This window comes from Meriones unguiculatus, chromosome 2, assembly GCF_030254825.1.
Source record: "Meriones unguiculatus strain TT.TT164.6M chromosome 2, Bangor_MerUng_6.1, whole genome shotgun sequence".
Classification (NCBI taxonomy): domain Eukaryota; kingdom Metazoa; phylum Chordata; class Mammalia; order Rodentia; family Muridae; genus Meriones; species Meriones unguiculatus.
Genome location: NC_083350.1, coordinates 78,663,594 through 78,735,682, shown reverse-complemented (window position 1 = coordinate 78,735,682; position 72,089 = coordinate 78,663,594).

Genomic DNA, 72,089 nt, shown 5'->3' with positions numbered 1-72,089 from the left:
CAGCTAGAAGAAAAAGTGGGGAATACCCTAGAACTCATTGGCACAGGAGACAACTTCCTGAACAGAACACCAACAGCACAGGCTCTAAGAGCAACAATCAATACATGGGACCTCATGAAACTGAAAAGCTTCTGTAAAGCAAAGGACACCGTCATCAAAACAAAACAAATGCCTACTGATTAGGAAAGAATCTTCATCAACCCTTTATCTGACAGAGGACTCATATCCAGTATACATAAAGAACTAAAGAAGCTGAAAAGCAGCAAACCAAGTAATCCAATTATAAAATGGGGAACAGAGCTAAACAGAGAGCTCTCTGTAGAGGAATATCGAATGGCAGAGAAGCACTTAAAGAAATGCTCAACCTCATTAGCCATTAGGGAAATGCAAATCAAAACGACCCTGAGATTTCACCTTATACCCATCAGAATGGCCAAGATGAAAAACTCAAGTGACAACACATGCTGGAGAGGTTGTGGAGAAAGAGGAACCCTCCTCCACTGCTAGTGGGAATGTAAACTTGTACAACCACTCTGGAAATCAATCTGGTGCTTCCTCAGACAACTGGGAATAGCGCTTCCTCAAGATCCAGTCATACCACTCCTAGGCATATATCCAGAAGAATACTCTTTTTAAAAAATATTTCATTAATTCTTTGAGAATTTCATACATCTTTGGTCATGTTTCCCTCAATTTCCCTCAATTCCCTTCCCTCAATTTCTCCCAGATCTACCCCACCTCATGACTCACCCAATTTCCTGTCCTTTTCTTTTTTATTGCTACTTAAGCCCATTGAGTCCTATTTTTGTTGCCGAACTCCTGGAGTATGAAGAAGCTACAGGACTGACAACCTTAAAGAAAACTGCCTCTCCCTCTCCCAGCAACTATCTCTCGTCAATAATTGCTCAGCTAGTGGTAAGACTTAGAACCCTTCTTCTTTTTCTTCCAATTCTACACTGGGATTTTGTCTTGGTTGATCTTTCACAGGTCTTGTGAATGCTGTCACACTGATATAAGTTCATACATAAAACTGCCCTGTTTTGTCCTGAAAACATTGTTTATTATTGCTTTATTCACAACCCAGGAAAAGAAAACAACTTAGATTTGTGTGTCTCAACTGCATGAATGGATAATAAAATGTGGGCTCTTAATGTAATATCACTTTGTTGTTACAAAAAAGTATGAAATGTTCAGTTAGATAATTGGAGTTGGAGACAGTCATCCTGAGTGAGGTAACCCAGACCAATAAACAAACATCATATATTTTCTTTCGTAGGTGGATGACAGATTGTCCTAATAAAATATTGTACGCTGGGGTAGTATATAGCTTTAGTTAATCTTGGCCTCAGTTTTATCATGTATGAACTGTAAAAGGATTTATAATGTTATATTTTTTCTTTAATATTCTAAAAGTCTGAGAAAACTGTAAAGGTATATGATCAACAATGAAACAGAAATTTCTTCTGGATTATTCAAAATGGAATAATCAGAAACAATTAATGCAGGTGAGAGAAGCAAAGTTGCATTATTTTAGAAGGTATAACATTTAAACAGTCACCAAAAAGAAGAAGTTAGATGATTGGCAACATAAAGATTTGAAAACACACCATCAGTAGTTTAACTATGCAATTGTAGGTGCACATCCCCTTTCCCATCCATCTTCTCTGAAATTTTAGAAGTACTGCGTGTGTTGCCTACAGAAATAGAAATCACAACATCTTCATATGCTCAAATACATTTTTATCAGATAAACATCTGAATATACACAAGAATTTCTATACACATTTTTCTAAATTTACCTAGTTCCCAAGAAAGCTCAGTTCTAAAGCCCAAGCACCTCTGACTGAAATAATAATCCTTCTGTGAACGAATTTACTAGAAATAAAGCCAGTGCATGAATCAAAATACTTCAAGTGTTTTAATGAAAGCTATTTTCTTCAGGCACCTAGTATTATAAAAAACTGTTTTAAAATGGACTCATAGGTTAGACTTGCAAAACAGTTAGGTTCATTTAATGATGAATTACACAAAATCCTTTAACTTAGAACTGAGAATTCAAAGACATACACAGAGAAATATTTCTTCTTATGTTACTATATCCATATTTCTTATATTGTTAGGACATTCACCATAAAAAGATTTGTATAATTATTCCTGTGACTATTTATTCCCCGCACTGAAAGTAATGACATGTACTCTTTTCTATATAATAAAGATACTTAGAAAAATTCTCAGTCTGAAGTAACATATTCAAAAGGAAGCAAAATGTCAATATGGCAATATTATGTCTCACAGCATATGCTTGTATGTGAGCAAATACCCTAAATAAAGGTGTCCAATCTATTTTTTTAATTACCGAGAACATATAATCATCTGCCTATTCAAACGCTACAAATATGCCTGGAGGAATGTTATGGAGGTAGGTCAACCTCCATGATATTCAATTCAATCTGAATAACATCACTGGCAATGTGATATAAAGACAGTTCTGCCAAAGTCATTATCCGAGATCTCTATGTCTACACTACAGCTTTCCCTGTGCTAATAGTGTTTGTGCCATCTGTCCGTTTCCAATTAAAGTCCATTCTTGATTCAATGACCAGATGTTCCATAATATGGGGGCTGTTTTGTTACCCATCTCTGCCTCAAAAGAAGTGCATTAACTCCTGTGTTAATGTGGTTTTCTTTTTTCTTTTTTTTTTCTTCATTTTGTACTTCCGATATCATAACATACTCCATTGCATGTTTGGAAATCATGAAGTGATTTTTTTTTAATGTTCTCCCTTTACAATATATTTTCCCTGAAGTCATATTTTCGAATGCTTATATATCTACTTTTAGTTCATGGTTGTTTGTGCATTCTGCAAATTTATCAGAAATCTTAAAAACTCAGATAATTCTAAGTGTGAACAACATGCATAAGTAATAAGTTTTAAATTAAGACAATATATGATTGCTCAGGAATGAGCATATTTTCAACCACTCATTTCTGTAATATATTACTTTATTTTCTGAAGTTTATCTAAAAACTTCATACACTTCTCATTTTAACTCCATGAAAAATAACCTGTTTTTTTTAAAATTAAAAAGTATGCATTAAATTTTGAAATTAGATTAACTTTTTATATCATAAACTATTTTGTTTTTTTGATTATCTGAGAGGATAATATTCAAGCTGATTTTCATGTTTCTTTTACATTATACCAATTATGACCTCAGCCTGTGGCTATTGTGTTAAGAGTCTAAGAATAGAAATTTAAATTTTAATCCTCTATTTGCCATTGACCTTGGAGAGCAGGTCAGAAAATTCTTCAAAGAGGTCTCAATGTTACGATATTATTATATGTAATTTGAATATTCTTCTGGGTACAAGTATCAGTTTCCAATATTTTTTTCATTATGTAGACATCAGGCTCCAGACAAGGTCTTATTTTAGAAAGGTAGTCAAAATCATGACACTTAGGAGGTGAACCAAGAAACAGCCAACAGCAACTTTTACCTGCCCTAGAAAACACAGCATCTACATTGATGGAGGCTGTCTGAGTTCAATCACTCAGACTAGTAGAGCCTTTGGTTATATCAAAGATCTTACCACCTAAGGGAGCATGTTTTGAAACTTTTAACTTTCTTGAAGATAGATTACATTCTATTTATTCATGAACTTTACTTTTGTTTGGGATCAGCATTTTTTTTTCAATGCAGTTTATTCAGGAACCTTGAACAATCTTCTGACCCTGGGGAAAGCCAGCCCACAGCTTAAATAACCTCTGGGTAGCCAACCCCAGCGTGCCACGTGGGCAATGCAGATAGGTCCACATACATGGAAGCAAGCCAGATCCTCAGCCTTAGCCACATATGGAGTTGTTTGTGACAGAGAGCACTCACCATCGGGAAGGTGGAAGGCGGAAACCAGCTCCATCTTTAAGGTGCGGCATTACGCAGCTCTCTACAGTTCCTCCTTTTTGTTTTAGATGCATCAGGCAAGAGTAGAGGTCTGATGTCTGATATTAGAAATAAATTGGGACTTTGTACCGATGTTCATTTAGGTGTCATCCACCCAAAGAGCATCAGACCCGTCCGATACCTTTTTCTCAGAGGCGGGACCTGGGGTATCCATCTTTAAGGTGCGGCATTTTGCAGCTCTCTACAGTTCCCCCTTTTTGTTTTAGACACATCAGGCAAGAGTAGAGGTCTGATCTCTGATATTAGAAATAAATTGGGACTTTGTACTGATGTTCATTTAGGTGTCATCCACCCAAAGAGCATCAGACCCTTCCGATACCTTTTTCTCAGAGGTGGGACCTGGGGCATCAACCTGCATGCAATCAGACATGTTCTTCTCTGGGTCAAAAGTGGCGGGTCAGCATATTTTTAAGATTTGATAAACAAATGCAATATTTATATCTATATACTTGATCATAAGCAAAATGACTGACATGATATGAAGAGAGAAAGAAGTTTTTTGTGATCACCGTGTATACTATTCTGTTTCCATCTTTTATTCTCATCAGTAAACATAGTTCCAACATTTATGATTTGCCTCAAATACTCCGTAGCATTCATATATCCAAATTCAATCTATACTAAGAGTTAATAGATTCTCCATAAAACATTGTGAACTTCTTTTCCCTGTCTTAAGAATTTCTACAACTTTGTATACTTTACCAGTCTTCCAATCCCAGATATTTTTTAACAGCAACAAACCAAAACAAATAGATAAAAACACTGATCACCCAGCAGAGTGTGTAATCTCCAGTGCCAGCCCAGTACAGAGAATAATCCATCTGAAATTCTGCTCACTGGTGTTCCTAGTTCCTGCCAAAGATTATGATAAGAATATTGGCTCAGAGTGGTATTTGTAGAGGGACTTCCAGTTTGTTACAGTCCTTTTATGTTTTGGAAGCTAAAAAGGCCTCAACATCTTCTGGGGGAAAGGACCTCACAGAATCCATTCCAGAAACCTTTAATTAAAGTCTTTAACAGAATCACGCCTGTAGTTTGCCTTTCTCAGGTTAGAAGTCTAATTCAGACACCACCTACCCATGCCTATAAGGAAATCTTCTGCAGAAAAGAGTCTGCTCAAAAAAAAAAAATTATTACATTCCCTTGTTCCATACTAGAACTAATAGAAACCTGACAGAATTGTGTCAGCCCACACAAATAACTATGAGAAGTTTAGAATATAACTTCTAGTTTACTGTATGTTTGTCACTCAGGAACTATCTCATCTGATAAAAGAATATGACCATCTGGAATCATCTCTTTCTGATACATACTAACTGGGAAACCTGTGAATGTCCTTAAACTCCATATCCTGGTCCCCTTACATACAAATGGACCTTGTACCTGTAACATACAGATGCAGGGAGACTTAAATGAATTGTTTCTTTCCACTCTTATCTTTATTAGGTATTGTTTCATGGTAAATAACACTTTTTGTCCCCACATTTACACACACACACACACACACACACACACACACACATACACAAACACAAATTAGTGGGAACCTAGTAACTGTGATGAGTCCTTAATTATGTTCTTTTTTTAATTTTATTTTATTTCTACATCCATCCATTACAGTTTATTCACTTTTCATCCCTGCTGCAGCCCCTTCCTTCTAAAATCATACACTTTGTCGTATCCTCCTCACGTTTTTGAAGCACTTTATACTGAGAAGCTTTGGGCATATATTTAAGTTTTCATGTATTTTAAATTTCACCACAAAATATAAATTACATCTTTTGCTTTCCTATAATATTTAAGAATCATCTATAATAAACTAATAACAATCAACTAGAAAGCCGAGCTTTCTAGTGGCCAAACTCTCCATAGACAAAATTTAATTCTCTGTATTTCATACCATGTATTGTTCTAGAAGAGAGTCTACTAAATTAATTCATGGCAAATTATCAATACCTATAGTCTATTCATTTTTTAGAATAAATGTTATTTTAACACAATATGATTTTTTATTAAGCCTGAGAGTAACTATTTTTACAGGTGCATATACAAGCCTTTGGATTAAGAAATGGCATCGTAGAGTATCATTTACTGTCCATCTCTTCAGGCAAAACTGTTCATTTTTATTCTTAAATTATTTTTCAATATCATAGATCTTCTTTACATTTGATATACTTCTGCACATCTTCTTTATTTATATTTGATAAGACTCTTAGTATAAGTGATTGACCTTTCTGAAACACAAAAGCATGGTACAGTTACAGAGGCCATGTTTATCTATTAAGGATTTGTTCTTAATACTTGCACTAATTGTTTTTGTTCTCATTGCTATAGGTACCTCTGCAGAGTAACTAAAAAAATTCTGATTACGTTTGGTAAAAATAGTCATCCTTTTGGCATATAGTCATCCTTTGTCAAACCACGAATTTTACATTCTGTGTGAAGCATTCAATTAGTCATATCCCTTCTGTGTCCCATACACACGGGAGATGCTTGGATAGTGATGCCTATACAACACAGCGTTGAGTTTTGGCACATTGAACAGTCAGTTCTAAAAAAGACAGAGAAAGCTGTGAAAGTAGGATAAGCATTGTCTCTTTACCTTTATCCTCTTAACCAGTAAAAGTTCAGGAAAAGGCTTTTGCAAAGTTCTCTTGTTTAACTAAAGCTTTGTTAAAAGTTTTAGTCAAAAAAAATCAGGTTCCCTTTCTAAAACAAACAAACAAACAAAAACACATATGACAAGAATTCCATCTACACAGCTGGGCAAGTTTCTGTCACATAGCATTGCTTTCTAATTTAGTGTCAGAAAGAATCACTTGCAGTCTATTATAGATTCTGGACTTAATGATTTATACATACAAATAGCAGATTAAATAGATTATTGATAGAAGAGAGACAGATAGTGAGAGATGATAGATAAATTGATATAAATACATCTATAGATATGATATAGATAACAGATATAAATATGTTATATATATTCATGAATGAATATAATGCATCAGATACATGATAGATAGAAGAGATAGACAAATGATAAAGACAGAAATAATTTAAATTTTAAGAGGTATAAACTTATGAAAAATGGGAAAGGGGAGCTTTTACACTCTCCACAACAGTGAGCATGAAGAGATTAAACAGTAAAATTCCATGACTACTGTTTGAAGTCTTGTTTAATTTTGTACTACAGGAAAGCATTTCTACAGGCCTGTCTAACAGAATCAATTTATACATCTGATTCAAATTTGAAGTATTTTCCTACCTACAAACTCAATGTAATGAAAAACTCATTATTCTAAAACAACAAAACCAATTAATAGGAAATGAACAAACAAATCCTGAGGAATCAGTGTAAAACAATTGCAAAAGGCATTTACCAAGATGCAGAAAGGCAGAAGAGAAAAACCAGATGCTGGAGAAAAGTCATAAATGCAAGGCACGTGCAGAAAAGTCATCACCAAGAATCCCAGGGAAGGCTAATAATCATATAGAAGTTTTTGCAATTTTGGAAAATGCAAAACTCCATAAAAGTACACCTGATTTTAACTCAAAGATAAATCCTAAACAGTGTGTTAATCCAAACAAGAAAAGCTATCCAGAGAGTTTAGTATAATAATGATATTATAATAAATATGATATAGAAAAATAATCAATGAAATTATTATTATAATGTGCTTAGAATATAAAACTAGCTCCCTAAAACCTGGGAGATTCCTACAATAAGGCTAAAAAACAAACCTTTTGTTCATTACATAGTAGGAGCATTTCCATCTCTTTCATGATGAATGATGGACACTCTGAAGTTAAAGTTTAACTCATTTTATTTGCAGATAGTGTTTTGTAGAGTCTTAAAATAGTGCAATAACCTGAATATGCTATATTATCAGGTATAAAGTAAAAAATGTTAATGTTCTGATAATGACCTTGATCATTCACTTTCTGTTACATGATGAAGAATCTCAAGATGCCTTAAGTCTTCAAACACCACAGTAAGAATCATAGGGTGTTTCCTAAACAAATAACAGTAAGTTTTAAGGAAATATTTACCAACACACATGACATATACACATAAGTAGATGAAATATGAATATATATTTTGAATACATAAATATATATTTTGACTTAAAATATGGACACTCATTCAACAAGTTGGATGTTCCCCAAGAATGAACTAGTACATTGATTGAACAGTTCAATATCGCATAACCTAGCATGCTATCTCCAAACTGTAATTTCAGTTACTTTAAGATACCATAGCATAAACACATTTATAAACTAACCCGAATTTCAAATTTCTCATGCCTTTGCTCTTTCCAAGACTTCCCGGTGACCACACAACTCTTTAATAATTTCCAGTTAGACCAGCACCATTTGTTGAAGATACTATCTTTTTTCCATTGTATGGTTTTAGCATCTTTGTCAAAAATCAGGTATCCATAAGTGTGTGGGTTTATTTCTGGGTCTTCTATTTGGTTCCATAGATCCACCATTCTATTTCTATGCCAGTACCATGTAGTTTTTATTACTGTTGCTCTATAGTACAGCTTGAGATCAGGGATGGAGATACCTCCAGAAAATCTTTTATTATAGAGGATGGTTTTAGCAATTCTGGGTTTCTTGTTATTCCATATGAAGTTGAGAATGTTTCTTATGATACATCTACACAATGGAATACTACTCAGCAATAAAAAACAAGGAAATCATTAAATTTGCAGGTAAATGATGGGAACTGGAAAAGATCATCCTGAGTGAGCTATCGCAGAAGCAGAAACACACACACGGTATATACTCACTCAAAAAGACATATAATATAGGATAAACCTACTAAAATCTGTACACCTAAAGAAACTAATCAAGAGGGAGAACTCTGGCTAAAATTCTCAATCCCCATCCAGAAATTCAAAGAGGATGAAAATCAGAAGAAGGATAAAACAGGGAACAAGTTAGGAGCCTGCCACAGAGGGCCTCTGAAAGGCTGTGCAGTCTATCAAAGCAGATGCTGAGACTTATGGCCAACTCTTGGGCAAAATGCAGGGAATCTTATGAAAGAAAGGAGAAATAGTAAGATCTGCAGAGGGCAGAAGCCCCACAAGGACAGCAACAGAAACAAAAAAATCTGAGCACAGAGGTCTTCCCTGAGACTGATACTCCAACCAAGTAGCATGCATGGAGATAACCTAGAACCCCTGCAAAGTTGTAGCCCATGACAGTTCAGTCTCCAAGTGGGTTCCATAGTAATGAGAACAGGGACTGTATCTGACATGAATTGATTGGCCTGCTCTTTGATCACCTCCCCCTGAGGGGAGAGCAGCCTTACCAGGCCACAGAGAAAGAAAATGCAGCCACTCCTGATGAGACCTAACAGACTAGGATCAGAAAGAAGGAAAAGAAGACCTCCCCTACCAGTGGACTTGGGGTGGGGGATGCATGGAGAAGGGGGAAGAAGGGAGGGATTGGAACGGGAGGAGAGAGGAAAATACAGGGGGGGATACAAAGTTAATAAAGTGTAATTAATAAAAAATAAAAAAAAACTGAGAAGACAAAAAAAATAATTTTCAAAGAACTAATTTAGTTACCACCACTTTACTGTCTTTTTGCATGCAACAATAAATTTCATCCAACATACACAAATTTCATCAGTTTGTTCTACATTTATTTAAGCTTTTGTATGTGCATGAATAGGTAGTACTGACACAAACCTGTTAAAAACAATTTTTCAGTTCATCAAATAGTGACAAATATTATTCGGTAATGTAGAGCATAATCTATAAACAATAAACTTAAAGCTAATAAACTTTGCAAACAAAATCAGAGGTTCTATATTACCTAGTATGTCTTATAAGAAATATGAAATACATCTGCTAGATTAAGAAAAGATATTAGAAAAATATATTACAGATAATCAATCAAAAGATGAATTGGTAAATAAGTATCAAAATGTATTCATTCATATTAACAAGCATGTGATTTAATGAATTAATAAAAAAAGAAAATATCATACAAGTTATAAAATTGTCAAAGAGTTCTAACTTAGGACACAAAAATGTTCAGAATTAAAATTTAAATTTATTAGTGTTTATTTTATTGAGGAATCAAAAATATATTAGACTTGCATTTGTTTGTAAACCATAAAATATATGACAGAAAGACTCTGAAAAGGAGAAAGTGGTTCTATTTTAATAAACATATTGCTTTAGTGCAGTAAAATGTCACAGAGTGAGTAAATTATAAAGACAGAAACAACATGACACCTGAATCACTTTGGTATCGACATGGGCCTCATTGCATAACAGGACACAGTTCATCCCATTGAAAGGCATATTAAACATGTCAACTCAAATCTCATCTTTGTTTTTTGTTTAATAATAGACACCATAAGTGGTTGAAGAGAGGGAACAGGGAGGAGATGAGGGAGGTGGCTCCATTTGGGATGTAAAGTGAATAATTTAAAAAATAATAAATTTAATTTTTTTCTTTTTAAAATTTATTTTTTATTAATTACATTTGATTCACCTTGTATCCTAGCTGTAGCCCCCTCCATCATCCCCTCCCAATCCTACCCTCTTTCCTTCATCTCTTCCCATGCCCCCCCCCAAGTCAACCGATAGGGGAGGTCCTTCTCCCCTTCCCTCTGACTCTAGCTTATCAGGTCTCATCAGGACTGGCTGCATTGTCTTCTTCTGTGACCTGGTAAGGTTGCTCTCCCATCAGGGAAAGGTGATCAAAGAGCCAGCCACTGAGTTCATGTCAGAGACAGTTCCCGTTCTCCTTACTAGGACACTGACTTGGATACTGAGCTGCCATGAGCTACATCTGTGCAGGGGTTCTAGGTTATCTCCATGCATGGTCCTTGGTTGGAGTATCAGTCTCAAAAAAGACCCCTGTGCCCAAGGTCTTTTTTGGTTCTGTTGCTCTCCTTGGAGAACTCCTGTTCCCTCCAGGTCTTTCTATCTCCCTCTTCTTTCATAAGATTCCCTGCAATCTGCCCAAAGTTTCACAATGAGTCTCAACAACTGCTTTGATACCCTGCTGAGCAGAGTCTTTCAGAGGCCCTCTGTGTTTAAAAAATGCCAATATGAGAACCTAAGCTCATGACCTCATGGAAACAATTAATTCTAAAGTCTTTCCTAAAAATGCCATTAACATCTTGACCTTGTTTTTAAGTGTGCAATTCCTGGAACCTAGTGGAAACTACATCTTATGTCTATAGACTATAGATAGATTTACAAAACTTTTAATACAACTTCTGGTGTTTCTTAGTTTTATATGCCAAATTTTGGTAGGTATACAGAACTATGTTACAGTCTAAACTGATGAAATGCTTGAAAATCAGCTATCACATACACAAACATCCTTTATACTGTATTAGAAGTTTACACATATGTTCCCACATATTTTTTGCTTCTAAGTCTTCTTACATGAATCTCATATCAACACATATTTCTCCCAAAGCACAGCTATGTGCCACCCATGGTTTGTAGGATCTGCTATCGCTATGCATGTACAGTTACTTTTTTTTTAAGTTTCCCAGTAACTTGGTGCCAGTTTGAGTAAAGGATTGTTAGCCAAAATACATTTTAAATCAAATATTTACAAATCAAGTTGATTTTTTTAAAAAATACATTTATTACAAGAACTTTGAAAAAAGGCCTAATTTAGTACAATTTGCTATATTAAAATTCTATTTGATGCCAGTTCCTTAAATAAAAAAGAAAAAAGTACTAAAATTCCATGCCTGTGATATAATTTACAACCATAATTATTATGGGAGGAAACAAAAGTAATTTATATTTATGCCAAAATATTGAAGATATGGAACAATCCTTTATAAAAAACATAATTTATAAAGCTAACAAATTGGCACTCAGTATTACCTATACTAGAGGTAAAAAATTCCCCAATGACTCCCAGAATTATCCGGGATATTGCTAATTCAAACTACCTAATGACTAAACCTCAAGTCATAGCATTCTACTTTTGGAAGTTTCATTGAGCTGTTTGTAATTCCAACTTACACTTAAGCAGATGTCCACTCTGGCAGCAATAATCTCCTGTTAATTACACAGCTTAGGACTTGAAGCCCCATATTAGACCATATTACCATCCATATCTACCCAGTCTTTATAAACAGGACTGCTATCAGATTCCTTAATGAAGATAAGCTCTGCAGAAGAGAGGTGTTGTTGACCATTGGTGATCAGACTACTCTACCAAGGGTCCACACCTCCCTCAAGTCAGTGCTGTCTTTTTCTATCAACGGAAGTTTTGGCTCTTTAAATAATTCCAAGGCACATAGTCATGTAAACATGGTGACAAGAGTGCACGTAAGCTCTTCTGTGTATGGACCACATACCACAAACTGACCAAAAGCAAAGGAAAAATTGATAATTGGCATGCAAAAATAGCCAAATGATTCCTCTAAGTGTTGAGAGACGGAGGGTTAAACATTATGTTATGCTTTACAATAATAAAAATGTCTATATATTTTTCACAAAGCAAAACAATGTATTAATGCCTGTGTTTAGTGCCATTTTTGTTAATGTGACATAAAAGGAAGCACCCCCTCCTGAGCCATAAATTGTATTCAAGGATAAAGATCAAATTTGCTTATCCCCTGCTCCTTTAGTGGCTGTAACTGAAGCCTTATGTCAGAATGGCCATCATTACTGAAAGTGACATCCTCACCATCACAGTTGCAGCACAATCTCGTGTCTACTCATGAGAACTAGCAAGCCATGTGCATATACTTGCTGAAAAGGTTCTGTACAGAATCCAAAGACTTAAAAGAAAATTTGCACATCTAAAGAAATTTGATTCCCACTTGTACTTGAGAACTTAACTAAAATGCTATAGTTCCCTAAAACCTTTTTTGTTTACTGCCAGAGCACGATACTTGGAACCCTAGTAGAAATGAGACAAGCTAAGTGTAAGTGAAATAAACTAAGCGTAAGTGAAATGTAGCAAATATTTGGGTGGATTTAAAGAAACAGAGATTAGCATGGAGAAAAAGAAATTGTCATTCTAACATGTCCAGTGCTGAAACTATAATCAGGTAGGCTAAATATGGATTAAGAAAAAGATGGTGTGACTCAGGTTAAAACATAGAGGGGGAAGACACTATGCCTGTAACTCCTAGCATGGCCAGATACAGCAATACTGTCTTCCAGAGGAAACTAATAAGAACATCTTGCCAGATTTGGGGTTTTGGTATTTTTTGAAAAGTCCTTTGTTGGAGCTACCTTTAGGGTTCTAAGTTATATTTGGTGTACTCTGTTAAGACTAATATTCTATGTGTTATATCTATAGATAGCCAAACCTAAGTCAAAGAGTATGCATTTTATTGTTGCTAAGAACTTTGCATTTGATAGTACTGACTTGATATTCCTAAAAGCTCTCAGAAGATTATTGTCCTTATAATATTTAGGGCCCCCAAACTCAACACAGTTAAGTTTCATACCTAACCTAGTAACAAAGTAAATCAGCTGCACAAAGAAAACAATTTTATAGTAAAACTTATTTTACCAATATGAATAAGCCCATGTACTTTACTTGTCCAAGAGCACAAGATGACTGATAGCTTTACCCACTAGGAAAGAATGTGCTAAGCCACAGAGAAAGAGGATCCAGACAGTCCTGATGAGACCTGATAGGCTAGGTTCAGATTGTAGGGGAAGAGGACCTCCCCTATCAGTGGACTAGGGGAGGGACATAGTGGCTGAAGATGGAGAGAGGGTGAGAGAAGGAGGAGATGAGGGAGGGAGCCTCAGCCAGAATACAAAGTGAATAAATTGTAATTAATAATAATAATAATAATAATAATAATAATAAATTTACAAAAAGAATGTACTATTTTTCATTACGGCAAGGCAAGTTTGGGGCAGGTGTATATGCAGGTACATGTGTGTTAAAAATTTATGATTTACCATTACAATCTAAAAAGAGAAGGGGAACTCAGTCTTAAAATACAATGAAAATTTTAACTTCATTGAAATATTTCTCTACCCTATTTTTGTAATAAATTTTCTCTTATATAGCATCATGTTTTGAATTTATGTTAAGTATATTACAGCAAATGTATGATTTTCTAGGAACTATAAATTCAGTTGCTAAACAGGAAACTCGATGAAAGATCTTGGAATACACAGTCCTAAATTGCATGTCTCTATCAAACCCATACCCTCAGAGACCAGGGCACACTGTACATGAGGAGGTGGAAAAAGTATAAGAGCCAATGGGAATGGAGGATACCAAGGAAACAAGGTCCTCTAAATCATTGTTAATCAATGCTCATATTATTGAGGCAGCATACACAGTGCCAGCATGGTTCTGCATATATATTATGGCTTCCAGTTTTGTGTTTTGATGGTGTTTCTGAGTATGGGAATGAATAGGTCTCTGATTCTTATGCCTCCTCTTAGGCTCTTTTCTTTCTCTTTTGTCTAATATATTAATTTTAGTTTTATCTTATTATGGTATATTTTATTGTATTATTATCCCTTAGAAGCTTGTTTGTTTTCTAAAGGGAGACAAAATTTGAGTGGATCTGGGTGGGAGGAGAGATAGAAAGGAAGGAGAATCCATAATCAAGATATATTATATAAGAAAAAATTTATTTCAATAAAAGGAAAAAATCTATTAAATGTTTTAATGTAACCATCCTCATAGAAGAGATGCAACCATTATGACAAAAATTCAGTGTCATCGATATCAGTCACAAAATAAAAGAACATATATCCTTCATTAGCCTAGCTGTCCTCTGAAAGATTCCACCCAGCACAGGATCAAACCAGATGCTGAGACTAACAGCCAAATATTGAGCAGAGCATAGGAGCCTTGTGGAAGAGCAGAAGGAATAATAGAAGGATCTGGAGGGACAGCAGCTTCACAAGAAGATCAATCGAGCCAACTAACCTTTGCCTGGGGGTTGGAAGGTGGGGTGGCTTGCAGAGACTGAAGCATCAACCAAGGACCGTACATGGACTGGACCAAGAACCCCTAAACATATGTAGCCAATGAGCAGCTTGGTCTTCATGTAGCCTCCCTAGTAAGTGGAACAGGGATTGTCTCTGACATGGATTCTCTTGCCTGCTTTTTGATAACTTCCCCCTGGTGGTGGCCTTACCAGACCACCATGGAAGAGGATATGCTCACTCATGATGCACCTGGATGTGCCTAGGGGCGGAGGCTCCCTTTTTCTGACAGGTAGTGGAGGGGGACAGGAGACAGAAGAAGGGTGGATGAGACAGGAGGAGGTGAGGGGGGGAGATATGATTTGGATATAAAGTGAATAAATAAAAAAATTAATGAATATGAAGCAAGCCAGGCATAGTGGTGCACACCTGTAATCCCAGCACTCAGAGAAGCAGAGGTAGGCAGATCTCTGTGAGTTCCAGGCCAGCCTGCTCAACAGAGAAAGTCTAGGACAGCCAAGGCTACACAGAGAAACCCCATCTCAAAAAATAAATAAATAAATAAATGAAGCAAACTTTTGATAAACACAGAATAAAAGCACATGTATTTAAAGTACTTAGTTGTTATATTCACTACAGTTCCACCAACCATTCCAAATTAGTGTTTTTTCTCAGAAGAAAGCCCTTGGTAAATGTATTCTCCTCCTTCATGGTTGTCTTTATTTATGTACTATCTTGGCCTCCATAAAAATGTGATAGATGTTCTCCTATTGGTCAATATTGGCACTGAAGATAGAAGATGAATCCCACTCCTATACTCTTCAGTTATCATGCTGATAACTGATGATTCAAAATGCTGATGATTCAAAATGCCAAGAACTCACAGACAAATGATGAAAGGGCACTCACCAGACAAACCTCAAAAACAATAATATCAATTAATTCTGACACCATGGGAAACATGTCCTCCATAATCTTCAGCCAGAAAAAAGGAATCACAATGAGAGATTTTGTAATTTTACATAGTAAAAGTATTAGAGTCATGTGAGACTCCTTCTGCAAAATATTTATTAAGGTCAATGTGAGGTAAGGGATGACTAATATCTCCTTGACTGTTGTTCTGCTCAAAGAACACACACACACACACACACACACACACACAAAATGTCTAACTGGGGCAGTCTTTGTTTTGTTTCAATCTACATAAAGGGCCACAATTACAAAGATGAGACTAATCTTGGATGATAATGTAGAATTATTTCCTATAATAGCTAGTCTTATCACAGACAAAAGGGAGGCAGAAATACATACTTCATTGAATTTCTGTGACAAGCAGACAAACTAATGTGAAATATATAGCTCAGGGAACAACCCAGAAAAATGCTCAATAAATTTTAAGTAGCCATCATGTTAGGGATTTTGTGGTATACCTTTATGCATGGATAGAAACAAAAGCCTTTCATTTTCTTGATGCTTATACATTTGTAAGTGTAATATAGCTTTATAAAGATGTCTCACAATGGGTAAAATTCCATCGTGGCTTCTGACTTGCCAGAACTGTTCTTTTATACGATCTGGTAAAATTCACTTAATCATTACTGAATTCAAGTATCTTGTCAGTGTAATATGAAGTTGTGGTCAACAGCTCAACAGCTCTATCTTCCTGACCTCTAGGATCATTTAATCCCTATGATAAAAAACAGGATAAATTGTTTATGAAGCCATAGCCTAAACTGAGCAAATGTATCCATCATTCTTTCTGCAGATAGGTGAAGTTTAAATAAGTATTTCCTCTGTCTATATATAAATTTTTTAAATATACCCATAGATCAGTGTCTTGTCCAGTCTTCATTAGAGAGGCTTCTTCTCACTGCAGATGGGAGGGATAGGAGTGGGTGCAGAGACCCACACACAGCCAGACATTATGCCTAGAGAGAGACTAAATTGAAAGTCTCCATCTGCTCCCTTCTCTAAGTTGGGAACCCCACAGAAGAAGGAGTGAAGAAACTCCAGGAGTCAGAGGGATGAAAAACACCAGGAGAACAAGGTCCACCAAATAAACTAAGCAGTACTCCCATGGGCTCACAGAAACAAAAAAGGCAAGGATAGGGCCTGAATGTGTCTTCACCAGGCCCTCTGTGTGTATGTAATGGCTGTTAGCTTGGTGTTCTTGTGAGACTCTTATCAGTGGGAGAAGTTGTATCTCTGACTGTTTTGCACTCTTGAAACTCTTCCTCCTATTGGGTTGCCTTGTCCAGCTTTGACGCGAGGGCTTTCACCTTGTCTTATTGTATCTTGTTTTGTCCTGTCTGGCAGTTGTCTCCTGAAGACCTGTTCTTTTCTGAAAAGTAAATGAAAGGGAAATATATCTGGGGGAAAAGGGAGGTATGGTGGGGTAGTTAGGAGGAGTGGAGAGAGGGGAAACTGTAGTTAGGATGTATTGTATGGGCAAAGAATCTATTTCAATATTTTTAAATGTGGTCATGGTATCACCAGACAAATGTTAAAACATGCTAGCAATGGCACCCATATCAACAGTAACCTCTACAAGAATAAAGTCCATCAATAATACATATATTGAATATCTCTTCATATTTGATACAAAAACAGTCCAAGTTGCCAATCCTGTATTTTAATCCAGAAACTTCCCTTTATCTGGTACATTATTGAACAAAATGATAAACTATAATATATATATATATATATATATATATATATATATATACAACTGATTACCTGTACCCTTCTTCTTTCATAAATAATCCTAAGTGTGTCAATATTTCTCCAAGAATGGGGGAGAGGTTTACATGAAGTTCCACTCCTAAATGAGACACTATTTAACAGATGTCTGTTTAGGTAGTAGGAGTCATTTTGAATCAGCTGTAAATTGTCCATCCTCAATTACACACCCCCACCATGATTACACAATAAATTGTAATTAAACCCAAAAAATCATATAAACAAATACATTTAAATAAATGATAATGTAGAAAGACATTAAAAAGTAGGGAAAGTTTGTAGAAGAAAGGACTCAAAAGATGACGAGAAAGTATAATGGGGTAATCTTGATCAAAATAATTGCACACAAGGGCTTCTGAATTTTTGAGTTAATTTTGTATCCAGCCACTTTGCTGAAGGTGTTTATCAGCTGAAGGAGTTCTTGCTGGAGAGGTTGTGGAGAAAGGGGAGCCCTCCTCCATTGCTGATGGGAATGTAAACTAGTAGAACCACTATGGAAATCAATCTGGCACTTTCTCAGACAACCAGGTATACTGCTACCTCAAATACAGCTATACCATTCCTAGGCATATATCCAAAAGATGTTCAAGTACACAACAAGGACATTTGTTCAACCATGTTTGTAGCAGCTTTATTAGTAATAGCCAGAACCTGGAAACAACCCAGATGTCCATCAACAGAGGAATGGATACAGAAATTGTGGTACATTTACACAATGGAATACTACTCAGCAATTAAAAACAAGGAAATCGTGAATCTTGCAGGCAAATGGTGGGATCTACAAAAAATCATCCTGAGTGAGTTATCCCACTCAGAAAGAGCAGAAAGAGACACACGGTATATACTCACTTATAAGTGGGTACTAGATCTATAAGATAGGATAAACATACTAAAATATGTATACCTAAAGAAGATAAACAATAAAGAGGACCAGGGGTAAGATGATCAATCCTCACCTAGAAAGCAAAGGGGATGGACATTGGAAGTAGGAGAAAACAAGTAACAGGACAGAAGCCTACCACAGAAGGCACCTGAAAGACTCTACCTACCAGTGTATCAAAGCAGATGCTGAGACCCAAAACCAAGCCTTCGGCAGAGTGTAAGGAATCATATGAAGGAAGGAGGAGTTAGTATGACCTAGAGGGGACAGGATCCCCACAGGGTCCAAATATATCTGGGCACAGGGGTTTTCTCTGAGACTGTTTTTCCAACCAAGGAACATGCATGGATATAACCTATAACCCCTGCTCAGACATAGCCTATGGTAGGTCAGTATCCAAGTGGGTTCCCAAGTAAGGGAGACAGGAATTGTTTCTGACATGAACTCAATGTATGGTTCATTGAGCTTCCCCTCCCCTGTCTGAGGGAGGAGCAGCCTTGCTATCCCACAGATAAGGACATTGCAACCATCCTGAAGACACTTGATAAGCTAGGGCCAGATGAAAGGAGAGAAGGACATCCCCTCTCAGTGGACTCGGAAGGAGACAGGGAGGAGATGAGGGAAGGAGGAGAGGATTGGGAGGGAAAGAGGGAGAGGGCTACAGCTGGGATACAAATGAATTATAACATTATTTAAAAATAAAAAATATTTTAAAAAATTGCACACATAAATTAAATTATCAAAAAAATTAAAAATATTTTTAGAACTCTAAGAAAGTCCCTAAAACAGACTATCATCTCATAGATCCAATAATTACTGGAAAATTTATTTTATAATATTTTTAATGTTTTTTTATTTTTTATTTTTAAATTAATGACAGTTTATTCACTTTGTATCCCAGCTGTATCCCTTATTCTCTCCCAGTCTCACCCTCCCATACCCCTCTCCAAGTCCACTGATAGGGGAGGTCCTTCTCCCATTCCATTTAACCTTAGCCTATCAGGTTTCATCAGGACTGGCTGCATTGTCTTTCTCTGTGGCCTGGTAAGGCTGATCCCCTCCTAAGGGGGAGGTGATCAAAGAGCCAACCACTGAGTTCATATTAGAGACAGTTTCTGTTCCCCTTACTAGGGAACACACTTTCATACTGAGCTTCCATGGGCTACATGTGTGAAAGGGTTCTAGATTATCTCCATGCATAGTCCTTGGTTAGAGTATCAGTCTCAGAAAAGATCCCTGTGCCCAGATTTCTTGGTTCTGTTGCTCTCCTTATGGAGCTCCTGTCCTATCCAGGTCTTTCTATCTCCCCCTTTTTTCATGAGAATCCCTACACTCTGCCAAAATTTTGGCTATGAGCCTCAACATCTGCTTTGATGCCTTGCTGGGTAAAGCCTTTCAGAGACTGTTTGTAACAGAAGAAGACAAAGTATCACTATTTGCAGATGATATGATAGTATACATGAGGGACCCCAAAAATTCAACCAGAGAACTCCTTCAGCTAATAAACACCTTCAGCAAAGTGGCTGGATACAAAATTAACTCAAAAAAATCAGAAGCCCTCCTGTATACCAAAGATAAAAGGGGCAAGAAAGAAATTAGGGAAACAACACCCTTCACAAAAACCACAAAGGACATATAGTACCTTGGTGTAACTCTAACCAAAATTCAAGTCTCTGAAGAAAGAAATTGAAGAAGATATCAGAAGATGGAAAGATCTCCCATGCTCATGGATCTGTAGGATTAACATAGTGAAAACAGCCATCCTGACAAAATCAATCTACTGATTCAATGCAATCCCCATAAAAATACCAACACAATTCTTTACAGAACTTGAAAGAACAATTCTCAAGTTCATATAGAAAAACAAAAAAACCCAGAATTGCTAAAATAATCCTATACAACAACATCATCTGAAGGTATTTCTATCCCTGATCTCAATCTGTACTACAGAGCAATAGTAATAAATACTGCATGGTACTGATATAGAAACAGAATAATAGATCAATGGAATCATATAGGAGATCCAGAAATACACCCACACACCTAAAGATACTTGATTTTTGACAAAGCCAAAACTATACAATGAAAAAAAGACAGCATCTTCAACAAATGGTGCTAGTCTAACTGGATGTCTACATGTAGAAAAATGCAAATAGATCCATATTTATCACCATGCGCAAAACTAAAGTACAAGAGGATCAATGATCTCAACATAAAACCAGACACACTAAATCTGTTAGAAGAAAAACTGAGGAAGAGCCTTGAACTCATTGATAGAAGAGACAACTTCCTGAACTGAACACCAACAGCACAGGCTCTAAAATCAATAAATGGGACCTCATGAAACTGTAAAGCAAAGGACACTGTCATCAGAACAAAACGACAGCCTACAGACTGGGAAAGGATCTTCACCAACCCTATATCTGACAGAGGGCTAATATATAAAGAACTAAAGAAGTTAAAAAACAATAAATCAAGTAATCCAATTATTTTGTAATTTTGCAAACAAAATATCAATTTGTGACCCATGAAGAGAAGTTTGATAACTGGTATAGAAGTCTCTTCAACATCTCTTAAATCTTGTACTTCTCCCTATAATTTCAATTTGTCATAGAATAATGTGAAAAGGCCACTTACATCAGTATGTCTTGATGCAACACAGCTTCCTGTGCTAGAAATGTCAGTTTCCTTGGGAGCTGCTAAGCTCATAGGAGTATTGAATGCCACAGTGCTTCCATAGAATCAATTTGTTGTGATCTTAACTTTACCTGGACAAAAGACTAGGAGTTAGGCTATGATTTATAAGTTGTTCATCAGTGGTATCACCTCATCTACTATATGGACCTATAGGACACCACCCGAGGATGACCCTGGGCATGATCCAGTAAAGTGAGTGGGGTGGGAGCTGATTCAGTCCTGGGCCTGAGGCTCTCTAATATCATTCGTAATCTGTTTCTCTGCTTTGCTACCAAGAATAAATATTATGAAGAAGTGCTACTATATTGTCAATGCTTCTCTTAGAGTTTTCTGTTTCACTCTGTCTCCCCCTACCTGTGTGTGTGTGTGTGTGTGTGTGTATGTGTGTGTGTGTGTGTGTTCAGATAGTCTCAGTGGCCTCATTTTCCACAGCATATTTCAGAAATAAAGTTTCCAGTGTATCAGAGCAGATCAGAGATCAGTCACAAACACGATGCAGGTCTCAGCAGTCAACGTACAGTATTTATGGGAGAAACAGAACCTGAATAAGACAACAATGAGCCACTAAGGGAAGGTTTCTCATGTCTTGTGGGTGACAGAGAAAGTGAAGAAAGACTAATTCCATTACCAGAAGTTATGCTTCAATCACTCCAATTTTGTTCATTTTGCTTTTGTTTCTGATATGCAGAGGATGTTCAATGAATTCCCTTCTGGTGACAGGCAAGTATTGAGAAAATATGCATGAAAAAGTTTTGAAAATTCCATAATTTATTAAGCCTAACTCATTACTGGAAGCTTTAGCATAGAATTCATGTAATAAGAATCATTGGTGGAGAAAATGACTATTGTTCCGATCTGATCACATAAGCTATGGCATAATTATTCATGTCTGCAGTGATTTACTTCATCTTGAACAACACAAATACTCACACTTGATTTGCTGTGGGGAAACACATGCATGTGTTTTGTCATTTATTAATGGCAGTGGCTTTACATTTTCATTATGTTCTGTATCATAAAAATTATAAATTTTCAGTGGAATGGTTCAAAAATTAAACACAGAAGTTATAGTATAAGTTCATACTAACAGAAAAGGTTTATAAAGAGGTTCACTCAAGAGTATAAGTTGGTGGCCATTGCTATGAGAAATCCTGTCTATCTCTATCCCTCATTTCAAGCTGTACTTTAGAGCAACAGTAACATGGAACTGGCAGAGAAACAGACTTGTGGATCAATGGAATTGAATAAAAGATCTAGAAATAAACCCATACAGTTATGGACACCTGATTTTTGACAAAGATGCCAAAACCATACAATGAAAAAAAGGTTACATCATCAACAAATGGTGCTGGTCCAACTGGATGTCTACATGTAGAAAAAATGCAAATAAATCCATATTTATCACCATGCACAAACCTAAAGTCCAAGAGGATCAATGACCTCAACATAAAACCAGACACACTAAATCTGTTAGAAGAAAACGTGGGGAAGAGCCTAGAACTCATTGACACAGGAGACAACTTCCTGAACAGAACACCAACAGCACAGGCTCTAAAATCAACATGCAATAAATGGGAGCTCATGAAACTGAAAAGCTTCTGTAAAGCAAAGGACACTGTCATCAGAACAAAACGACAGCCTACAGACTGGGAAAGGATCTTCACCAACCCTATACCTGACAGAGAGCTAATATCCGGAATATATAAAGAACTAAAGAAGTTAAAAAGCAACAAATCAAGTAATCCAATTAAGAAATGGGGTGCATGGATGGGGGAGGTCCTCCTCCCCTTCCATCTGACCCTAGCTTATCCTGTCTTATCAGAACTGATTAAATTGTTCTCCTCTGTGGACTGGCTTGGAGAGGGGCATAGGAGGATATTAGGAAGGGAGGGGATTGGGAGGGGAGGTGGAAAGGGGCTACAGCTAGGATACAAAGTGAATGAAGTGTAATTAATATAAAAAAATAAAACTTTAATTTAAAAAATATATAGGATACAGAGTTAAACAGAGAATTATCAATAGAGGAATATTGAATGGCAGAGAAACACTTAAAGAAATGCTCTGCATCCTTAGTCAGCAGGGAAATGCAAATCTAAACAACCCTGAGATTTCACCTTATAGACATCAGAATGGCTAAGATAAAATCTAAAGTGATAACACATGCTGGAGAGGGTGTGGAGAAAGAGGAACCCTCCTCCATTGCTGGTGGGAATGTAAACTTGTACAACCACTTTGGAAATCAAACTGGGGCTTTCTCAGACAATTGGGAATAGTATGTCCTCAAGATCCAGCCATACCACTCCTATACATATATCCAAAGGATGCTCAAGTACACAACAAGGACATTTGCTCAACCATATTTGTAGCAGTTTTATTCATAATAGCCAGAATTTGGAAACAACCCACATATCCCTCAACACTGATATGGATGCAAAACTTGTGGTACATTTACACAATGGAATACTACTCAGCATTACAAACAAGGAAGTCATGAAATTTGCAGGCAAATGGTGGGATCTAGAAAAGATCATCCTGAGTGAGTTATCCCAAAAAGCAGAAAGACACACATGGTATATATTCACTTATAAGTGGATATTAGACATATAAAATAGGCTTATCAAACTAAAATCTGTACACCTAAGAAAACTAATCAAGAAGAAGGATCCTGGGTAAGATGTTCAATCCTCTCTCAGGAAGGTAAATGGGATGGACATTGGAAGAGGGAAGAAACAGGGAACAGGACAGGAGTCTACCTCAGAGGGTCTCTGCAAGACTCTACCCAGCAGGGTATTAAAGAAATGCTGAGACTCATTGACAGACTTTGGGCAGAGTGCAGGGAATCTTATGAAAAAAGGGGGAGATAGAAAGACCTGGAGGAGACAGGAGCTCCACAAGGAGAGAAACAGAACCAAAAAACCTGGGCACAGGGGTCTTTTCTGAGACTAATACTCCAACCAAGGACCATGCATGGAAATAACCTAGAACACAGAAGTAGGCCATGGCAGCTCAGTATCCAAGTCAGTGTCCTAGTAAGGAGAATGGGACTGTCTCTGACATGAACTCATTGTCTGGCTCTTTTTTCACCTCCCCCTGAGGAGGGAGCAGCCTTACCAGGCCACAGAGGAAGACAATCCAGCCAGTCCTGATGAGACTTGATAGGCTAGGGTCAGAAGGAAGGGGAGGAAGACCTCCCCTATCAGTGAGAGGAGAGGGGCATGGGAGGAGATGAGGGAGGGAAGGTGGGATTGGGAAAGAATTAGGAAGGGGGCTACAGCTGGGATACAAAGTGAATAAAGTGTAATAAATTAAATAATTTTTAAAAAAATCAGTGGCTACTTCTATGTGAAATCTTGTCTATATTGAAAAGGGAAATGAAAATAATTAGAAAGATTGGGCAGTCTACATGTTCCTCCCAAATAATAAAAGAACATTGTGAAGAAGAGTATAGAGGACAGGTTAAATACATGAACCTAGCTCACTGTAGATAGAAGGCAATCTATCATAAAATAATTAAAGGCACAAATACTAGAAAAGGCGAAACTTCAGTCATATGAAATGCTCCAGGCTTTGTTAGGCAGGCTTTGTTTCATATAATATCTTTACTTTTCCAAGTCAAATGTTACCAAACTCTTTTAATCACCAAAGAAATCCAAATGATATGTTGAGATTTATTAACTGCTATCCAGTTTGGGCTACAGAAACATCTTTTGAGATCTTTAGTTTTTCCCACTGCAAACATCCTTCAGTCTTAGAGCAATTTTCTTTTTACCTCTAAAGGACAGAGCCCCAGACACAGAAGAGCTGCTCTAATGGGTCTGTGTGGTTTTGTTCTAAATACATTGTCATATAATGTTACAAATAGGATTCATGTTCAGCTCTCTGACAAGAAGATCTGATTAACCTTTTCCTCATTACCAGTTATTTCTTTCATTTTTCCCCATTGGATGAATAGGAAATAAATCATGTTTTATTTGTTTTCATTACACATATAAGGATTTCACATTCTATAGGATCAGTTACAGGTTTCTATTTTAAGTTACATTACCCCTAGGCAGATTTTTTAAAAATATAAATTCATTTCTGTTGCTGAGTAAATACTGTATATAATTGAACAGGGGCAAAAAAAAAGCATATTCACATCTTACAAAAGAACTAAGGTGTATATAAAAAAACACAAATGTAATAACTCATACATGCTACAACATAAACATGGTCAAGAAATTTTCTTTCAAAGAAGATGACATGACCTTGACTTTGAATGAGTGGTATTGTTATGTGTTAAAAATGGAAATTCATGTAGAAATAATAAACCAAGGGGAGTTGATCTAAGAACTATGAACTTACAATATTTCAATTAAATGTCTTATAATAGTATAATGTGTGAAAGCCTATTGTAAGTCTAGTTTATAAGAATAAAATATAACACATTAGAGCTATTCAAAATTTCTATACTTACTAAGAAATTAAAAAGATTTAATTCTCTCTAGAGTTTACAATTTTAACAATTAGTTGTTGTTAAAACATGCTATTGTTACTATTAAACTGGATTATTAAAATATCTAAAGGTCAATTTTAATGCTTCGCTTCCTTCAGAACACAGAATTACTAGTAATAGATAGAATATGAAATACAAAAATTGATACAATTTTATAAGTTTTATACTTTGAAATGAAGTATAATTAGACTCAACATAAGTTTGGCTTTATTTGATTTTTAACATTAATATTTACTCTCTATACTATCCACATGATGAGACCCACATATAATTCATATCTATAAAAACATTATCAAATACATGCAGCCCAGTAACTAACACCAGAAATTTACTTGCAGATTTTTTTTTTCTTCTTCACTTGCAAATCTGAATGTATAGCTGTTCAAAGTCTCTCAAAATCAACACAGAAGTTCTGGGAACCTACTCTCAAATTCAATGTGCCATCCCCTGATGCTTTGCTTCAAACTGGCATGGCTGCTTCTCCCCTGTGGAGGCATCATTATCCCTGGATTTGCCTGGATTCTTTTCATGTCACTGCTGCTTCCATAATAACAACTGGGTGAACTGGTTGCAAGAATAGTCCATTTTGCCATCAAAACTGTCACTGTCTCCTGTCTGTTAAAGTGTTGTAAACATGGTGGGGGAATCCACAGTTCTGATCCTTTTAGAAGGGATGAATTTCTTAGAGGCAGACTTTAAGCATAAGTTTGTGTAGCAATCTGGCAGATTAAATATTAAGCAAAGCACTTCAAAAAGAGGTTCTACTGGGCTGCCCCAAAGTGTCGAATAACAACAGGTTCTACATGGTGTATTTTAAATAATTCTTATGAATATTTATAAGGTAAATATTTATAAGGTAAAATACTGTTGAGGTAAGGTGTCGTTTTTCTATCCTAAGCCATGTTCATTGGCTCTTTAATTTTAGAGTACTTCCTCTTGTGATGTCTACAAAATAGGAAGCATGTTAAAATCACAATGCAATTGATATATGATATCAGGTCTTATAAGGAACACCATGTTTGTATACATGTGTGGGCTGCTTTGGCAGAAACAACCTGCTGCTTTAAGGATGTCTAGCTACACAAGAGCATTCTGACTCCTGTGAAGCACAACTGCCAAGATATAACCACCAACCTTGGATACTTCATATATAATTCTTTGTCTATGTATGTTTGAAATGACACAGATAGAATGATGCCTCCCTGGAACAGGTCTCTATTCCTGGACACTTTCTTAGAATCTATTCCTACTATCTGTGCTTTAGAATTAAGGTTTTACAATTAAGAGTATATGAAAGGATGACCATGCCTTTATCATGCTCCACAGAGCTTCCTGAGAGCCAGTGAGAGCTCTGTTCTTCCTCTTCTTTGGCCAGCTTGAATGTTTTATATCCAGTTATAAGACCTTTCATTCCTCTGTTCTAATATTAACAACATTATTATTTTAACATCTATTTAACACTTATCATCCATTTAACCCTATCATTTGTTTACACTGCAGCAACAACAAAAAAAAAGTTAGATTTCATATCTATTATCAGACTCTTGATCTTCTTTCAGACAGCATTGCTTTCTGGAAGACACTAGTGCCAAAGCACTGGAGGCCAAGAGATACCAAGGCTGTCCAACTGTCCTTAATAAGAATGGAAGCATGCTCTTTGATCACCTCCCCCTGAGTGGAGAGCAGCCTTGCCAGGCCACAGTAGAAGACAATGCAGGCTGTCCTGATGAGACCTGATAGGCTAGGGTCAGATGGAAAGGAAGGAGGACCTCCCCTATCAGTGGACTTGGAGAGAGGCACGGAAGATGAGGGAGGGAGGGTGGTATTGGGAGGGAATGAGTGAGGGGGATACAGCTGGGATACAAAGTAAATAAACTGTAATTAATATAAAAATTAAAAATAAAATGGGAACTCCTGCACTCTGCCCAAAATAATAATAATAATAATAATAATAATAATAATAACTTTTTGGTTTTTTAAGTTTTTATTTATTTTTTCTTCTGTTTTTTTTAAGATTTATTTCTTATGCATATAATGTTCTGTCTGCAAGAGGCCACCAGATCTCACTATAGATGGTTGTGAGGCACCATGTGGTTGCTGGGAATTGAACTCAGGACCTCTGGAAGAGCAGTCATCACTCTTATTAACCTCTGTGCCATCTCTCCAGCCCTAATAATAACTTTTAAAAAAGAATGTAAGCACGCTTCCCATTGTGCTGTGTGACTGTTAGAAGAGTCTCTAACCATCTACCTCCTGTCACTGTGAATCTGGCTGCTATTAATTTAAATCCTGTTTTGTTTTGTTTTTTTTGTTTGTTTGTTTGTTTGTTTTTTCCAGGGGCTCATACAGAATGAGGGCCACAAAGTGAAGACATGTTGTTATAATGCCCTCCATATTGATTGAATCATACCAGTCTGCTATGGTGTTAAAAGAGTAAAGTGTTTCTATAATCGATCAGCTAGGGCTCTGTTAAAGGAGATCTAAGTTAAAAGTCCTGAATGGACAAAGTGGATACCTTAGTAAGCTTCTGGTTTTCAGGAAGGTTGGAAACACCAAGGAGGTAGGAGTACAGCAGGCCTCTGACTTAGTCAAAGTTTCTATTGCTGAGATGAAACACCAAGACCAAAAAGAAACTCCTAGAGAAAAGAGTTTATTTGACTTATGCTTCTATATCACTGTTAATCACTGAAGGAAGTCAGACAAAAATCCAGATAGGGCTGGAACCTGGAGGCAGGAGTTGATACAGAGTCAGTAAGCAGCTTTGATGGCTGGTGCTTACTGACTTGCTCCTCAACCCACAATGGCCTGGGCCTTCCACCATTATCTCTAGTTAAGAAAATCTTTACAATCCTGCCTAAAACCGTACCTTATAAAAGATTTTTCTTAATTAAGGTTCCTTCCTCTCATAGGACTTCAGCTTGTGTCAAGTTGAAATAAAACTATCCAGCAGAACTTCCATATCCAAGTTCATGAAGCCTATAGCACAATGCTCCAGGCAGGCTGCTTCTGAAAGCCAACACAAGTGCTCCCCAGAAAAATAAATTAGATCTGAACAGTCACAAATCCAGAAATATCCAAAACCAAGTAATACGAGATCACCTAGCTATGACATTGGCCCATGTTAGTTCTGTTAACTCGCCCTTCATAATTCCGTACCTCCAAACCTCGACTCAAGAGCAATGGGGAACACTGGAGTGCTCAGAAAATTCAAGGAATGCAAACAGTAGTAGAGGTCCCATCATGGACTTCAAGCCTGAGTTTGGCCAGAGCTGGAAAATGTACAAACTGTACCTGTAGTATTTATGAAACACTTATTTTCTCAAAATGAGATTCCTTGGCTAAAATTGCTAGAGAGTTCTTTGAATCATTATAAAGCAATCACAAGCACAACTGGTAAAAATTACCAGTTAAACATGGCAAATTAAAATTAGAATTTTCCTCTTGAAAACCACTATATCTTGTGAGTTCATGTCAATGAAATGATTATTGAATTTTCACTACATACTGGGCATTCTTCATAGCTACAATGATAAAAAAAAAAAGTGTGTGGCTGAGCCTAATCTTTGATATAAGTCTTGGAGATGAACACTGTTATTATCTACCTCATTTTGGAGATACGGATATTTAAATACAGAAAGCTGAGTTTTTACTCAAAACTTACTCAAAAATTACTCAAAGAGGGAAAGGAGATTTTTCGCTATAAAAAATGAGTAAAAGTGGAAGAACTATAGGCCAAACACTAATTCTGAATCTCAGGGAAAATAATCTTCCTGATAAAAATTTTCAGTTGTTCCCTTTTGAAGTAGACTGAAGTAAATAGGAAATATGTTATAAATATTACCTTTACTTTTGTGCATTTAATACACATAAATCATTAGTAAAGTGAAAAATAAATAACAAATATATCCATTTTCTAAACTATACTCTCTGAACTTGAACTTTAGAAAATCAAATTAGGAATTCAGAAGAACATGTGAGACACTTGTGAAACATAAAAAGAAGCAATAAAATAATTTAAAATGAGAAAATAAAATAAGGCTCATGGGAAACAAATTCCACGAGCTTAATTTAACTATGTAGAAAAAAAATGAATCTTAACAATTGGTAAAATTTTTGATATAAGAAAATCTCGGGAGAGCCAAGATGGCAGTGCCGTGAGAGCACTGTGTCTGAGAAGCAGGACAGCACTCTCCCTGCAGTGACCAGGAGACTGAACTCTGGGCCCTAAAATTGCAGTGATCGTGTTTCCCAGGTGAGGGGAGGCTCCCACGGCGTGGGAATCGGTCGGATCCACTCTCGGCTGCCCAGCCAGAACCCGGAAGAAATCCCGGGTAACGCAGGCTTTGGGTCTCCGGGCTGGAGCCGCAAGCCTGCGTGTCCGGGTCACTTTCCCAGGCTGATTGGTGGGCACAAGGGTGCCTGAGACTGGGAGTCCCAGTCGCAAGAAAACCCCACGAGGAAGCAAAGTTGCAAGTCTGATCACGGGTCACCCAGTCTTTCCCTGGAAGGTCTCGCAGACCGCAGGCACCCGCCGCCATCACAAATGAGCTCCCACCGCGCGGAGAGTGGCTGCGCGTGCCCAGCTCACCAGTACAGACAAGCTGTGCACCCCAGAGCAACAGGGACTGGGAACCCCTGCCCGGAGAGGGCCACACAGGGAAGGAAGAAACTGTGCTGCTGGGGTCACCTAGGCTGTGCCTGGTGAAAGTCTAGCAGACTGCAGATCGCAAACAGGCAAGTACACCCAGCCATCATAGATCTAGGCCCAAGCAGGGAGCACAGAGGTATTGGGAACCCAGCTTCCACAGACTAGCAGGCGGGCGCACCCTCCGCCAGCCCAGAGGCCTGCTTTGTACCAACTGCTCCTTACAGATAGAACTGTGTGCCCCAAGGCACCAGAGTCTTAGAGTCACTGTCTGGAGAAACCCTCACAAGAAACATGGAACGAAGCAAAGGGGATGGACTTAGGCAACCCAGTATATCCCCGGAAAAGGTCCCACAGACTGGCCCAACCCAGGGAACTGCTGTGCCCCAGATAGCCTGATGTAACCAGGAGAGCAGTAATCACCTGCCACAGATTACCTCTTGGGTTCTGGGACACAGAGCCCCAACCTCAGACCTACAAAAGACCAGGAACCCTGAGATCAACCCCCAGATACTGCTCCAAGGGGCAACCAGTTATCCCTAACAAAACCGACCAAACCACAGGACACATAGGTTACAGCAGCTGAACACTAAATTTACAGCAAGAAACCCAGAAGGAGGGCAGCTGTCTCCAGGACTTCTCCCGGTGAGAGGAGAGCCCTCTTGACTAATCAGGACCACAGTTACCACCCTGGTCTCTAGGCCTGAGGTGAGCTGTAGCAACTCATGAAAAACACCAGCCATCCAGTGACTATACCCAAAAAGCTGAGAAGGCTTCCTTCAGGAAAAACCATCTTCCTGCCAAAGGGATTCTCTCCACTACAAGAGTCCAGGAACAACCAGAAACTAAGATCAAACAACTAAGATAGCCCAATGGGTAGAGGACAGTGTAAAAGTTCAACCAACAAAAGCCAGAGCAATATGGCATCTCCAGAACGAAGTTATCCAGGGGCAAATAGCCCTAGACACCCCAGCATAATTGAAATTCAAGGAGATGACCTAACATCTATGCTCATGAAGAAGATAACAGAGGAAACAAATAAAATACGAAAAGAAATAGAGGAAGCTGCAGCCAAACAGTCTGTGGCCTTTAGAGAGGAAATGCTTAAATCACTGAATGAAATAAAAGAAACAGTGGATTGTTCAAACAAACAGCTGAAGGTATTGATGGGAAAACATGAAAATACAGTCAGACAGGTAAAGGAAACCAACAAAATAGCTCAAGACCTGAAGATAGAATTGGAAATTTAAAAAAAAAAACAATGGAAGAAATTGTGGAGAGAAAGAACTTAGGGAAGAAAGCAGGAACTACAGAGGTTAGCATAACCAATAGGCTACAAGAAATAGAAGAAAGAATCTCAGGTGTGGAAGATACAATGGACGAAATAGATGTATCTGTCAAAGAAAATGTTAAATCTAAAAAATTCCTGACACAGACCATCCAAGAAATTCAAGACAACATAAAAAGACAAAACCTAAGAATAATAGGAATAGAGGAAAAAGAAGATTCCCTGCACCAAGGCCCAGAAAATATCTTCAACAAAATCATTGAAGAAAATTTCCCCAACTTAAAGGAGAGGCCAATAAGAATACAAGAGGCCTATAGAACACCCAATAAATTAGACCAGAAAAGAAAATCCTCCTGCCACATAATAATCAAAACTGTAAGTATACAGAACAAAGAAAAAATAATAAAAGCTGCAAGAGAAAAAGGCCAAGTAACATTTAATGGCAAACCCAAAAGAATCACACCTGACTTTTCAACAGAGACTATGAAAGCCAGAAGGGCCTGGACGGATATCATGCAGACAATAAGAGAACACAGATGTCAGCCCAGGCTACTATACCCAGCAAAACTCTCAGTCCTCATAGACGGAGAAAACAAGATATTCAATGACAAAAACAAATTTCAACAATACCTACAAACGAATCCAGCATTACAGAAGACACTAGAAGGGAAAATACAACCCAAGAAAACTAGCTACATCCAAGAAAACACAGGAAATAAATAACTCCACTACAGTAAAACAAAAAGCAACCAAGCACACAACCATATGACCACAGCCAACATCAAAGTCAAAGGATTTAACAGCCACTGGTCATTAATCTCTCTCAATATCAATGGACTTAATTCTCCAATAAAAAGACACAGAATAACAGAATGGATGCGTAAACAAAACCCAGCAATCTGTTGTATACAAGAAACACACCTAAGTCACAAAGATAGACATTACCTGAGGGGAAAGGGATGGAAGACGGCTTTCCAAGCAAATCAATGCAAGAAGCAAGCAGGAGTAGCCATTCTAATATCTGATAAAATAGAATTTCAACCAAAATTAATCAAAAGAGATGGGGAAGGACACTTCATACTCATCAAGGGAAAATTCCACCAAGAAGACATCACAATCCTGAACATCTATGCCCCAATTACAAGGGCACCCACATTTGTGAAAGAAACATTGATAAAACTATAGATCCCCACACACTAATAGTGGAAGACTTCAACACCCCACTCTCAACAAAGGACAGGTCAACCAAACAGAAATTAAATAAAGAAACAATATCTCTAACAGAGGTCATGAATCAAATGGACCTAACAGACATTTACAGAACCTTACACCCAAAGAATTTCCCTTCTTCTCAGTACCTCATGGAACCTTCTCCAAAATAGAACACATAGTTGTCACAAAGCAAGCCTCAACAGATACAAGAAGATTGAAATAATCCCTTGTATCCTGTCTGATCACCATGGAATAAAGCTGGACCTCAATAACAACAGAAATAGCAAAAAGCCTACACATACATGGAAATTGAACAACTTGCTACTAAAAGACAGCTGGGTCAGGGAAAAAATAAAGAAAGAAATTAAAATCTTCCTAGAACTCAATGAAAATGAAGACACAACATACCCAAACTTGTGGGACATAATGAAAGCAGTGCTAAGAGGAAATTTCATAGCACTAAGTGCCTTCAAGAAGACATTTGAGACAATGCATTCAAGCAACTTAATGGCTCACTTAAAAACCCTAGAAAAAGAAGAAGCAGACACACCAAAAAGGTGTAGACAGGTGGAAATAATCAAACTCGGGGCTGAAATCAATCAATTAGAAACAAATAAAACAATTCAAAGAATCAATGAAACCAAGAGCTGGTTCTTTGAGAAAATCAACAGGATAGACAAACCCTTAGCCAAGCTAACTAAAAGGCAGAGAGACACCATCCAAATAAACAAAATCAGAAATGAAAAGGGGACATAACTACAGACACTGAGGAAATTCAAACAATAATTAGGACTTACTTCAAAAGTCTATATGCAACAAAATTTGAAAATTTAAATGAAATGGACAATTTTCTTGATCGATTCCACTTACCAAAGCTAAATCAGGACCAGGTAAATCAATTAAATAGTCCTATATCCCCCAAGGAAATAGAAGCAGTCATCGAAAGTCTCCCATCCAAAAAAAAGCCCAGGACCTGATGGTTTCAACGCAGAATTCTACCAGACATTCAAAAAAAAGCTAACTCCAACTCTCTTCAAACTATTCCACAAAATCGAAACAGAAGGAACATTACCAAACTCTTTCTATGAAGCCACAGTCACCTTGGTACCTAAACCTCACAAAGACCCCCCAAAAAAAGAGAACTTCAGGCCAATCTTCCTTATGAACATTGATGCAAAAATACTCAACAAAATACTCGCGAACCGAATACAAGAACACATCAAAGATATCATCCACCATGACCACGTAGGCTTCATCCCAGGTATGCAGGGGTGGTTCAATATATGGAAATCCATCAATGTGATCCACCATATTAACAAACTGAAAGAAAAAAAACACATGATAATCTCCCTAGATGCTGAAAAAGCATTTGACAAAATCCAACATCCATTCATGTTTAAAGTATTGGAGAGATCAGGGATACAAGGCACATATCTAAACATAGTAAAGACGATATACAGCAAGCCTATAGCCAACATCAAACTGAACGGAGAGAAACTTAAAGCAATCCCACTGAAATCAGGGACAAGCCCACTCTCTCCATATCTCTTCAACATAGTTCTGGAAGTCCTTGCTAGAGCAATAAGACAGTTGAAGGAGATCAAGGGCATACAAATTGGAAAGGAAGAAGTCAAATTATCACCATTTGCAGATGATATGATAGTATATGTGAGTGACCCCAAAAACTCTACCAGGGAACTCCTACACCTGATAAACACCTTTAGCAAAGTGGCTGGATACAAAATTAACTCAAAAAAATCAGTAGCCCTCTTGTATACAAAAGACAAAAGGGCTGAGAAAGAAATTAGGGGAACAACACCTTTCACAATAGCCACAAATGACATAAGGTACCTCGGAGTAACCCTAACCAAGGAAGTCAAAGACTTGTATGAAAAAAATTTCAAGTCTCTGAAGAAAGAATTAGAAGAAGATATGAGAAGATGAAAAGATCTCCCATGCTCATAGCTTGGCAGGATTAACATAGTAAAAATGGCCATCTTACCAAAAGCAATCTACAGACTCAATGCAATTCCCATCAAATTACCAACACAATTCTTTACAGACCTAGAAAGAAAAATTCTCAACTTCATATGGAATAACAAGAAACCTAGAATTGCTAAAACAATCCTCTACAATAAAAGATCTTCTGGAGGTATCTCCATCCCTGATCTTAAGTTGTACTATAGAGCAACAGTTTTAAAACTGCATGGTACTGGCATAGAAACAGAATGGTGGATCAATGGAACCGAACAGAGGACCCAGAAATCAACCCACACACTTATGGACACCTGATCTTTGACAAAGAGGGCAAAACCATACCATGGAAAAAAGATAGCATCTTCAACAAATGGTGCTGGTCCAACTGGATGTCTACATGTAGAAAAATGAAAATAGATCCATACTTATCACCCTGCACAAAACTGAAGTCCAAGTGGATCAAAGACCTCAACATAAAAACTGACACATTAAATCTGGTTGAAAAAAAAGTGGGGAAGAGCCTAGAACTCATTGGTACAGTAGAAAACTTCCTGAACAGAACACCAACAGCACAGGCTCTAAGAGCAACAATCAATAAATGGGACCTCGTGAAACTGAAGAGCTTCTGCAAAGCAAAGGACACCGTCATCAAAACAAAGCAACTGCCTACAAATTGGGAAAGAATCTTCACCAACCCTTTATCTGATAGAGGACTCATATCCAGTATATATAAAGAAGTAAAGAAGCTGAAAAGCAGCAAACCAAGTAATCCACTTAAAAAACGGGGAACAGAGCTAAACAGAGAATTCTCTGGAGAGGAATATCGAATGGCAGAGAAACACTTAAAGAAATGCTCAACCTCATTAGTCATTAGGGAAATGCAAATCAAAACAACCCTGAGATTTCACCTTACATCCATGAGAATGGCCAAGATCAAAAACTCAAGTGACAACAAATGCTGGAGAGGTTGTGGAGAAAGGGGAACCCTTCTCCACTGCTGGTGGCAATGTAAACTTGTACAACCACTCTGGAAATCAATCTGGTGCTTTCTCAGACAACTAGGAATAGTGCTTCCCCAAGATCCAGCCATACCACTCCTGGGCATATATCCAAAAGAAGCTCAAGTACACAAAAAGGACATTTGCTCAACCATGTTTGTAGCTGCTTTATTTGTAATAGGCAGAACCTGGAAACAGCCCAGATGCCCCTCAACTGAAGAATGGATGCAGAAACTGTGGTACATCTATACAATGGAGTATTTCAGCAATGAAAAATAAGGAAATCATGACATTTGCAGGTAAATGGTGGGACCTGGAAAGGATCATCCTGAGTGAGTTGTCCCAGAAGCAAAAAGACACACACAGTATATACTCACTCATATAGACATATAACATAGGACAAACCCACTAAAATCTGTGCATCTAAAGAAACTAAGCAAGAGAGAGGACCCTTACTAAAACGGTCAATCCCCATCCTGAAAGGCAAAGAGGATGGACATCAGAAGAAGAAGAAAACAGGAAACAACCTAGTAACCTGCTACAGAGGGCTTCTGAAAGCCAGAAGAAGAAAACAGGAAACAAACTAGGAACCTACCACAGAGGGCCTCTGAAAGCCTCTGCCCTACAGACTATCAAAGCAGATGCTGAGCCTGATGGGCAACTGTTGGGCAGAGTAAATGGAATTTTATGTAAGAAGTGGGAAATATTAAGAGCTGGAGAGGACAGGGTCTCCACAAGGAGAGCAACAGAACAAGAAAATTTGAACACAGGGAACTTCCCAGAGACTCCTACTCCAACCAAGGACTATTCATGGAGATAACCTAGAACCCCTGCACAGATGTAGCCCATGGCAGTTCAGTGTCCAAGTGGGTTCCATAGTAATGGAAAGAGGGACTGCCTCTGACATAATCTGATTGGCCTGCTCTTTGATCACCTCTCCCTGAGGGGGGAGCAGCCTTACCAGGCCACAGTAGAGGACAATGCAGCCACTTTTGATGTGAACTGATAGACTAAGATCATAAAGGAGAGGAGAACCTCCCCTATCAGTGGACTTGAGGAGTGGCATGCATGCAGAAAGGGGAGGGATGGTAGGGTCGTGAGGGGAGGAAGGTGGGGCTTATGGGGGATACAAAATGAATAAAGTGTGATTAATGAAATAAAATTTAAAAAAAAATGATCCTGAGGGTGGAAACTGAGTCTGAGAAACACAGTTCCTATGTGGGAACACTGACGGTGTTGGGCTGATGGCTGGCACAGGTATTCATGAGCTCTCATTCCACACAGAACACAGGCAAGGTAGCATAGAAGGAAGACAACATGACTAGGGTTTATGGTGGACTTGGGTAGTTAGGATTGAGTTTAGAAGTACATTTACAGATGCCATTACAAATCCAGAAGGGAATCATATTGCAAAACTGGGGTGCTGCCTGTACTCAGACATCCCTGGGAGCAGTGGAATGGAAGACCTGTGTCAATGTGTCTAGTTGTGCACCAGAGAAGTGGGAGGGGACCTAGGAGCCTTCTGAAAAGGCCCTGTGTGAAGAGGGAACAGTAAAGGGACACCCAGGAAGTGACTTCACTGCCTTGACAATGACCCAACAATGCAGAATCCTGGTAATCAGGCAGCCAACTCTTGTGAGCCAACCCAGCAGGCTCACTTGTCTGAGACCCTTGAGAAGACAAGATGTTCTCTTGCTGTTTTCGGACTTCTAGAGGCTCAAGCCTCAAAAAAGAGCGGAGTGAACGCCATGGTGGTGTCTGGAGACACAGGTTTTATTCTTGCCTCCGACGCTTCTGGCCATTTACCTGGAAAAAAAGAAACTTGAACCAGGGCAGCCAAGGACATGACTGCAACGACCAGGTAACCACTCTGAAATCCCAAAGTTTCCCCTAATTTCGCTTTGTGTGTGTGTTAGGGAAACTTGGAATGATAATAACCAATCAGAATGTTGCAGGCCTGTGCCTATTTGAACCTTCCACCTTGATCTCTCCTCAGGGTGAGCAGGAGTTTGCCACAGCCAACCTGGAGGAACACTGCAGAGAGCCCCACCTCAGTGCCGAAATAGTAGAAAAACTGGCGAGCCACCTGGTGCCTTCCCTGCAGATTGGGGACCCTTTTATTATCCCTACCTTCTTGTACATATATCAAATGTTTGCCAATACTCAACAGGTGCTTGACCTGCTGTTCAGACGGTATGACAACTTCCAACCTTACTGTGAAGTTGATGAAGAAGTAAGTAACATCATCTGCACCTTCCTGGACACATGGATGGACAAGAACCCTGCAGAGTTCTATCAGACCTCAGACCTAGCCATTCTGAAAAACCTGAAGACCTATTTGATTGTGAACTTGCCTTATCCTGACCTTCTTGTTCATGTCTATATGCTCCAGACACACTTGCTGAAAGAAGAGGTCAGTGATTCAGAGGCCAGTGATGATGAAGAACCACATCTGGGGAGCCACACATCCTCAGATTCAGAGATAGAAGTGTGATAGTCGTCAGTGAAAACAGCAACTCTGGAGCCAGAACCAGCTTGTGCATCAGAGAGGGACAGCACAAAAACAACCAGAAGGTTCTGTGACACCCCAGCTGTTGGAACCAGATGTGGCAGCGGCAGTCCAGCCACACACTTGATAGCTGCTGTGGAACCCATATCTAGGATTGTTGGCCAATACAGTGCGCCTTTCACATATCTCACCCTTGGTGCAGTAGGTCGACCTACTTAGAGAATGGCCCACAGCATTTCCAGCCCTATAGTTATCTTCCCCATCCCCTGAGAAGTAGCCTTTTATTCTCCTCTTTTTAATGTATTTTCTCTGTTTATTTTAATTGAATAATAATAACAATAAAATTTTAATTTAGTTTAATTTAATAACAATTTATTAAAAAAAAGAAAATCTCATTGTGAAATCTGAGTTTTATATTAAGATATCAATAAATTTAAATCAATAACTACATATATATGTTATAAATCAACATAAAATGATAATTGGATGTTAATTTCTCCTCAGAGAGAAAATTCAAGTGAACGGAAGAAGTATTTGGAGAAATTTTTACCAATTACAAAAATGTATTTTACTGTGGGTGATTAAGTGTGAATTATTTTAGCTTATAACAAATGGCCCAAAGAATAGACTATTGACATGTTGACAGGGCTTTCAGAGGAAATTTTAACTATTTACTCATATCCTAGTCTTATTTTTATTCATCTTGTTTCCTTAGGAGTACTCTGGCATGGCTTCTGGCAAAAAAAAAAAAAAAAATCTACTGAGGTATATATTACTGATGTTACATCAACTGACTTGAGAACTATGTGAGCCATGACTATAATCACATAAAATACAAATGGCCATAATGTCCTGGGTGCGGGGCTGAAAATAATAAATAACAGCTTTAAAGTTGTAGCAAATAGAAATAAAGTATCATTTTAATAAATTAACAAACAAGGCCCATTAGAATTATAAAAATGCAAAACACTAGACTCTTTGAATGAACTTAGTAAAAACAGATGGGACATAATTTATTAAGAAGCCATTAAAAAGGAGAAAACAATCTTCAGAAAACTGCATTGAAAACATGATCTGAGACTAAAATAGTAATAATAAAGGAGATTATCAGGATGACTGATAAAAAAGAGAAACTTTATTTTGACATTAATAGTACATTTTAATTAACATGTTTATTTTTTTAACACAGTCAACAAAAAAAAAACTTGTTATGGAAATGTATTACATTCTGAAATTTTGGCATGGCATTTTAGAAACCAACACACTGCAAAAACATGTTTGATAATCATTAGTGGTTAGTGGCTAACAAAGTGCTCTTAGCAAAAAGAGGTCCAAAGTAATCGCTTTTCACTTTTTCAGATCTGCTGGACTCCTGTGAGGTGCACAGTGCTGCTTATCTCCTCAAAACCAAGTAATTGTTTTGTGTGATTTAAAATGTACGACAGATGCTTTCAGATCCTACTGCCCTTGGTTCTACTGGAACCAGACCTACTTCTTTTTGCCTCCTTGGTGACTATCTTTGTATGTCTAGTACATCTTCCTGCTTTCTCTCTTTCCCAGAGAAGAAATTATGGCAAATTCCAAGGCTACAAATTGTTTCCACGGCACCAGCATCTGTGCCAGAGAAAAGACTCAGTTCTCCTTTCCAATCAAGTAAGGGGAGAAATGAACCACATCCCTTCTGTTTTGTGACTCTTCGGGTTATGGGTTGGGCTTGCTCTGTACTTTGGCTTGAAGAGCTGTGCTGTTCTCTATCAGTTTGTCAGGAACCTGTATCTATTCTCTCCTAGAATAAAACTGTTTGCTCAGGTGACATGATACGTGGACTAACTCCCCCATGACTTGGTCCATCCTCAGCCTATTTGGTATTAAATGATATCTGAGTTGGTTATGTATTCTGTCTTTATTTGTGTTGTAATTCCTTCTATTAACATGAGAGATATTGTATTACCTGCATCATGTTGGAACAACAAGAACAGAATGACTGCTTACATTATCTGCCTTCCTAATCCAAAATGAAACTATTTGTATGCTCTTACTTAAAACAGCAAAAACAGAATTTTACGTCTTCATTCCAGAGAACTTACTGAGATTTAGAAAGCCTGACCCATAATCTGTCTTAGATTCCCCTTCCGTTTTCCCTGCCCAGCTGGAGGGCATTCTTGAGCAAAACTGTCACCAAACCACCTTTCTCTGCAAGGATTTTCTAGCACTACTAGATAAGAAACACTTACTTCACTACTGGTCACTCAGGAATTCCCTGCCTAGTTAGGAAACTTCATTCCTCTATAAAGGAGACATGTCCCTTTATAGAGACAAGGATATTGGCTGAGGTGACTCTAAGCCTCTGTTTTCATATTATGCTTGATGAAAAGTTAGGACATTTATAGCCACAACTGATTTCTGTTTGATTCTGGTGGGGTGAATTTTCTCTGAAGTCTACAGGAAGGAAGAAAGGAAGAAACTCACAAATTACTGCAAATTCCACAACGTGTTATTGACAATAAGCTTATGTGGAGGATTGCTGGTTTAGTCTAAAGTTAAGATGAATAACGAATAAAAAGTAAGCAACTTAAGTAAATAAAAGAAAAACTTTCTATCTCAGTAAAAACTATAAAGGTGAATAAGAACTATCATTTCGTGAATGATACATGAGACCAATGTTCTTATTTTAAAGAAGTTTAAAATACAAAGAAATAAAAGTAAGTTCTATATAATGTTTTCTTGTTTTACCTCACTGTAATTACCGTTGTGTCTGTCTTACAAGACTACAAGCTTTTTCAATAGAGGAACTATACTGACAGTCTTTCTGGTGTATCCCTATCTTTAGCCAAGGAAGAACACAGAATTGATTAAAAGTAGTACAGAGTATCTGGTCTTATCCTGAGGTCCTTGGTCCATTTAGAGTGGAGTTTCTGGAGGTGATAATATGAATCTATGTTCAGTCTTATACATACAACTATTCACAATGTGTTGCTGATGCTATCTTTTCTCTGGGGTGCAGTTTTTTATTTCTAAATTATTTCTGGATCTATTTGCATTTTTTTCTATGTCTAGACATCCAGTTAGACAAGTACAGTTTGTTGAAGATGCTATCTTTTCTCATTGTATGGGTTTGGTTTCTTTGTCAAAACTCAAGTATTCATAGGTGTGTGGGTTAATTTCTGGGTCTTTGATTTGATTCTATTGATCTACCGGTCTGTTTCTCTACCAGTACCATGTTATTTTTTATTATTGTTGCTCTAAATTACAGCTTGAGATCAGGAATGTAAATACCTCCAGAAGATCTTTTATTATACAGGATTGTTTTAGCAATACTGTTTTTTTTTTATTATTTTTCCATATGAAATTGAGAATTGTTCTTTCAAGGTCTGTAAAAAAATGTGTTGGTAATTTGACAGGAATTGCATTGAACCTGTAGATTGCTTTTGGTAAAATGGCCATTTTCACTATGTTAATCCTACCAACCCATGAGCATGGAGATCTTTCCATCTTCTGATATCTTCTTCAATTTCTTTCTTCAGAGACTTGAGGTTTTTTCAAATAGCTCTTTCACTGGCTTGGTTACAGTCATACCAAGGTACTTAATGTTATTTGTGGCTATTGTGAAGGGTGCTGTTTTCCTAATTTCTTTCTCAGACCATTTGTCTTTTGTATACAGGGAGGGCTTCAGATTTTTTTTAGTTAATTTTATATCCAGACACTTTGCTGAAGGAGTTCTCTGCTAGAATTTGGGGGGGGGGAGGTGTCACTCATGTATACTATTATATCACCTGCTAATAGTGATACTTTCACTTCTTCCTTTCTGATTTATATCCCCTTCATTTCCTTTAGTTGTCTTATGCTTTCAAGTACTATGATGAAAAGATATGGAGAGAGTGGGCAGCCTTGCCTTGTCCCTGATTTCAGTGGGATTGATTTAAGTTTCTCTCCGTTGAGTTTGATGTTGGCTAAAGGCTTGCTGTATAATGCCTTTAGGTATGTGCCTTATATCCCTGATCTCTCCAAAACTTTAAACATGAATGGGTGTTGGATTTTATCAAATTTTTTTTTTGGTGTCTAAGGAGATGATCATGTGGTTTTTATTCTTTCAGTTTGATTATGTGGTGGATAACATTGAGGGATTTCTGTATGCATGCCTGGGATGAAGCCTACTTAATGAAATCTTTGATGTGATCTTGTATTTGATTTGTGAGTGTTTGATTGAGTATTTTTTGATATATTTTTTTATTTTTTATATTAATTACAATTTATTTACTTTGTGTCCCAGTTGTAGCCCACTCCTTCATTCCCTCCAATTCCACCCTCCCTCACTCATCTCCTCCTTGTCTCTCTCTAAGTCCAGTTATAGGGGAGGTCCTCCTCTCCTTCCATCTGACCCTAGCTTATCAGTACCAAATACTGAGTATTTTATCATCAAAATTCATAAGCAAGCCTGGTCAGAAGTTCTCTTTTTGTTAGGTCTTTGTGCAGTTTAAGTATCAAGGTGACTGTGGCCTCATAAAATGAGGTTGCTATTGTTTCTTCTGTTTCTATTTTGTGGAATAGTTTGAAGAGTATTTTTGTTAGCTCTTCTTTAAAGATCTAATAAAACCATCTGGCCCTGGGCTGTTTTTGTTTTGTTTTGTTTTTCAGATGGGAGACTTTTTGATGACAGCTTCTATTTCCCTAAGGGATATAGGATTATTTAATCAATTTACCTGTTCTTGATTCAGCTTTGGCAAATGGAATTGATCAAGAAAATTGTCATTTCATTTAGATTTTCAAATTTTGTGGTATATAGGCTTTTAAAGTAAGACTTAATGATTGTTTGGGTTTATTCAGTGTCTGTTGTTATTTCATTTCTGATTTTGTTGATTTGGATGGTGTCTGTCTGCCTTTTAATTAGTTTGGCTAAGGGTTTGTCTATCTTGTTGATTTTTCTCAAAGAACCAGCTCTTGGTTTCATTGATTCTTTGAATTGTTTTCTTTGTTTCTAATTCATTGATTTCAGCCCTAGGCTTGAATATTTCCAGCCATCTACTCATCTTGGGTATGTCTGCTTCTTTTTTTTTCTAGGGCTTTAAGTTGCTTGTATGAGATCTTTTAAATTTCTTCTTGAAGGCACTTAGTGCTATGAATTTTCCTCTTAGCACTGCTTTCATTGTGTCCCATAAGTTTGGCTTTGTTGTGCCTTCATTTTCATTGAATTCTACAAAGTCTTTATTTCTTTATTTCTCCCCTGACTCTGCTGCCATTGAGTAGCTAGATGTTCAGTTTCCACGTGTCTGTAGGCTTTTTTCTAATTCTGTTGTTGTTGAGTTCCAGCTTTAGTTCATGGTGATCAGATAGGATATAAGGGATTATTTCAGTCTTCTTGTATCTGTTGAGGCTTGCTTTGTGATCAATATGGTCTATTTTGAAGATTCCATGAGGTGCTGAGAAGAAGGTAAATTCTTTTGTGTTTGGGTGAAAGGTTCTGTGATGTCTGTTAGGTTCCTTTGATTCCTGACCTCTGTCAGACTTAATGTTTCTTTGTTTAATTTCTGTTTAGTTGACCTGTCCTTTGTTGAGAGTGGGGTGTTGAAGTCTCCCATTATTAATATGTGGGGATCTATGTGTGGTTTAAGTTTTATTAATGTTTCTTTTACAAATATGGGTGCTCTTGTATTTGGGGCATAGATGTACAAAACTGTGATCTCTACTTGGTGTAATTTTCCTTTGATGAGTATGAAATGACCCTCCCCACCTCTTTTGACTAATTTTGGTTGAAAATCTATTTTATTAGATATTAAAATGACAACTCCTGCTTGCTTCTTGGGTTCATTTGCTTAGAAAACTCTCTTCCAGCACTTCACTCTCAGGTAATGTCTATCCTTGTGACGTAGGTGTGTTTCTTGTATGCAGCAGATTGTTGGGTCTTGTTTATATAACCATTCTGTTAGTCTGTGTCTTTTTATTGGAGAGTTGAGTGCATTGATGTTCAGGGAGATAAATGACCAGTGGCTGTTATATGCTTTGATTTTGCTCTTGGTTGTGGTAGTTTGTTTGTGTGCTTGGCTACTTTTAGTTTTGCTGTAGTGAGCTTGTTCATTTCCTGTGTTTTCCTGAACATAGCTTTCCTGGGTTATATTTTTCTTTCTAGTATCTTCTGTAACTCGGGATTTGTGATTGTTGAAATTTGTCCTTATTGTGGAATATCTTCTTTCCTCCATCTACGATGACTAACAGTTTTGCTGGGTATAGTAGTCTGAGCAGACATCTGTGTTCTCTTAGGGTCTGCATGATATCTGTCCAGACCCTTCTGGCTTTCATAGTCTCTGTTGAGAAATCAGGTGTAATTCTAATGGGTTTGCCATTATATGTTACTTGGCCTTTTCCCCTTGCAGCTTTTAGTATTTTTTCTTTGTTCTATATACTTACTGTTTTGATTATTATGTGGTAGGAGAATTTTCTTTTCTGGTATAATTTATTAGGTGTTCTGTAGGTCTCTCATATTTTTATAGGCCTCTTCTTTGAGTTGGGGAAATTTTCTTCAGCGATTTTATTGAAAATATTTTCTGGACCTTGGAGGAGGGAATCTTCTTTTTCCTCTATTCCTATTTTTCTTAAGTTTTGTCTTTTCATGTTGTCTTGGATTTCTTGGATGGTCTGTGTCAGGAATTTTTTAGATTTAACATTTTCTTTGATGGATACATCGATTTTTTCCATTGTATCTTCCACACCTGAGATTCTTTCTTCTATCTCTTGTAATTTATTAGTTATGCTTACCTCTGTAGTTCCTGTTTTCTTCCCTAAGGTCTTCCTCTCCATGATATCCTCTGTTTGTGTTTTCTTTAATTTTTCCAATTCTATCTTCAGATCTTGAGCCATTTTGTTGATTTCCTTCATCTATCTGAATGTTTTCCTGTTTTTCCTTCAATTCCTTCACCTGTTTGTTTGAACATTCTTCTCTTTCTTTTATCTCTTTCAATGATTTAATTATTTCTTCTCTAAAGGCCACAAACCATTTGGCTGCATTTTCTGATATTTCTTTATGGATGGCCATAATTTTTTTGCTTTCATCTTCCTCCATTTCTTTAGAGATGGCCATAGTCTGTTTGACTTATCTTCCTCTAATTCTTTACTCATTTTATTTGTTTCCTTTATTATCCTCTTCATAAACATAAATGTAAGGTCCTCTTCCTGAATTTCATTTATGCTGGGCTATCCAGGGCTGTTTGCCCCTGTATAACTGGGTTCTGAAGATGTCATATTGCCCTGTCTTTTGTTGGTTGAGCTTTTACACTGGCCTCTACCCATTGGGCTATCTTGGATGTTGGCTGTAATCTGGTGCTTCCTGGAATCCTGTGGTGGAGAGAATACCTTGGCAGGAAAATGATTTTTTTCTGAAGGAGGCCTCCTCAGCTTTTTGGGTATGGTCACTGAATGGCCAGTGTTTCTCAGGAATTGTCACAGCTCCTTGGTCCTATATAACTGTGTGGTAGATGTGATCTTTGTTAGTCAGGGGGGCCCTCCTCTCACCCAGAGAAGTCCTGGAGACAGCTGCCCTGCTGTTGGGTTTCTTGCTCTGAATTTAGTGAGCTGCTGCTGTTGTTCTTATACTGTTTTCTATGCACAGCTCTCTTGAAGAACCTGGGAAACACAATCACTGGTGTTTTAGTTTGGTGTCTTGATCACTGTGCCATCACTGCTGTGCTCCTCCTCCTCAGACACAGTGTCCTCCCAGCACAACTATCTTGGATCCATATCCATTTCCACAATCCTAATCCTAATGTTTTATGAACATGGATGTGGAAGGGTCTTTCCATTTCCTATGGCTTCTTCAGTTATTTCCTTCAATGTCTTACATCATTTGTTACATGTTTCACTTGCTCAGCTAGAATTATTCTAAGAGAATTTTTGAGGTGATTGGGAAAGGTGCTATTTCACTGATTTCTTTCTCATTATTTTTGTAATTTATAGATAGGAAGGCCAGTGATTTGTGTATTAATTTTGATTCTGCTACTTGGCTGAAAGTGTTTGTCTACTACAGAAGTTTCCCAGTGAAATCATCAGGGTATTTTATACATAAAATTGTGTTGTCTGCAAACAAAGATCATGTGACTTCTCTCCTATTTGTATCGTCTTGCTCTGATTCAATTGTTTAGAACTTCAAGTACAACACTGAATAACTATGGAGTTAATGGACATGCTTGCCAATAAGATTGGTTACACTCCACAATCTGACCTATTTCTGAAAACAAAACTTATTTTATGTTATTTAACATGAGAAAACCTAGCTTGTGTCCAACCAGAAGTTTCACTCTTAGTGATCAACAGTCATAGTAATAGAAGGTATTATAGAAGTGGCCAGAGGAGAGAAGTAATCATCAATGTCACAACTCTATGAATTCTGTTATGGTTCCATGCTCTGCTTCCTCCCTCAGCATGTCCTGGCACTGCTGCACACAAGGCTGTGAAGGATAAAGGAAAGCCCGAACACGTATGTCTGTGATCCTGGTCCAGACAGATGAGCTCTAGGAAGAAGTCCTGCTCCTTCTGCTGCTGCTTTTCAGAGCATGCAAGCACTGTAGCATACAGACATCAGATGTCCGGTGGTGAATGCCAGGAGAGAGAACTCTTCTCCAAAGCAGCTCTTAAAGCTCTCTGGTGAGACAGCAACCTCAGACAATATTCAGTGATACAGCATGGCCCTTTTTTGGGGGGTGAACAGGGATATATGAACCTTGGAGGAGTGGGAAGGTTTTCCGAGGGTCGATTCATATCATTGTTTGTGACTGAGATGTTGGTGATGCTTTATTTACACAGAGAGAAATTCCAAGTGCCAGGCTATGTGACTACTCAAAGAATTGTGAAGGTGGGAGGTCAAGACTACCTGGACCAGGGCATGCTGGCACAGAACAGGAGGGAGCTATCTTTACTCATGGCAATCTCAAGAATGAGATTTCAAGGGTTTGTATATATCTCCACCTCACTCTAGCTCCATGCTGTATTCCCTGGTGGCACTCTCTACATGCCCCATATTCTATGAGCTATCATAGTGACATGTCTGCAGTATATACTGGTGCAATAAAAGCACAAATATTATAAATGTAACTGACCACTTTTTGAGCGTATTTAAGGGCTGCTTCAGGCGGCGAAATCCACATCTGATGCTGTTAATGATGTCAAATACATGAGACTAGGTCATGCTCTTTAGAGAAAACCCACCTGCTAATATTCTGCTAAATGGACATGATGACGTAACAACTCCTAATGGTATACTGCTTTGTCCAGTGCATTTCTCGACCCTCAGCAGAGAAGCTTTTTTCTTGCAGTAGGTGGTATTTAACATAAAGACTCACAACAAGACAATGTGCAGAGTGAGACACTTTGGAACACGCAATCCTAAATGGGCTGTATTTATCCCACTCCACGTTCATGGATCAGATCTATGTGGAAGAAGAAACTGGAAGACTGTGAGAGCCAGTGGTGGTAGATAACGCCAAGGAAACAGTGTCTTCTAGACATAATAGAGCTGATGCAAATATGAACTCACAGAGACAGTGGCAGCATGCATAAGAACTATACAAATTCAAGCCAGAAAAAAAAAATCCTAGCAAGGAGAAGAGGAAGTGAGTACAAAGTTCAACATCTATCCAAGAACTTTTTTGTATTTATCACCAGAGAAAGAAAATCAGTTTTCTTCAACAGAATGACACTGGGTATAGCAACCACACTCCAGGGCAAGAGTCATGCTCAGTTTCGGTCAACACAAAACATTGTCTGTGTTTATTTGTTTTATTGTTTGTTGTTTTGGTGTGTTTTTGTTTGGTTTTGTCTTTTATTTTGATTTCTTGAGAGACATACAGAAAGAGAGCGACAAATTGAGAGAGAGAGAGAGGTCCTAAAGCTGAATGGGTGGGGAGGTGGGGGTTATCGAAGGAAAAAAATAAAGAATATGATCAAAATATGTTGTATATAACAACAATACATAAATAAAAATGTACATGAAGAAAACTACTTTAGATTCTTACTGTCCTACAAGCATAAGACCAGGTCTCAGCAAATATTTGTAGAGGTGTCACCTGGATTCTTATTCTGGCTCAAATATAAATCCAGGCTTAGCCACATAACTCAATTATGGAGAGACTTTCTCTCCCTTTCATTCTGAATTAGAGTTTGCCAAAGCCAAATCTGCTTATATTTTCTTCCTCTCCGAACAGAGAAGCTTGCTCATGTAGGAACTGGAAGATTGTGATATACTTTCCTCTCTAAAATAGAGCAAGCAAGAATCTGGTTAGAACATCTAAATGAATCATAAACTCCAAAGGCCATATCCCAAACCAAGTCAGAGTCAGTAAATCTAGAACTTGGCAGTTGTCTCAGTTAGCATTTTTATTGATGTCAAGAGACACCATGTTCACAGCAATTCTTCTAAAGGAAAACATTTACTTTGGAGTTTAAAGGTTTAATTCATTATCCTCATGGCAAAAAGCAGCCATGGTACTAGAGAAGCTGAAAGTTCTAAATCTGGATCTATAGTTAGCAGGAAGAGAGAGTGATACTGGGCCTTCCTTGCTTAGCTTCTGAAACCTCAAAGCCCACCCTAGTGACATACTTTCTCCAACAAGGGCTCACCTACTCCAACCATGCCGCATGGGAGCTATTTTCATTCAAACTACCACAGTAATCTGTTTCCAATCTGACACTATCAATGCTTTTTTCCATTATCTTTCTGTGGTTTAAAAAAGAAACCTGTGTTGCATTTTTCAATATCACCTTCCTTATTTGGCTTTGGTTTAGAGAATTCTAATGGGAGGTACTGCCATAAGATTTAGAAAGCAAAATAAATTTTTTTTTCCCTTTGGCACAGCTGAGGCAACTAAGGTTAGTTGAATGGACAGGCTCAGATTCATACTACATTCTCCATACATTTTTTTTTCAAACTAAGTTTTCAGTATCGAAGACTGAGAGGATTGCTGTAAATTATCTGTGGATGCCACAAGATTAAAGTTGGATCCTGGTAAATGATTACAAACTACATCATATTTTAATCTTTGATCCTTCAGACTGGGATCATTGGGAAAAATCTTCTTGATATTTTCCCCATCCCTTATAACAGTTGTTCCTACAGTAAACTTTGTCTCCAAATCTCGGGAGTAGATGAATAATTACGCGAATAATTTCAGATATTGTCACTGGGTCTGCCACCTCCAGTGTTGAGAACAGATAGAAAGCAGGAGTAGAGATCTCATGTGGTTGGTTTAGTTTCTAAATTAACAGCTAATTCAAAGCCAGTTGTGTGAGAATATCTGATTCAGAGGTTTCTAAGTATTTTGTAAGAACAGAATGCATTATCCATAGCAGGACATGAGTTCATAAGGTAACTTTATTTTGTACTCCACATCTCTTTTGAGAAAAAGCAGTCTAACTAGCTTCTTACTTAACATTTAAATTAACTCAAATGCATATGATTTTGATGCATTTCATCATTTCTCTCCTTATACCTATTATCTCCTAAACCCAAAGACACCTGCCTTGATCAATACTATTATTACATATTTCATTCTGAATTAAATCAAGTGCTTAACATTTTAGGTTTTCATGTTTGCTTTCATTATAATCCTCTGAGGCTTATAGAGTATAAATAGACAATAAAAATGTACATACTACCTAATACAAAGAACATCTATGCTATAGTTTTTTTAATTATACTGCTTCTGGACTACAAATACAATTGTTTGAAAATACTATTGGCAGAAATGTACATTGAAAAATTCTTCTTGGAATTGAAGTATTCCCTTATATGGTATCCCAACCTCCAGTGTCTGCCCATTCCCATATTTTGGTTTTGTTTGGTTGGTTGGTTAGTTTTGCAGATTATAAATTTTGTACTTTCCAGAGAATTGGGATATCCTGAGACTTGATTAGAGCATGCAAGTCAGTTTTGAGACAATGTAGGCAAACGATAATAAGCCCGGCCCCTCACAGACTCTCAATGTTTTATGTTTAATGCAGAGGACTCAGTGGAATACGTGAGGTCCTAGGAATTAGTAGAATGACTTAAGTAAAGCATTCAACTGACCCACACTGAATAATCACAAAAATAGGAAAGGGGTTGGAGAAATGGGTTGGAGGTTAAGAGCACCTGCTGGTCTTTCAGAGGACCTAACTTCAAGTCCTAGCAACCACATCAGGTAGCTCACTTCTGCCTGTTAACTAGCCGGGAGCTGGGACTGGGGAATCCCTTGCCCTCTTCTGGCATCCACCTCCACATAAACATTTTATACACTCTTATGACATGTCTGGGTAAATAATAAAAATAAGAGTTAAAATTATTTTAAAAAACAAAAAATTGATATTTGTTAAGGCTCTGAGATTTTAGGAATTATTGATTAAAAGGATATTGTACTAATCTGATTGAATATGCAGACTTAATGCATCTCATGTTTATGTTTCCTTACACAATAGGATATTCTAGAATAAATATTTTAGAATGATTTTCAAAACCTTGTGTGTGTCAAGTTTATTATTCAAGATGAGTGTGCACTGTTTTTGAAATGCCTGTGAATATGCTTTAAAAAACTATATGCTTTTTAAAAAGTGGGACTGGTTATTATGCCACAACGGATAAAGACTTTGCAGTCAAGCCTGGATATGTGAGTTCAATTCTCTAGAAACCACATGATGGACTGAAAGATCTGACTTCTGTAAACTTATCCTCCAACTTCCACACATGCAACACAACACAAGTCCCTCCTCTGGCCTCAAAAATTAATAGTATGAATAAATGCAAAAACCCTGTCATGATAAAATAGTATCTGATAGAAACAAATAATTAATGTTACTGAGAAATAAAAGTAGTGGGTATGAAAACAGAATTTGCAGTATTCTGGCTCCTACGTGATATGTAGAAAAGTTTAACTGTAAATGAAAAACCAAGAATTATGTTTTATACCATATTCTGTACGGTGGTACAAAGTATAATATATTGCTCAAAAAATCTGTCAATTCAAATTTTTAACTGCCTCTGATTTTTCATATTGATGTGGTAATTACATTATGTCAATGACATTATTTTATACTGTGATTTGATAAAGAAAAAGAAAAAGGCGTTTCCATAGTCAAAATGAAAGATAATCCAGTGTATAATGAGATACTGTTATTGCTATGTCCATATAGAAAGCCTACACAAACCTCCTTACAGTGCTTAATTCAGACGCATCCATAATCATCCTAGGATGCTTGAAAACCTGTGTATTTACTGCTCAGTGGGCATTATGAAGTACTTTCACACTCTGTGGTATGTCAGATTTGGCTTCATGCTTGGGAAAATATGGACCCTTAAGGCTCTATTGACATTTTAAAAAAAAAACAAAAAAACAAACAATCTGTCTTCATGGAGCACCATCTGTTTACCATATTGTCTATCAAAGAGATACAGGAGCCATTATGATGTGAACAATTCTACAAGAAGCCATTACATTATTTTTTGAGTAGCTGAGTAAAATAAAATATCACTTTGCTAGAGAGTAGGCTCAATTTTGGATTTGAAAACACTTACAAAAACTTGATTTCCAGCTTTCAGAATCTAAATCACCTCCCAATTTTTTTTTTTACTTTTTTATATTCACAAACAGTTTGATGGCCAAGAATTACCTTGTGTATGATAACCAAAAAACAGAATAAGTTTGTATTATGTTTTATGAGCACCTGAAATTATGAAAGATGACCAAACATGGTTTGACAGTAGTGTTGCACTCTAAAACCCAAGACATGGCTGGAGAGATGGCTTTGGGCTTAAGTGCACTTTCTGTTTGTGTCCACATACCCACCTGCTGGCTTAAAACTGGGTGGAACCCCAGTACCACGAAGTCTGATAACTTCCTCTGGCCTCTGGAAGCACCAAGCATGCATGTAATGATCACATATTTAGGCAGAACACTAATGCACATTAAAAAAATAAAAACCCAGTCAATGTGCTTCAATGATTTATATGAAATAGACAAATAGTTACTGGATGTAATTTTTTAAAAACTGATGATGTATGTAAACACAAATTGGAATTTTTAAGAAAACAAAGATTATGCACATGGTTGAGTAAATGTCCTTGTTATGTACTAGAGCAAATTTTGGATATATGCCTAGGAGTGGTATAGTTGGATCTTGAGTAAGTGCTATTCCTAATTGTCTGAGAAAGCATAGACTGATTTCCAAAGTGCTTATAAAAGGTGACATTCCCACCAGCAATGGAAAAGTGATCCCCTTTCTCCATATCCTCTCCACCATTTATTGTAAATTGAGTTTTTATCTTACCATTCTGATGGATGTAAGATGAAATCTCAGGGTCGTTTTGATTTGCATTTCCCTGATGACTAAGGACATTGAGCATTTTTTAATTGTTTCTCTGCCATTCAATATTCCTCTATTGAGAATTCTGTTTAACTCTGCACCCCATTTTTAATTAGATTACTTGATTTGTTGCTTTTTAACTTCTTTAATTCTTTATATGTCCTGGATATTAGCCCTTTGTCAGATATAAGATTGGTGAAGATTCTTTCCCAGTCTGTAGGTTGTCGTTTTATTCTGAGGACAGTGTCCTTTGCCTTACAGAAGCTTTTCAGTTTCACAAGGTCTCATTTATTGATTGTTGATCTTACATCCTGTGCTGTTGGTGTTCTGTTCAAGAAATTGTCTCTTTTGACAATGAGTTCAAGGCTCTTCCCCACTTTCTCTTCTAACAGATTTAGTGTGTCTGGCTTTATGTTAAGGTCATTGATCCACTTGGACTTTAGTATCGTGCAGGGTGATAAAAATGGATCTATTTGCATTTTTCCATTTGTAGATATCCAGTTAGACCAGCACCATTTGTTGAAGATGCTGTCTTTTTTCCATTTTATGGTTTTGGCTTCTTTGTCAAAAATCAAGTATCCATAGGTGTGTGGGTTTATTTCTTGGTCTTCTATCTGAGTCCATTGATCCACCATTCTGTTTCTATGCCAGTACCACGCAGTTTTTATTACTATTGTTCTGTGGTACAGATTGAGATCAGGGATGGAGATACCAGCAGATGATCAGTTGTTGTACAGGGTTGTTTTTGCAATTCTGGATTTTTTAATTTTTCACATGAACTTGAGAATTATTCATTCAAGGTCTGTAAAGAATTGTGTTGTTACTTCGATAGGAACTGCATTGAATCTGTAGTTTGCTTTTAGTAGGATGTTAATCCTACCAATCCATGAACATGGGAGATCTTTCTAGCTTCTGATATTTTCTCCAATTTCTTTCTTCAGAAACTTGAAGGGTTTTTCAAACAGGTTTTCCATTTGCTTAGATAGAGTCACACCAAGGTACAGATTTATTCATAATAGCCAGAATACAGAAACAACCCAGATGTCCCTCAACTGAGGAATGGATACACAAATTGTGGTACATTTACACAATGGAATACTACTCAACAGTTAAAAACAAGGAAATCATGCAATTTGCAGGCAAATGGTAAGAACTAGAAAAGATCAGTGAGTGAGGTATCCCAGAGGCAGAAAGACACACATGGTATATATTCACTTATAAGTGGATATTAGAAATATAATATAGGATAAACATACTAAAATCTGTACACCTAAAGAAGCTAAGCAAGAAGGAGGACCCTGGGTAAGATGATCAATCCTCACTCAGAAAGGCAAATGGGATGGACATAAGAAGAAGGTGAAAACAGGAAACAGAACAGGAGTCTAACACAGAGGGCCTCTGAAAGATTACCCAGCAGGGTATCAAAGCAGATGTTAAGATTCATAGCCAAACTTTGGGCAGAGTACAGAGAATCTTATGAAAAAAAAAGGGGGGGGGCTAGAAAGACCTGGATAAGAGAGGAGCTCTACAAGGAGAGCAACAGCAAAATATCTGGGCACAGAGGTCTTTTCTGAGAGTGATACTCTAACCAAGGTCCACACATGGAGATAACCCGGACCCTTACACAGATGTAGCCCATGGCAGCTCAGTCTCCAAGTGGTTTTCCCAGTATGGGGAACAGGGACTGTCTCTGACATGAACTCATTGTCTGGCTCTTTGATCACCTCTCCCTGAGGGGGGAGCAACTTTACCAGGCTACAGAAGAAGATGATGCAGCCTGTCCTGATGAGACCTGATAGGCTAGGGTCAGATGGAAGAGGAGGAGGACCACCCCTATCAGTGGACTTGGAGAGGGGCATGGGAGATGATGAGAGAGGGAGGGTGGGATTGGAAGAAAATAAGGGAAGGGGCTATAGCTGGGATACAAAGTGAATAAACTGTAAGTAATATAAAAAAAATTTTTTAAAAAGCAAAAAAAAGATAGTAAGATTAAGTAGGTCATTGGCTTCCAGTCTTGTTTTGGCATAAACATAGCACAATAAAACTATGAAAACCTAGTCTGGTATTTTGGGGAAGGACAAAAGCAATATAAGCCCTGCTGTGTGTGAACATAAAAGAAAATTGCTTATCTGATTTACTAAGGAGCTGAATTAACTTTAGATATAGCATTCCTTTTAAATAATTTTCTTCTTTTCACCCATTCCTGAGTTTTTATGGCTGAGATAACCTATGCACAAGCTTGATAACATATTTAAATAGGAATGAGGCCTAATGTGGCTTTATTTATAGAATGGATGGCAAAGAGACATAACCTAGTTAGACAACTGCCCACTTTTTATATCTAACAATTATAAAACAGATTTATAAATACATAAAACAATATATCTTATGAAGTGTAAGTGTAAAACTTATTTTAATAACTAGTCACATGTACAAAAAAGACAATTTAATCCTTTAAATCAAATATTCATTATCCAAACTTTGCTTAAGTTTGTATTCATGAGTTACTTTACCATAAGTTTGTATTTATGATATTCCTGCTAAAATTTCATTTTCCTTATGTTTACAAATTAATATTCAAATATATCTATAAATGTATCTATAAAGAAACATTTAAGTGCTAAAGTAAAGAATGACACTTGAATATAAACATGTCCTTTCATCATGAAGAAATGAGGATTACAACAAATCCATGAAGAAACAAGATTATGGCATGATAAACTAAGAAAAACATAAAAATCTATTTTAAAACCTCATTAAATTTAGCTAATGATATTGTTATTATATATTCTGGTATTCTGTGGCTTATCTGATAAAATTAATAAAAAAGCTTTACTAAAAAATGCCAAAGACAGAAAAAAGCATATTTAATCACTTAAAAGAAATTTTACTGCAAGTTCTATAAAGACATAAAAACTGAACAAACTACAATTTACTTTCTGTTTGCAATTGAACATCTAAGAGTAAGTGTTAAGGGCTGAAGAAATAGGTCAGTGATAAGGGTAGATGCTGTTCTTCTAGAGGACCACAGTTTGGTTCACAGAACACACAGCAGGCAGTTCAGGGAATCTAACTGACACTTTTTTCTGACCTCTTCAGGTGTTGTACATTCATGGTAAAGATTTACAAACACACATGTGTACACATAAATAAATTGAAATAGAGTAGCTATTAAAGAATTTAAATGACATTTGTAGCACGAAAAAAATGAGATATGATAAATACAAAGAAGTGCAATCAAACAAACAAAAAGAACCATAGAAGGGAAAAATCTATCAATTACCTGGAGCAGCAGGTGCTTCTTCAGTGACCAGTTCCTGAGAAGGAGGACAAGAGTTCAGAAAATAAAACAAATAGGAATGTTTGAGATCAGGATTTCTAACACAAAGATTTCTAGCTGTGTCTTATGCCAAGTAAGATTATTAAGAAGTACTACATCTTTTACATCTTTTTCAGGGGGAATTGGGACAGAGTCAGCAGAAAGCTGTCATAAAATGAGACAAAGTCAGAAGGAAGCCAACCAAACAATGCTGCACAAAGGAATACGGGGTACCTTATGTGTATCACAGACCTAGCACATAGGGCCTGAGATTAATAACTCCAGTCTCCATGAGCAAAATCTAGGTTTCCAGGAATCAAAAACTTAACTCCCTTGAAGATGTAGCCTCTACCTGAGACAGAAGCTTCCCAATTCTGCCTCTTGGCAAGAACAAAGTACTAGCATTCTCTTTGATTGTTCACCAGAGTCTTTGGAAAAGCTTTTTATCAGTCTAGGACCAACACACAAGGTTTGGAAACTGAACTCGAGAGGTAGGAATCTACCCATATATAACAGAAATTACAGAAAAGAAACTGCTGAGATGTGTGAAAAGTAGATATTTTAAATAGCATCATATTTACTAAAAGGAGCCTAAAGTAGATATGTATTACGTGATTATATTAACAGAAGAGAAATATATGAATCACTAAATATTATGCTAAAGGATTGAATAGTCAACATAACAAATATGTCAATTTTGTATAATACTTAACAAAATTGTCTATGAGACAAAAATATAGAATATCTAAGCAAATTTGAGTAAAAGCAATACTGGAATAAGTTGTGCTTATATATATAGCATTTATAATCAAGATTTACTTTCTAATTATATAATGATGAAATTTGTACACGGGAAAAAGTCATACCAGTAGACTAATTTACTCTAATGAGGCACTCTAAAGGAAAAGAGGTATAGAAAAGATATAGCATTCTATGATTGAATGGATCACACAAAAAAATGAAGTTTAGACAACTGTTTATCTACTGAAAAAAAAAATAACTTAAAGTGTATTCTTACCACATTGAAAAAAAAGTTCTCATTAATTAATTAAATGCCTAACATTAAATACTTTAAGTTTAAAAGGTTTAGAAGACTGTTATTCCTTGTATTTACAGAAAATTTTCTTAACCCATGAAATTGACAAAAACACGGGTAAAACTATTAATACACTTGAAACGATGGTTTAGTGTTTAAAGTGCTTAGACAAGCACAGGTGTTTATACCAGGATACAAATCCCCAGAACACAGTTTTAGAAATCCAAATGTACCACAATTTCTGTATCCATTCTTCAATTGAGGGGCATCTGGGTTGTTTCCAGCTTCTGACTATTACAAATAAAGCTGCTACAAACACGGTTGAGCAAATATCCTTGTTGTATATTTGAGCATATTTTGGATATATACCTAGGAGTGGTAAAGCTGGATCTTGAGGTAGCACTATTCCTAATTGTCTGAGAAAGTGCCAGATTGATTTGCAAAGTGGTTGTAAAAGTTTACATTTCCACCAGCAATGGAGGAGGGTTCCCCTTTCTCCACATCCTCTCCAGCATTTACTGTCAATTGAGTTTTTGATCTTAGCCATTCTGATGGGTGTAAGGTGAAATCTCAGGGTTACATTTCCCTGATGACTAAGGACATTGAGCATTTCTTGAAGTGTTTCTTTGTTGTTCTATATTCGCCTATTGAGAATTCTCTGTTTATCTCTGTACTTAATTTTTTAATTAGATTACTTGATTTGTTGCTGTTTAACTTGAGTTCCTTATATTTAGGATATCAGCCCTCTGTCAGATAGAGGGTTAGTGAAGACCCTTTCCCAATCTGTAGGCAGTCATTTTGTTCTGGCAACAGTGTCCTTTGCTTTACAGAAGCTTTTCATTTTCATGAGGTCCCATTTATTGTTTGTTGATCTTAGAGCCTGTGCTGTTACTGTTCTGTTCAGGAAGTTGTCTCCTGTGCCAATGAGTTCAAGGCTTTTCCCCTATTCAGCAACTAAAAGCAAGGAAATCATGAAATTTGCAGACCAATGGTGGGAACTGGAAAGATCATCCTGAGTGAGGTATCCCAGAAGCAGAAAGACACACAGGGTATATACTCACTCATGAGTGGATATTAGACATAAAACATAGGATAAACATACTAAAATTTGTACATCTAAAAAAACTAATCAAGAAGGAAGACTCTGGATGTTCAATCCTCCTTCAGAAAGGCAAAGAGGATGGACATCAGAAGAGGGAAAAAACAAGAAACAGGAAAGGAGCCTACCATACAGGATATCAAAGCAGATGCTAAGACTTACAGCCAAACTTCGGGCAGAGTGCAGGGAATCTTATGAAAGAAGGGGGAAATAGTAAGACCTGGAGAGGATAGGAGCTCCACAAAGAGAGTAACAGAATCAAAATATCTTGGCACAGGTGTTTGCTGAGACTGATACTCCAACCAAGGACCATTCATGGAGATAACCTAGAAACCCTGCACAGATGTAGCCCATGGCAGTTCAGTGTCCAAGTGGGTTCCCTAGTAAAGGGAACAGGGACTGTCTCTGACATGAACTGATTGGCCTGCTCTTTAATCACCTCCCCCTGAAGGAGAAGCAGCCTTACCAGGCCACAGAGGAAGACAATGCAACCACTCCTGATGAGACCTGATAGATTAGGATCAGAAGGAAGGGAGGAAGACCTCCCCTATCAGTGGACTGGGGGAGGGGCCTGAGTGGAGAAAAGGGAGGGGAGGATGGAGGGAGTTCAGATGGGATACAAAGTGAATAAACTATAATTAATGAAAATAAAGATAAAAGTAAAAAAATAAAATCCAAGTGGCTGTGGTGTCCTGACTATGAACACAGCCTAGGAAGGCAGAAGCAGGGAACCTCCAGACCAAACTACCTGGTAAAAAGGGGCATTTTGGAGGGCTCTGAGCATTCACTGTCTCTACCTCCTCATGACCAGACAAAGATTAGTACCTTAATTGTTATTCTGCCAGACTTTCAGACTGATGCAAAAGCAATTTACAGTCCAAAATGCCAGACTAAAACATATAAAACCGTGAGCTAAAAGGACCAGGAAATAGGCCTGGTAAAATGAATTTACATAGTAACTATTATAGGAAAATTACAACATTTCATAAGCAAATGTCATTCTCCAGGCCAACTCACACTGGTAAAGGGAAAACTTAGATTTCTAGCTCTGCTCTGCTGAGTAACCAGAAGCCCAATCTTGTATAGTTTAAAAGAAAAAAAAAGTGAAAAAGGAACTTTTATCCATGCAGAGCAGTAATGTGACCCTTCTCCTGCTCCTTGTGTTGTAACAGAAAGGAAGGCTAGGGGGACTTAGGTGTCAACACCACTCAACATTAACTCTACACCTCTCATACATAGTGTCTAAGGAAACCATTCAGGGAGCAGAATGAATCTGTTGCCAACCTGAGTGATAGCCCAGAGATCAATCTGCATAACAGACAGAAAACAGCAAGTAAAAATGAATAAGTCTCAGGAATCTGAGAGGCATCAGAAAAAGGGCATTCATATTAAGGGGTGAGTTTGAAAAAAAACCCATTCAACATAAGTGAAAATTTTCTAAACATAATAGAAGGTACCTCACAAATTAAAAATACTAAAGAGGCCCCTGTGATAGATAATGATGCCAAATGGAGAGCATCTATAGTTACCACTGAGAATCTAAGCATGCCTGTGTGAGTTTTTAGATTGGATAAACTGAAGGGGAATAATAGGTAGCAACATCACCAGGGCTTGAGTCTCAAACAGAAAATGACAAGAAAGTAACTCAAGGGCCAGAGGTTATCACACTCTGCTTCCTGACTGCAGATACAATAGGACTAGGTGTATCATGCTCCTACTTTCTGTGGCAGGCTGTACCTTTACATAATAGTTTGTTAGTCAAAATCTTTACATTGCTCCTGTCAGGCGTTTTGTCACAGAAACAGAAGTACTATTAAATAAAACTCCAAACAAGATAAAAGAGCAAGAAAGTCCATGCAAAGTTATCTCTAATTAATTCCACCTGAAATAATTCCATGCAGTGCTATCTCAAAGAATATTCCAAGAAAATTAAACATGCCAAAAACAAGACAAGGAAAAACTCTTGAGAGCATCCAGCAGAAACAATTTTCCCACAAGAAGAAATTTAGTGTCACTGGATCCCTCATCTGAAACCCTGAAAGAGAAAATTGTAGAATACCATTTTTCAAATACTGAAAAAGTACCAATGTTAACTTTAAAAGGCAATGACTTTTAATATTCTTCAAGAGTTAAGAATAACTCAAATCTTCTCAAATGAATTAAAACCACACCCATGAGACTATATAGAGAACTAATTGGACTCTAATAGAAAGAAAGAAAGAAAGAAAGAAAGAAAGAAAGAAAGAAAGAAAGAAAGAAAGAAAGAAAGAAAGAAAGAGAGAGAGAGAGAGAAAGAAAGAAAGAAAGAAAGAAAGATGAAGTTGGGAGGAAGCTCTGTTGGGAGTAGCTAGCACATGGTAATCAATACTGGAGAAAAATTAATGAATATTTGTTTTATTTTTATTAATAATTTATTTTTATTAATTTCACTTTATTCACATTGTACCCCAGCTGTAGACCCCTCTCTCATTCTCTGCCAATCCCGCCCTCCCTCACCCATTTCCTCCCATGCCCCTCTACAAGTCCACTGATAAGGGAGGTCCTCTTCCCCTAGCCAATCAGGTCTCATCAGGAATGGCTGCATTGTCTTCTTCTGTGGCCTGGTAAGGCTGATCCCCTCTCAGTGGGAGATGATCAAAGAACCAGCCACTGAGTTCATGTCAGAGACAGCCCCTATTCCCCTTATTAGGACACCCACTTGGACATGAGCTGCCATGAGCTACATCGGCACAGGAAGGAGTTCTAGGTTACCTCCATGAATGGTCCTTGGTCGGAGTGTCAGTCTCAGAAAAGACCCTGTGCCCAGATATTTTGCTTCTGTTGCTCCCCTTCTGGAGCTCCTGTCCCTTCCAGGCCTTTCAACTCCCCCCTTTTTTTTTTTCATAACATTCCATGCACTCTACTCAAATTTTGGCTATGAGTCTCAGCATCTGCTTTGATACCCTGCTGTGTAGAATCTTTCAGAGGCCCTCTGTGGTAGGCTCCTGTCCTGTTTCCTGTTTTCTCCCTCTTCCAATGTCCATCCTGTTTCCCTTTTTGAATGAGGATTGATCATCTTACCCAGGGTCTATCTTCTTGCTTAGCTTCTTTAGGTATACAGATTTTAGTATGTTTATCCTACGTCATAAGTCTAATATCCACTTATAGCTAAGTATATGCCATGTTGTGTCTTTCTGCTTCTGGGATACCTCACTCAGGATAATCTTTTCTAGTTCCTACCATTTGCCTGCAAATGTCATGATTGTCTTGTTTTTAATTGCTGAGTAGTATTTCATTGTGTAAATGTACCACAATTTCTGTATCCATTCCTCCACTGAGGGATATCTGTGTTGTTTCCAGATTCTGGCTATTACTAATAGAGCTGCTATGAACATGGTTGAGCAAATGTCCTTGTGAATACTTGAGCATATTTTGGATATATGCCTCAGAGTGGTATAGCTGTATCTTGAGGTAGCACCATTCCTAATAGTCTGAGAAAGTAACAGATTGATTTCCAAAGTGGTTGTACAAGTTTACATTCCCACCAATGATAGAGAGGGGTTCCTCTTTCTCTACATCCTCTTCAGCATGTGTTATCACTTGAGTTTTTGATCTTAGCCATTTTGATGGTGTAAGGTGAAATCTTAGGGTCATTTTGATTTGCATTTCCCTGTTGACTAAGGATATTGAGCATCTCTTGAAGTGTTTCTCTGTTGTTCTATATTCCTCTACTGAGAATTCTCTTTTAATCTCTGTTCCCCATTTTTTAATTGGATTACTTCATTTGTTGCTTTTTAAATTCTTGAGTTCTTTATATATTCTGGATATTAGCCCTCTGTCAGATATAGGATTGGTGAAGATCCTTTCCCAGGCTGTAGGCTGCCCACTATCTCCATATTTCTTCAACATAGTACTTGAAGTCCTAGCTAGAACAATAATACAACTAAAGGATATGAAGGGGATACAAATCAGAAAGGAAGAAGTCAGCATATCATTATTTACAGATGACAAGATGGTATACATGAATGACCCCCAAAAATGAATCAAAGAATTCCTTCAGCTGATATACACCTTCAGCAAAGTGGCTGGATACAGAATTAACAAAAAAAAAGTAGCCCTCCTGTATACAAAAAAAAGGGGGCTGAGAAAGAAATTAGAGAAACTATATTCTTCTCATTAGCCACAAATAACATAAAGTACTTTGGGGTGACTCTAATCAAGCAAGTGAAGGACCTGTTTGAAAAAAAAAATCAAGTCTCTGAAGAAAGAAATTGAAGAAAATATCAGTTGGAAAGATCTCCCATACTCATAGATCAGTAGGATTCACATAGTGAAAATGGCCATCCTACCAAAAGCAATCTACAGATTCAATGTAATCCCCATCAAAATACCAACACAATTCTTTACAGAACTTGAAAGAACAATTCTCAGTTTCATATGGAAAAATAAAAAACCCAGAACTGCAAAAACAATCCTGTACAACAACAGAACTTCTGGAGATATATCCATTCCTGATCTCAAGCTGTACTACAGAGCAACAGTTACAAAAACTGCGTGGTACTGGCATAGAAACAGAATGGTGGGTCAATGGAATCAAATAGAAAATCCAGAAATGAACCTGCACACCTACAGATACTTGATTTTTATCAAAGAAGCCAAAACCATTCAATGGAAAAAAGACAGCATCTTCAACTAATTGTGCTGGTCTAACTGGATGTCTACATGTAGAAAAATGCAAATAGATCCATACTTATCACCCTGCACAAAACTAAAGTCCAAGTGGATCAAAGACCTCAACATAAAACCAGACAGGCTAACCCTGTTAGAAGAAAATTGGGGAAAAGTTTTGAACTCATTGTCACAGAGACAACTTCCTGAACAAAACACCAACAGCACTGGCTTAAGATCAACAATCAATAAATGGGACCTCATGAAACTGCAAATCTTCTAAAAAAAAAAACAAAGGACACTGTTATCAGAACAAAACAAAAGCCTACAGACTGAATAATTTTTTAAAATAAATTTTGTCTCTCTTCACAGTTGTGGAAATACCACCTTATAAGATTGCCATCTCTGGAAATCTGCCATCTACAGAGCAACTGAAGGAGTAATCTGAATTTTTTCACAGGTACCATGAAGAAAAAAAATCTTGATAGTGTTCTTCATTTGTACATCACTGTATTTTTATATCTTCTAGTCCTAAAGTTTGTTCTCTTCATGGGCTCTATGGAAAGACAACTGTGCTGACAGTTTGGGCCTTGGTACACTAATTGTGTCTTAAATACAAGTTTGTAAGCATTGCTTCACAGAGTGGGAAGCAAAATATAAATGACAGAGAAAGCCAAACTCTAGTGTACTCACCCAAAAGAGGATGAGGGAGGCCAGGAGATGGATCAGTGGATAAAGACACTTGCTATACAAGATGGTGACCTAAGTTTGATTTCTCAAATACAGGTTAAAGAACATTAATTCTGCAACATAGTCTTCTGACTTCTACCTGTGTGCTGTGGCATACAGGCCCACACACACCACAAAATATGTTTGCAAATATAAGCAAACACATTAAATTAAATAAGAAATATCCATATTGGAAATTTTACATATAACAACACAGAAATGTAAAAAACAGGACAATGTAGCTCTTCCAAAAGTTTATAACTCTCTTATAACTAATATAAGAATATTAAGCAAATGAAATGCTAGACAAATAATTTAAGAGTCTAATTTTTTAAAATATGTATGACTTCAACAAAGAGGCAAACAGTCTAGTTAAATGAAGTAAGGAAAGCAAAAGAACAACTGATTTACAAATTCAGCAAAGGGAAAGATTATAGTGTCAGAAGAGGGAGACTTGTAAATAAAAAAACTTAATAAATGAATTTTTTAAAATTCAGTATACAGCATCATTAACAGATTACATCAAGTAAAAGAAAAATAGGGATTCAATAAAAAGTTGGTAAAGTAATAGATTCAAATATTATTTCAGAAAAAATAAAAATTATGACCATATAGGCAAAATCTATTGAACTGAACAATATCAAAAAAACTTTCTCAAATATTGGAAAAGATTTTTAAAATCCCATATAAAAAACACTTAAACATAGTAATGAACATGACCAAAATGAACTTCTCCATGAAATATTATAGTTAAAATGCTGGGAGTGCAGAAAAAGAAAGTACTTAGGAAACTGCAAACAAGAAGTACTAAATTACAGAGAAAAAGAAGTCCATAGATTTCCTAGAGACCCTGAAAGCAAGGAGACCATACGAAAGAGTATTTATTTTTTTGTTTTGTTTTGTTTTGTTTTGTTTTGTTTTGTTTTGTTCTTGGAGACAGGGTTTCTTTGTGTAGCTCTGACTGTCCTGGACTCACTTTGTAGAGCTGGCTGACATCAAACTCATAGCAATCACCTGCCCCTGCCTCCCTGAGTGCTGGGATTACAGGCTTGCACCACAGTGCTTGGATGCAAAAGAGTATTTCAAACCCTAAATAATCATAACTGCCAACTGAGATTACTACATTCAGGAAAGTCAAATTTAAAACATAGCGAGAAATAAAAAATCTTCTAAGATGGACACTTAAGTAAAGCAACCAAGGACAAGCATGACAATATGGCAGAAGTCATTTGAGAGAATTCTTCACAGCAAAGAGGAAGAAAGATACACTAACAAGAAGTTGAAATGTACATAAACAGATGAAAATCATGAAAGAATCAAACATTATTCACATAGGCAAACCAGTAAAATGCCAAGGTACACAAAAAAGAAAGAAAAGAACAAAGACAGATTTAAAATAATATCTAATAAATAAATAGTGATTAAGTATGAACTTCCCAAAAATAAAACTAAATGATTTTGCTATCCAACTGAGAAACATGGACTATTTGATTTAAGTTTTTAAAAATACATGAATATTCATTTTCTAGGAATTAAAAAAAAAAACAACAAAGGAAAACCTTAATTAATTGTGTGCTGGATAGTTTTATGTCAATTTGACACAAACTGGAGTCATCTGAGAGGAAGGAACCTCAGTTAAGAAATTGCCTCCATAAAATGAGGTTGCAGGCAAGTCTGTAATTAGCGGTTGATGAGGGAGGGCTCAGCTTACTGTGGATAGTTTCATCCTTGAGTGGTGGTCCTTGGTTCCATAAGAAAGGCTAAAAAATCTATGAACAGCAAGCCAGTAAGCAGCACTTTTCCATCGCTTTGGCACTGCCTCCAGGTTCCTGCCCTGCTTGGGTTATTGTCCTGAATTCCTTTGATCATGAACTGAGATGTGGAAGCATAAGCCAAATAAAACATTTCCTCCCCAAGTTGTTTTGGTCATGGTGTTTCATCCTGCAACAGTAACCCTAATGAAGACAAATGACAAAGCTGTACCCTGATAGAAAGCAGAGATACAAAAAGTGATGTTCTAAGAAAATGGAAATTCAGAGAAAATAGGAGTAGCTATACTCATATCTGGAAAATATATATTTCAAAACAAAATTAGGAGACAAAATGGAGTGTTTGGGTCTGAGAATCACTGAAGAAAGATGGCAGACTCAAGTCGTATGCAAAAGCAAGAAGCATTTATTCTGCAGAAATTTACCAGCATGCTGGGTTCATCATTCCTTAGAATGGGACCACGAGCACGAAGGCTCAATTTAAAGGCAATGAGGTGGATTCCCAGAAGGAACGAGGTAAACTTTCATTTGGTTGGTTAGTAAGGACTCAGGAGGTAGGGGAGGATTTAGGATTGGCCAAACATTTAGGAACTTTCCAGAGTTGCTAAGGACTTTTCCCCAGGTTCGCTGAGTCATTATACTTAGCTCAAGCCTATGTGTTAACCTTTAAGCTGATTGGTTAGCTGTGAGCTATGCTTTTTCCGGAAACTTGTTTTTCTGTGTTCTGAAAAACAAAAACTTAGGCTTAGTTAAGCAAAGTTGAAAAGAAAGCCTGTCATGGAGTCAGATTAGCCAAACATATTGAAACTTTCTGTGGGCTCTCTCAGGGGCTTTGGAGTTATTAGACCTCTAAGGACCAGTATAAGTTAATATTTATAGTAACTATAAATATGTACATCAGATCCTGTCACTCCCAAGTTCTTTTTAATATATAATAACCACTTTTAAACACAGTAGGTGAGCTACAGTAATGGCAGGTATTTTCAATATCCTCCTTTACACAAAAGTCAAAGTAGCCAAAGACAAATTAAGAAACCTTAGAGTTAAACTACATTTTAGAGTCTGAATTCTTCTCCGGAGCCTATATAATGTTCTGTAAATATCTCACATTTTAGATAATACGATAAGACTCAAAAAATATCCAAAAAAATAAAGATTTTTTTTTTTTTTATTTCTCAGATCATCACAGAATGAAAATAGAAAAGGTTATAGAGAATATAAGTGCATGGACACACATTCATTTATTTATCTTCCTTATACACCTTGGCATTTTGCTGCTTTGCTTGGTTAATAAAAAGAAACTATGAACAACTATTACGTCATTGAATATATTAAGAGAAAAATATAAAGATGCTTAGAATCAAATGAAAATGAAAACCAAACTTAACAGAACATTTGAGATATAGTGAGCCCTAAGGGGGAAAAAAAAATGTTTGTAGCTGAGTGTGCACAGTAATAAACAGAAAGAGATGTCTGGTTAAATAAATAACCTAATAATGCACTTCAATATTTCCAAAACTAATTTAAATGTATAAGAACAGAGTAAGTATTAAATATTAGAGCTTAAATTTACAGCACAGAAATCAAAAGTCAAGGTCAGTGAAGGAAATGCAGGTTCTTTCAAAAAATAACATATTTGACAAATCCTTAGCAAAATAAACCGAAAGAGAAAGAAGACAAACTCAAAACCATAGAGAAGGGGAAATATTATTGCAGTTATTTGAATTAAAATGGTTCCCACATGCTCAAATATTTGAATGCTTAGTCAAAAGTTAGTGGAACTGTTTGGGGAGGATTAGAAGGAATGTCCTTGTTGGAGTAGGCATGGCCTTGTAGAAAGACATGTATCATCAGAGTAGGCTTTAAGATTTCAAAATGTATGTCAGTCTTGCTAGTATTTTGGAACACAACCTGCTCCTGGGTTACCCAGCAACTTATGATGTCATTATGTGTCGCCAACCAGGTGACTACACCTGGAAGGTGTGGTTACCTTGCCCCTTAAAGGGCTAACCCAGACGCGTGGTCTCTCTCTTACTCTCTCTCTCTCTCTTACACTCTCTTTCTCTCTCTCTCTCTCTCTCTCCCTCTCTCTCTTGGGGCACCCCTCCTTTCCATTTCCCTTTCTCTCCCCCAACCATGTCCTGCTCCCCCCTTCCTCCATACCCACTTAATAAACCTCTTGCAGGGAATATCAGTTAACCAGCCTCATGCTTTTAAAAACTAACAAGTCTCTCTCTCTCTCTCTCTCTCTCTCTGCTTGATGCCAGCATGAGGTCAGGATGTAAAGCTCTCAGATACTTCTCTAGCACCATGTCTGCCTACATGTCATCATACTTACCACCATGATGAAAATGGACTAACCCTGTTAGGAAACGTGCACCTGTGAAGATTGCACGGCAGGTTCACAAATCACACCACGAGATCCGTTCCTACATGGGAGGTTCATTAGGGGAAGGGAAAAGAGGTCGCAGAGAGAAGAGGCGAAAGAGGGGGGGGCTCCAGGAGTTCTCTTATAAGGTGACCCAGGGCATGTGCAGGTGGTTCCAGGTGGGCAGCGGGTGGTCTTCTTGGTGTCTTCACAAATGCCTGATAACCGGTTTGCCATAGAGGTGCCTGCTTACTGATCCCAACATTCCTCCCTTTTTGTTTTGTTAAAAAGTGAGGAGTCAGGAAGGGGTGAAGGTGGGGGAAGGGCACAGGGATGACTTTTGCTCTTCAAGCTACTTCCTGCTGATCAGGGGCGTTGTCTATCTGGGGGTACAGCTGGTCCACACCATCAGAGTCATAGTCATCTGGCTCTGTGGGCAGAGGTTGATAATCCTGTAAGAGTAACTGATTAATGGTTTGGTTAGAGATTTTTTTGCATTTGTTGTTGGAAGAATGTAGAGAGGAAGTTAATTAAGCAGGGTGCAAAAAGCAAAAGCAGAAAAACTAGCACGAGAGGTGAGATAAGGGGCAGAATCCATTTCCATATGGGATTCTGAAAGGCCCAAGAACTAGACGCCTCCAGCTCTTCCTTTTGTTTTTGTAAATCTGTCTGGATTTGCTGGATTTTGTCCTTTACTAAACCCGACTGGTTGACATAAAAACAGCATTCCTCCTGGAGGAAGAGGCAGAGGCCACCTTCTTCAGCTGTGAGGAGATCAATCCGCATCGGTTTTGAAGTACTACTGCTGCCAGCGAGTCAATCTGTCCTTGGAGGGTTAGTATTGTCTGAGCCACCCTTTGAAGGTCCTGGATGAACTGGGAAGAAAGCTGATAATACAGAGTTAGTGAGGTGGCTAATCCTGCTGTTCCGGTCCCTAGTGCTGCCGTAATTCCTGCGGCAGCCAGCAGGGGTAGGGTTTGAATTGCCCTCTTTTCCTGCCGGGCAGATTTTGAGTCCACAACCGGGATTGGTAGGAGCTCTCTGTCGTTTATCACCCCCAGCTCAGGAAAGAGGAGTACCAGAGCGCAAACTCCTGACCAATGAGCAGGCAGACGATGGTAGACCTGAGTGCCGAAAGAATTGAAATATTATTACCGGTAGGGCATTGGGGTTGAGATGAGGTTTCAAAGATTACAGTTTCATTATAGTCTACAGAATTTAGCATTCCTACAGAGTGTGTCCCAGATGCCTTGAAACAGCTTGCCACGCCAAAGAGGGTGATATGAGAAAGGTAGGGGGTTGTGGCAACATTAGAGTCAGGGCAGTTAGTAAATGGTGAGGTGAGGATGCTTGACAGAGTCACTGCAGAGGCTGTCAGCGGTACCTCTGACTTGGTCCTCTGTGGTACACACAGCCAACAAGCTTTAAAATGGCCCTGTTAGGTCACATTAAGGAGCTTGTAGGCCGAGGGTCAGAGTCTGAAGTAGGAGATTAAATGACAGGTTTGTGTCATTCATAAGAGGGGATGTTAGAGAGGTAATAATCTTAGAGGAGTGTTTACTTATCTCTTCTACTTCTCCCATTCCCAGATTTTGGGTAATTGGGACATATTTTCTCTGGATATGGATAGTACTTATCGGTAGATCGGGTGTGTAGCGGCGGTAGAGTTTTCCAACAACACCTCCTTCCCATCTAGCATCCCACCGGTCTTGGATGTATAAGTAGAGGGTCTTTTTATACAGGTGAAGGAGCTTCTTCTGTGCTGGTGAGTGGATTTGGCAAGACCAGTATGGGCAGCCTCCATAGGTGTCCGGCCATTTTTTTCAGTAATCCTTTGTTTGATCAAAGAGAAAGCAAACAAAAATTCTATCAAATAGGAGGGGAGGGATAGAAGTGGGGGTGATAGCTATCTCAATCAGCTCCCGACAGCCTCCCATAGACCAATTTGTCGACCCTATTTGGAGAGATTTTTTATTATCAATGATGGTTTCTTGAACTTCTCAAATCTCCATACTTAGGGATTACCTTTAACAGAAATAGGCAAGAGGGAGAGGAGGAAAAATACATATCCAATCCAGTATTGTCGAACACCGCTCCTGTGGTGAGGCCTCATTCTTCTGGAACTGGAGACAGGGTGGTTGATCTTGGCATCCTTTGGAGCTTGAGGGAGCAAGGTCCTGTTGGGGGATATGTAGGAAGGGGCATTGTCTTGAGAGGGGGTGAAAGGCTTAAGGTGGGATAGATGAATCCAATGAGGGAAACCCTCAAGTTTAGCAGCTGTGGGAGTCACAAGAATCACCTTGAAAGGGCCCTGCCATTTAGGAGAAAGAGTTGGGGAACTTTGGTTTGGAGGGGAGAGAAGGACCTGGTCCCCAATGTTAATAGGAGATGGACAGGGGTTAGCATATGGCCGTGGTAAACAGCGGTCAGTAAAGACCCATAGGAGGGAATGGAGATGACAGAGTAAGGGAGTAAGCAAGTGGTCAGGGAGAGGAGAGGATTTAGCTGAAAGACCAGGAGTTAGGACCGGTCTCCCATACATGAGCCCAAAAGGTGAAATAGACAGAGGTTTTTTAGGGAGAACTCGCAGCCTGAAAAGAGCCAAGGGGAGTTTTACCCAAACGAGGTGGAGCTCTTGTGATAGTTTAACAAGATTGTTTTTTAGGGATCGATTAGTTCGTTCTATCTTTCCTGAGGACTGGGGATGGTATGGGATATGAAAATACCAAGGAATGTTAAGGGCTTTAGATAAGGTCTGGGAAATGTGAAAAGTGAACTCAGGGGCATTATCTGACTGAAAGGAAGTAGGAATTCCAAAGCGTGGGATAATCTCCCGGAGAAGGAGATCAGAAACTGTCTGAGCTCTCTTGTTAGTGGTGGGAAAAGCCTCCACCCATCCCAAGAATGTGTCCACCAAAACCAGGAGATATCGGACACTATTTGACTGCTGGCATATGGGTAAAATCAAGTTGCCAGTCATTCCCGGGGAGAGAGCCCCTAGCCTGGTGGGTAGGGAAAGGGGGCTACGATATCCTGATTTAGGATCTGAGGTCTGGCAGATCTTACAAGAAGCAGTAATGGTCTTTAGGAAGCAATGGTCTTTAGGAAGTAATGGTCTTTAGGAAGCCTGGTGGGTAAGGAAAGGGGGCTACGATATCCTGATTTAGGATCTGAGGTCTGGCAGATCTTACAAGAAGCAGTAATGGTCTTTAGGAAGTAATGGTCTTTAGGTGGGGCAATAGTTCCTCTAAAGTTTCAGTGCAAGAGTGAGATGGGGAACAGTCAGAGTTAGGTCGAGGAAAAAAAGCTTGAAATATTAAGAGGTGGGCATGGTTGGAAAGTGAGAGTAGAATCTTCTATTAATGCCACCTGGAGGGAAAGGACCCTGGAAGGAGGTAAAGTTTGTAAGCCTTTGTATGTTAAAAGGTAAGACAGATTGTGAGAAGAGAAGACAGTAATAGGTGACCCGAAAGTTAGTTGTTTTTTTTTTTACTCTTGAATAAGGAGCTCTGCAGCCGCTAGGGCACGAATACAAGGTGCCCATCCCTGGATTGTCAGGTCTAATTTTTTTGATAGGTAGGCTACAGGTACAAAAGAGGGTCCCAGTTGGTGGCCCAGGTTCTCAAGGGCATATCCCTCTTTTTCTGTTACATAAAGGGAGAAGGGACAGGTTAGGTTTAGAAGATGTAAGGCTGGGGCCTCAAGAAAAGCCTGTTGGAGCCTCCGAAAGGGCTTAGTAACAGGTTTTAGAAGGGGTTCATGCAAAGAGTCTAAGGCTGCCTCATATAAGGGGCGGGCAAGAAGGGAAAAGGAGGGGACCCAGGACCGTAAGAAACTGGCCATTCCCAGATTTCTTCTTTATTAGAGGGAACTGCTAGAGACCATATTAGGTCTTTCTTGTCTAGGGTGATAGCCTTGTGGCTTGGGGTTATTGTTAGTCCTAGGTAAATGATCTCAGAAGTGGATAGCTGGACCTTGGAGGGTGAGACCCGATAGCCTTGCTACATAGGAAGTTTAGAAGAGAAGAAGTGTTAATTTGGCTAATTTGTAGGGATGGGCTAAAAAGGAGAAGGTCATCTACATACTGTATAAATTTAGATTTAGGAAGAGATAAGGAGAGTAGGTCAGAGGCTAGGGCCTGGCCAAAAAGATGTGGGCTGTCCCGGAACCCCTGGGGTAAAACAGTCCAGGTAAGCTGGGTAGAGACCAGGGTGTCAGGGTCAGTCCAGGTGAAGGCAAAGATATTTTGTGATTGGGTGTCTAAGGGAATAGAGAAAACTTGAGATCTAGAACTGAGAAATGGGAAGTGCCTGAGGGGATAGTGGAAAGGAGGGTATACGGGTTAGCTACCACGGGGTGGAGAGGAACGATCGCAGAATTTAGTAGTCAGAGATCTTGAACCAAGCGAAAAGTTCCATTGGGCTTTTTTACTGCCAGGATGGGGGTGTTAAAAGGAGAGGAGATGGGGCGGAGGAGTTTTTTTCTTTAAA